At 42.6% G+C, this 71,767-nt stretch overlaps 3 protein-coding genes and 1 long non-coding RNA gene across 6 annotated transcripts in view; all 4 read right to left on the bottom strand.

The window, feature by feature from the left end:
- Positions 1 to 14,140: 14,140 nt before the first annotated feature.
- Positions 14,141 to 34,622, bottom strand: LOC118942961 (integumentary mucin C.1-like). Of its 3 annotated transcripts, XM_036958305.1 has the most exons (14): positions 34,075 to 34,622; positions 33,884 to 33,945; positions 33,651 to 33,799; positions 33,328 to 33,495; positions 23,334 to 23,749; positions 23,014 to 23,078; positions 22,750 to 22,934; positions 17,106 to 17,500; positions 16,774 to 16,838; positions 16,510 to 16,694; positions 15,621 to 15,826; positions 15,430 to 15,491; positions 15,192 to 15,340; positions 14,141 to 14,709 (listed from the first exon to the last, which is right to left on the bottom strand). In XM_036958305.1, the coding sequence occupies exons 1-14, from the start codon at positions 34,357 to 34,359 to the stop codon at positions 14,618 to 14,620; spliced, it is 2,484 nt and encodes an 827-aa protein (XP_036814200.1). In that variant the 5' UTR covers positions 34,360 to 34,622; the 3' UTR covers positions 14,141 to 14,617. The 3 variants fall into 3 exon arrangements, with proteins under 3 accessions (XP_036814200.1, XP_036814202.1, XP_036814201.1); XM_036958307.1 differs by lacking the exons at positions 17,106 to 17,500; positions 22,750 to 22,934; positions 23,014 to 23,078; XM_036958306.1 differs by lacking the exons at positions 33,328 to 33,495; positions 33,651 to 33,799; positions 33,884 to 33,945; positions 34,075 to 34,622 and adding an exon at positions 25,351 to 25,982.
- On the bottom strand, positions 34,365 to 38,475 carry LOC118942813 (mucin-5AC-like). The gene is made up of 5 exons (XM_036956528.1): positions 36,822 to 38,475; positions 36,631 to 36,692; positions 36,394 to 36,542; positions 34,860 to 36,236; positions 34,365 to 34,372 (listed from the first exon to the last, which is right to left on the bottom strand). The coding sequence occupies exons 1-5, from the start codon at positions 38,292 to 38,294 to the stop codon at positions 34,365 to 34,367; spliced, it is 3,069 nt and encodes a 1,022-aa protein (XP_036812423.1). The 5' UTR covers positions 38,295 to 38,475.
- Positions 38,476 to 41,476: 3,001 nt separating this feature from the next.
- LOC110500904 lies at positions 41,477 to 54,794 on the bottom strand. Its single transcript, XR_005038676.1, has 3 exons — positions 54,480 to 54,794; positions 41,963 to 42,019; positions 41,477 to 41,854 (listed from the first exon to the last, which is right to left on the bottom strand). It is a non-coding gene; the product is annotated as an uncharacterized LOC110500904 (long non-coding RNA).
- A 14,117-nt stretch (positions 54,795 to 68,911) lies between these two features.
- LOC110500789 (mucin-5AC) overlaps positions 68,912 to 71,767 on the bottom strand; it is a 19,518-nt gene continuing 16,662 nt past the window's right edge. Inside the window, exons 10-13 of the mRNA XM_036958304.1 lie at positions 70,846 to 71,051; positions 70,655 to 70,716; positions 70,417 to 70,565; positions 68,912 to 69,933 (exon numbers count right to left, since the gene is read on the bottom strand). Of these exons, the coding sequence (XP_036814199.1) occupies positions 69,842 to 69,933; positions 70,417 to 70,565; positions 70,655 to 70,716; positions 70,846 to 71,051 (509 nt within the window). The 3' untranslated portion in view covers positions 68,912 to 69,841. The remainder of the gene's footprint in view (positions 69,934 to 70,416; positions 70,566 to 70,654; positions 70,717 to 70,845; positions 71,052 to 71,767) is intronic.

Below are 71,767 nucleotides of genomic sequence, written 5' to 3'. Positions count from 1 at the left end.
GAGAACAGTTGCAAAGCACAACTGATTGTTATAATAGCACCACTACCTTCTTTGGTAAACCATATTCTATGAATTAACGCCATGAATAATTTCAAAGGCATTGTACTGAAATAATGCATAAGGACCCGTTTCTATATGATTGACAGAAAATGTATTTCAAAGTGAGAAGAAAAAAAAAGAAAATTTTTACAAATGTGGCTTATTATAATGAATATTCAAATACTTATTAGGGGCAGCAGGGTAGCCTAGTGGTTAGAGTGTAGAGGTGGCAGGTAGCCTAGTGGTTAGAGTGTAGAGGTGGCAGGTAGCCTAGTGGTTAGAGCGTTGGACTAGTAACCGGAAGGTTGGAAGTTTAAATCCCCGAGCTGACAAGGTACAAGGTCGTTCTTTCCCTGCACAGGCAGCGTTCCTAGGCTGTCATTGAAAATAAGAATTTGTTCTTAACTGACTTGCCTGGTTAAATAAAAGGTAAAAAAAAGTAATAATAATTGTGAAATAGAAATTCTGTTGATTCTAAAATGTGTTATTGGTAGATTTTATAATTTCGTAATACATATATGACTAGAGCTACACCAAGTTATCTGTATTCAGTATCTATAGTGCAATATTCAGAAGTTCAGGAGTAGTTTGTCTTAGAATCCGTGGTGCACCCTTAGATGAATTCATCTTGACTGTGGGCACGTTTAAAAGGTAATGTGATATGACGTGATATGAGGTAATGGTGACCAATCTGTTCCTTGTCTAATATCTAAGGTGTCGTGTTGATGCATTCCTTTTAACTACCGATTTAGTTTGCACCTATTGTATAAAATCAGATGTCCAGGCATGAATATTAAATTACAATACAAATTCATCCACTAAACATTACAAACGTAAAGTTGGCAGCATCTAAATTAAAGTGTCTCTCCAGTCTTCTTTTCAGTTCCTTCATCACCTGATGTATAAATTCAACAATCTCCGAAGGACTAAATCAAACCAATCAAATCAAACCAAATTTTATTGGTCACATACAAATCAAATCAAATTGTATTTGTCATATCCGCTGAATACAACAGGTGTAGTAGACCTTACAGTGAAATGCTAACTTACAAGACTTAACCAAACAAGGCAGTTTTCCTAAAACAATTAGCAGCAGTAAAATAACAATGTGGAGGCTATATACAGGGGTTACCGGTACAGAGTCAATGTGGAGGCTATATACAGGGGGCACCGGCACAGAGTCAATGTGGAGGCTATATACAGGGGGCACCGGTACAGAGTCAATGTGGAGGCTATATACAGGGGGTACCGGTACAGAGTCAATGTGGAGGCTATATAGAGGGGATACCGGTACAGAGTCAATGTGGAGGCTATATACAGGGGTTACCGGTACAGAGTCAATGTGGAGGCTATATACAGGGGGTACCGGTACAGAGTCAATGTGGAGACTATATACAGGGGGTACTGGTACAGAGTCAATGTGGAGGCTATATACAGGGGTTACCGGTACAGAGTCAATGTGGAGGCTATATACAGGGGGTACAGGTACAGAATCAATGTGGAGGCTATATACAGGTGGTACCGGTACAAAGTCAATGTGGAAGCTATGTACAGGGGGTACAGGTACAGAGTCAATGTGGAGGCTATATACAGGGGGTACCGGTACAGAGTCAATGTGGAGGCTATATACAGGGGGGTACCGGTACAGAGTCAATGTGGAGGCTATATACAGGGGGGTACCGGTACAGAGTCAATGTGGAGGCTATATACAGGGGGTACCGGTACAGAGTCAATGTGGAGGCTATATACAGGGGGTACCGGTACAGAGTCAATGGGGTGGCTATATACAGGGGGTACCGGTACAGAGTCAATGTGGAGGCTATATACAGGGGTTACCGGTACAGAGTCAATGTGGAGGCTATATACATTGGGGGTACCGGTACAGAGTCAATGTGGAGGCTATATACAGGGGGTACCGGTACAGAGTCAATGTGCGAGGCAATAGGTTAGTCGAGGTAATTGAGGTAATATGTACATGTAGGTAAAGTTATTAAAGTGACTATTCATAGATAATAAACAGAGAGTAGCAAGAGCATGAAAGAGGTGGGGGGGGGGGATCAATGCAAATAATCTGGGTAGCCATTTGATTAGAGGTTCAAGAGTCTTTTGGCTTGGGGGTAGACGTTTTTTAGAAGCCTCTTGGACCTAGAATTGGCGCTCGGGTACCACTTGCCATGAGGTAGCAGAGAGAACAGTCTATGACTAGGGTGGCTGGGCCATCCTCTGACACCGCCTGGTATAGAGGTCCTGGATGGCCCAGTGATGTACTGGGCCGTACACACTGCCCTTTGTAGGGTATTGCGGTCAGAGGCCGAGCAGTTACTATACCAGGCAGTGATGCAACCCGTCAGGATGCTCTCGATGGTGCAGCTGTAGAACCTTTTGAGGATCTGAGGACCCATGCCAAATATTTTCAGTCCCCCGATGGGGAATAGGTTTTGTTGTGCCCTATTCACGACTGTCTTGGTGTGTTTGGACCATGTTAGTTTGTTGGTGATGTGCACATCAAGGAATGTGAAACTATCAACCTGCTCCACTACAGCCCCGTCAATGAGAATGGGGGCGTGCTCGACCCTCGTTTTCCTGTAGTCCATGATCATCTCCTTTGTCTTGATCATGTTGAGGAAGAGGTTGTTATCCTTGCACCACACTGCCAGGTCTCTGACCTCTCTATAGTCTCGTCGTTGTTGGTGATCAGGCCTACCATTGTTGTGTCGTCGGCAAACTTAATGATGTTGTTGGAGTCTTGCTTGGCCATGCAGTCATGGGTGAACAGGGAGTAGAGTAGGTGACTGAGCATGCACCCCTAAAGGGGTTCCGTGTTGAGGATCACTGTCGAAGATGTGTTGGGAGGGAGGTGTTTAGTCCCAGGGTTCTTAGCTTGGTGATGAGCTTAGAGGGGACTATGGTGTTGGAGTATGTGTCTGGTCCTGCGGCCTTGTGAATGTTGACCTGTTTAAAGGTCTTACTCACATTGGCTACGGAAGCGTTATCACACAGTCGTCCAGAACAGCTGGTGCTCTCATGCATGTTTCAGTGTTGCTTGCCTCGGACCCCTCATAGAAGTGCTTTAGCCCGTCTGGTAGGCTCGTGTCACTGGGCAGCTCGCGTTGAATTATATTTGAAGTGGTTTTACAATTCAAAATCAAATAGCTAAATGATACATCTTAAAACAATTACATATTTTAGCTTAGTACCCCCCCCCCCCCCCCCTCCCCCCATTTTGGGCAAAGCAGAGATTTTTGTCAAAGAGGTAATAGGGGTTGCAAGTAACTGTTGTTCTCTCAGTCAATGGAGTTTCTGCCACAGAAACTTTATTATAACAAAGTGAGTAGGCAAAGGCAGGTCGGGGAAAAATAGGAGCAAGGGAAAATGCTGGTTGATTTGGCAAACAAGACGAACTGGCGCAGAAAGACAGGAAACACAAGGATACACCGGGGATAATAAGTGACACCTGGAGGGGGTGGAGACAATCACATGGACAGGTGAACCAGATCAGGGTGTGACACTGTGTTGCTCTTATTTGGAGTTACTGTATATCTCATGTGTTTTCGATTTGTCTGTTGCCAGTTCGTCTTGTCTCATCAAGCCTACCAGCATTTTTCCTGTACTCCTGGTTTTCTCTCTAGTCTCTGTTTTCCCCGGTTTTGACCATTCTCCCTGCCCTGATTCTGAGCCTGCCTGTACCTTGTGACACAGACCTGGATTACTGAGCTCTGCCTGCATGCCCTGACCCTGCCTACTGTTCTGTACCTTTCGGACTCTGCTCTGGATTACTGACCTCTGCCTGCCCTTTACCTGTCATTTGCCTGCCCCCTGTTTTTGTAATAAACTTTTGTCACTTCGAACTGTCTTTATCTGGGTCTTACCCTGAGGTCTGATAAGGAGCGGGATCTTATTTTAAGTGTTATTGAAGTGTTGTGGTTGCAGGTTCACTTGGCACATTTAAAGCCTTTTCTTTTGGGGTGTTGCTATAGGCCACCAAGTGTGAACTGTCAGTATCTAAATAATATGTGTGAAATGCTTGATAGTGTATGTGATGTAAACCGAGAGGTCTACTTTCTTGGGGACCTACATATTGACTGGTTTTCATCAAGCTGTCTGCTTAGACAAAGCTTCTCACTGTAACAAGTGTCTCTAATCTGGTTCAGGTTATTAATCAACCTACCAGGGTGTTTACAAACACTACAGGAACAAGATCATCCAGATATATCAATCAAATTTTTACTAATACGGTAGAACTTTGTTCTGAAGCTGGATCCGTACCCATTGGATGCAGTGACCATAATATAGTGGCTATGTCCAGGAAAGCCAAAGTTCCAACAGCAGTAGCTAAAATAGTGTACAAGAGATCATACAAAAGATTTAGCTGTGACTCATGTGGATGATGTTAAAAAAAACATTTGTTGGTCTGAGCATCCAGACACTGCACTTAATGAATTTATGAAATTACTTCTTCCAAGTATTGATAAACATGCGCCTGTTAAAGAAACTGACTGTTAGAACTGTTAAGGCTCCATTTGATTGATGAGGAATTGAAAAACTGTATGGATGAAAGAGATGGGGCAAAAGGAGTGGCTAATAATTCTGGCTGGGTGACTTACTGCAAATTGAGAAATGATGTGACTAAACTCAACAAAAAGAAGTAGAAACTGTATTGTGAAGCAAAGATCAATGATGGAAAAAAAACATTGGAGTACAATGCAACTCCATCTTTCATCAAATCAGATGGCTTATTTATCAAAAAAAAACATTTGATGTTGGCAATTGTTTTGATGACTACTTTATTGACAAAGTGGGAAAGCTTAGGCAGGAAATGCCAACAGCGAACAGTGAGCCATCATATTCATGCATAAATAAAAACAAATAACAAATGAAAAGCGTCGCAGGTTTGAATTTTGTAAAGTTAGTGTGGGAGAGGTAGACAAATTATTGTTATCGATCAATAATTACAAACCTCCTGGCATTGACGACTTACATGGAAAGCTACTGAGGATGGTAGCTGACTCTACAGCCACTCCTATCTGTCATATCTTTAATCTGAGCCAAGAGGAATGTCTTTGTCCAGAGTCCTGGGAGGAAACAAAAGTAATTCCGCTACCCAAGAGTGGTAAAGCAGCCCTTACTGGTTCTAAAAGCAGACCTATAAGCTTGCTGCCAGCTCATTCTTTAATGGAAGCTTCTCTAATGTCACACATGTAAAATGTGGAGTACCACAGGGCATGTCTCTAGGCCTTATACTCTTTTCTGATTTTACCAATGACCTGCCACTGACATTAAACAAAGCATGGGTGTCCATGTATGCTGATGATTCAACCATATATACATCAGCAACCACAGCTAATGAAGTCGCTAAAACGCTTAACAATCTGTTGAGATCTGTTTTGGAATGGGTGGCCAGTAATAAACTGGTCCTGAACATCTCTAAAACTAAGAGCATTGTATTTGGTAAAAATAATTCCCTAAATTCTAGACCTCAGCTGAATCTGGTAATAAGTGGTGTGGCTGTTGAACAAGTTGAGGAAACAAAATTACTTGGCGTAACCTTAGATTGTAAACTGTCATGGTCAAAACATATAGATTCAATGGTTGTAAGATGGGGAGAGGTCTGTCCGTAATAAAGAGATACTGTGCATTTTTGACACCACACTCCAAAAAGCAAGTTCTGGAAGCTCTAGATTTGTCTTATCTTGATTATTGTCCAGTCGTCTGGTCGAGTGCTGCAAGGAAAGACCTAGTTTAACTGCAGCTGGCCCAATGTAATCTGAGGGCTGAAATAAATACTATGCATGCCAGTCTCTCTTGGCTAAGAGTTGGGTAGAGACTGACTGCATCACTTCTTCTTTGTATAACATTAATGTTAACAAACAAATTAAAGAAAAAAAGAAACATGAATGTTTTGAAAATCCCAAATTGTCTGAATAGTCAACATACACACAGCTCTGACACACACACACTTACCCCAGCAGACATGACACCAGGGGCCATTTCATAGTCCCTGAATCCAGATTAAATTCAAGAAAGAGTACAATATTATATAGAGCCATTATTGCATGGAACTCCCTACCATCTCATATTTCTCAAGTAAACAGCAAACCTGGTTTAATAAAAAAAACGAATAAAGCAACACCTCACGCACGGCACAACGCCTCTCCCCCTATTTGACCGAGATAGTTTGTGTGTATGTATTGATATGTAGGCTACGTGTGCCTTGAGCTGTTCTTGTGTATCCATGTTTTGTATTATGTCATGTTTAATGTTTTGTGTGCAGACCCCAGGTAGTGTAGCTGCTACATTTGCAACAGCTAATGGGGATCATAATAAAATACCAAAAAATGTTGGAGACCGTATTTTTTTAATGTGTTCACAGAGTCTGCAGTTTTGGACTTTGAGTTGATCAAATCTATAGTTGACTTCTGAAAAGCGGTTTAAAAATCAACAACACCATTACACATTACTCCGGTGACAGCTTCATTTACCAATAGCATATATTGGGAATTTAAAGCAGAGGTTGTAGATATGGCAGCGTCTGTTGCCAAATTCCCAGGGGCTGAATTTATGTGTTTTTATGTTTATGTTTATTTTTATTTATGGAAAATATGTTTGAAAAGGGTATTTTGTTTTTTAATTATATTGTAAATTGGAAAAAGGTAAAGTTACGTCTTTCATGGAGTTATCAGAATTGTATGTGAAGGTCTGATCAATCTAAGATTGCAACCAATTGATTACAGCATTGCTTATAAATGGAGGAGGCAGCTGGCAGTGGGAGGAGGTAGGAAACTGGTCTGTCTGCATAATTTAAAGGAACAAAACTGGTGGAGGAATAAAAATAGCATCCAGTTTCACACGAGGACCAGGATGTTGACAGTTGTGCCATACAGATTGCAAAATAGTTGGTGTACAGATTCCATGTACCGATTCCATGGTTCAGGGTGTATGTGTTGATATATAATATAATTCCGGTTGCCTATCCTAACGTGAAGTTTGTTCTATAGAAAGTAATTGACTCTGATGTGTGACACATAAAGTATTTCACTCTAGGGACAAAATTAAGGAAATTTCCTTACTTCACTTTCCTTATGAAGTTGCTAAAACGCTTAACAATCTGTTGAGGTCTGTTTTGGAATGGGTGGCCAGTAATAAACTTTACTTTACTTTCTGTGGCCCACACTACTGGTCAAAATGATGCTGAAGTGTGCCAGGCCTTGCAGTCCAAAAGAAGAAAGGGGGGGGTTTGGTTTTCTGATTTTTATTCTTTTGATGTCTATTTTTCTTGCAATGTTGTTTTTGGTTTTCCTTTTGGGGGGGGGGGGCTTGTGGGGGTCTTGGGGGGGCGTTGAATTATTTAATTGTATAATTTTTTATTGTTTGGGGACTGTGGGGGGGGGGATTGAATGATAGAGTGGCAGCTCTCGGGAACTGTGGGTGGGATCTTGAATGTCTGGTGGCCTGGCGGTTGGGAGCTTTGGCAGGTGGCTGATAGGTTGTTGTTTCGGGTCCCCATTTTTGAGCAGGCTGTTGACCCTTGTTGGTTCTGTGGGTCACTCTGGATGGGAGTCTGTTGGATGACAATGTGGTGTAAATGTTGAGTGGCTTCACTGCAGGTAGATTGTATGTTTTAATGTTAGATTTATAAAAATATATAAATAAATATATACTAAAGGCCGGGAAAGTTGCACTGTGACGTTTCGTTGACAACAGCAGTGTTCAGTGTTGTCATTCTACCACCTCCTGTCAAGATGGCATTGCTTGCCTGTGTAGTGTCCGAGGCATTTACAAGCGTTGACTAGTCAGTATTTTTTTGTCCAGGCTAAAGGCTTTGTCATATTTTCGTCAGAACTGGGTGTGGGAACCCTAGTTACTGTGGATTTATGGGCATCTGTAGTTGCCACTGCACAAATCAATCTCTGACTTGGGTGGAGATGTGATGCTGCCCATAAGATATTGGGAAAATGGGGTTATGAGAGCATCTGGTAGTGGTGGTAGAGGAGGAGGATGCAGGATGAGTAACATCTTTGGCGTAGTAGTAGTGGAGGAGGATTCATGATCATCTTTGGCCTCTGTTTCTGATGAACCAGTTGCATCTGACGGAGTACGAGAATCTGTTGTAATTTGAGATGGTTGAATCCTGTTTCCGTTGATCATCCTTGAGATGTTTCTACAACTTGATTGGAGTCCACCTGTGGTCAATTCAAATTATTGGACAGGGTTTAGAAAGGCACATACCTGTCCATATAAGGTCCCACAGTTGACAGTGAATGTCAGAGTAAAAACCAAGCCAAGAGGTTGAAGGAAATGTCCGTAGAGCTCCAAGACAGGATTGTGACAAGGCACAGATCTAGGGAAGGGTACCAAAAAATGTCTGCAGCATTGAAGGTCCCCAGGAAAACAGTGGCCTCCATCATTCTTAAATGGAAGAAGATTGGAACCACCAAGACTCTTCCTAGAGCAGGCCACCCAGCCAAACTGAGCAGTCGGAGGAGATGGGCCTTGGTAAGGGAGGTGATCAAGAACCCGATGGTCCCTCTGACAGATCTCCAGAGTTCCTCTTTGGAGATGGATGAATCTTCCAGATAGACAACCATCTCCACAGCACTACACATATTAGGTATTTATGGAAGAGTGGCCAGACGGAAGACACTCCTCAGCCAAAAGACACCTAAAGGACTGTTAGACCGTGAGAAACAATATTCTCTGGTCTGCTGAAACCAAGATTTAACTATTTGGCCTGAATGTTAAGCGCCACGTCTGGAGGAAGCCAGGCACCGCTCATCACCTGGCGAATATCATTCCTACGCTGAAGCATGGTGGAAACCTGGCACCATCCCTACGGTGAAGCATGGTGGTGGCAGCATCATGCTGTTTGGATGTTTTTTAGCAGCAGGGACAGGGAGACTAGTCAGGAACAAGGGAAAGATGAATGGAGAAAAGTACAGACAGATCCTTAATGAAAACCTGTTTGAAAGCATTCATAACATATTTTAAGATAGCTCAGAACATATTTTTGGGTTCTGACAATATAAAATATAAACTCTGCAAAAAAAGAAACATGTCCTCTCACTGTCAACTGCATTTATTTTCAGCAAATTTAACATGTGTAAATATTTGTATAAACATAGTAAGATTCAACAACTGAGACATAAACTGAACAAGTTCCACAGACATGTGACTAACAGGAATGGAAAAATGTGTCCCTGAACAAAGAAGGGGTCAAAATCAAAAGTAACAGTCAGTATCTGGTGTGGCCACCAGCTGCATTAGGTACTGCAGTGCATCTCCTCCATATGGACTCCATCAGATTTGCCTGTTATTGCTGTGAGATGTTCCCCCACTCTTCCATCAAGGCACCTGCAAGTTCCCTGACATTTCTGGGGGGAATGGCCCTAGCCCTCACCCTCCGATCCAACAGGTCCCGGACGTGCTCAATGGAATTGAGATCCGGGCTCTTCGCTAGCCATGGCAGAACACTGACATTCCTGTCTTGCATGAAATCATGCACAGAACGAGCAGTATGGCTGGTGGCATTGTCATGCTGGAGGGTCATGTCAGGATGATGAGCCTGCAGGAAGGGTACCATGTGAGGGAGGATGTCTTCCCTGTAACGCACAGCGTTGAGATTGCCTGCAATGACAACAAGCTCAGTCTGATGATGTGGTGACACACCACCCCAGACCATGACAGACATTCCACCTCCAAATCGATCCAGCTCCAGAGTACAGGCCTCCGTATAACGCTCATTCCTTCAACGATAAATGCGAATCTGACCATCACCCCTGGTGAGATAAAACCGCAACTCGTCAGTGATGAGCACTTTTTTCCAGTCCTGTCTGGTCCAGCGACGGTGGGTTTGTGCCCATAGGCAACATTGTTGCTGGTGATGTCTGGTGAGGACCTGCATTACAACAGGCCTACAAGCCCTCAGTCCAGCCTCTCTCAGCCTATTGGGGACAGCCTGAGCACTGATGGAGGGATTGTGCATTCCTGGTGTAACTCGGACAGTTGTTGTTGTCATAGGCTGTACCGATCCTTTGCAGGTGTTGTTACACGTGGTCTGCGAGGATGATCATCTGTCCGTCCTGTCTCCCTGTAGCGCTGTCATAGGTGTCACAGTACGGACATTGCAATTTATTGCCCTGGCCACATCTGGAATCCTCATGCCTCCTTGCAGCGTGCCTAAGGCACGTTCACGCAGATGAGCAGGGACCCTGGTCATCTTTCTTTTGGTGTTTTTTAGAGTCAGTAGAAAGGCCTCTTTAGTGTTCTAAGTATTCATAACTGACCTTAACTGCCTACCGTCTGTAAGCTGTTAGTGTCTTAACGACCGTTTCACAGGTGCATGTTCATTAATTGTTTATGGTTCATAGAAAAAGCATGGGAAACGGTGTTTAAACCCTTTGCAATGAAGATCTGTGAAGTTATTTGGGTTTTTGAAAGACAGGGTCCTGAAAAAGGGACATTTCTTTTTTTTCTGAGTTGACTTATTCATGTCACTGATGGAGTGCAGATTCAGCTGCCCTGCCCGTCCGGTAGGCGAACTGTTGCCATTTTGAACCATAGGATGGCTCAGATGACCTTGTCTGCGGTAATGTAGCAGGCATTAAAGAAAGCTTGATTCTGTGAAAATTCAAAAACGTTTAAAACCGTGACTGGAGAGACTGTCAACGAAGACAGCAAAGAGATGCAGTTTTTATGAGTGAGTTCATGTTTAAGTTCTTAAATGTATGCTGACACAGCTGTGGCTCACAAGTAATACAACAACGGATCTATTACCATCGTGATCATATAGCTTTATTCAAAATCTGCTCAGCATTGGCTATTCAATCAAAGCCATTATGCAGTGATAATGTTTTGGGCCTATAGCTTAGCTTACTGAACAAACATTTTTGCCAGAGTACTGTTTTTAATTGGTTAATAGGCCTATGTTTTTTAAGGCATGTTAAAAATAATCTGAGCTGTACATCTCCGCTTGCATTTTGACTCAGAAATTGATCTTGACTCAGAAAAGGTTGGTGACCACTGTTCTAGAGTTTTCCCTGTAAACACTAGCAACGTTTCCCTTTACTCTGACAATTGTAATGAATCAACACTTTTTTAGTAACTTTCAATGCAACATACCAAAACAAAACAAACTATGCAAGAGATTGCATTTACACTCAGGACTCAGCCCATACTCTACGCAGACCGGTGCAGCATAACCAATCAGAACTGCAGTAGGCCTATATGTAAATAGACCATTAACCTATATGGTTCTGTGTAATTTACTTTGAACTGGACTGGACTGTCTCCACCCCCCTCCTGGTGTCGCCCATCTTCTGCATTATCCCCAGTGTATTTATACCTATGTTCTCTGTTTGTCTGTTGCCAGTTCATCTTGTCAGATCTTACCAACATGTTTTCCCATCTCCCTGTTTTTTTCAAGTTCTGTTTCCTAGTTTTCCCGGTTCTGACCATTCTGCCTGCCCTGACCCCGAGCCTGCCTGCCTTTTTGTACCTGCCTGACTCTGACCCGTTTACAAACCTCTGCCTTTCCTGACCCCAAGACTGCCTGCTGTTCTGTACCTTATTAACTCTGCCCTGGATTACAGACCTCTGTCTGCCTTTGACCTGTTTTTCAATAAACATCTGTGACTCTAGCTGTCTGCATCTGAGTCTTATCCTGAGTTCTGATAACATTATGATCAAATAGCCACAGTAGCCTACTTGGCCACTGTTAAAACTGTAACTTAAAGTTGGTACAGCCTTAGTGTTCACAGTAAACGCAAACTCGAAGTTGCACAGAATTTTTACATCATTCAAGTTAGCAGACTTGAAATGTGTTCAGTGCCTAATTTGTTTTGAGGTAACATTGGTTACAATGACATTTCAGTATAAACCGTGGAGGGCTGTGGAGTTTGGGTTATGTATAAACCATGGAGGGCTGAGGAGGACTGTGTAATTTATGTTATCAAACTTCATTTCTGCATGGCTGCAGCATCTGCTGGTTTCATTCTTATCATTTAACTTAATGAGTGTCTGATTTAGGGAAACCAGAGCAGTAGGCCAATAGTGTGATGGTAGCTAGATCTATTCTGAATTTTTTAAAGCCACCTTTTCTATAGCTAGCTTCAGTTAGCTTCACATTCCAATTCAGGCTTCAACCACGCTACAAAGGAAGGATATTGATCCAACACCTGTAACTAACTCAAGCCAGGCCTGTATTGTTGTGTGCATACCTTGCGTGTACAGCCCAGTGAGTCGAATGCCAATATCTTCATTGAGACAATGTTAAAAAACGCATTCCATGGACAACTACGTTTTTGCCTAAATCAAAAGGAAAAAAATAAGTTATCCTGCAAATTCAGGCTATTGCTGCAAATAGGCTATTAGAGGTGCAGCCTTTCTTTTACTAGACTGTCAATATGGCCGTCTTTGGTTTACCTGAATGGTGAGCCACCATCGTGTCAACGGTTATCCTGAGTTGAGTTCAGAATTGACCAAAGTTAGCTCATGAACATCTTTATCCCATTACTAGTATACTCCTCGGGTTTGTAGACTCCTCAGTCAATGACATTTGCGTAAGGGAGGAATGCAAACCTGCATATATGGCAGCCCATGGGAACTGGAGTTTAACCCTGTGGCCATGATGTTATGGTATCCTATAGTCACCCTGGATTATAACTGGGGGGGGTTGGAACTAAGGGACAGCATAAACTGATCCATCAAAACAGGTTCTCTGTCCTTGAAATCTTTCTTCGATTGATGTGACAGTATGTGTTTAAGACAATACACAGTAAAAATCCTGTTCAATGACACAACTTTATTAAATACTTTTTTTTATTCTGACCACGATTGATTTATTTATACCCCTCTTTCATTCTAGAATGGAATAATTTTACAATTGAGCTCACGGGATACAATACTTGTTTTTGTTTTGAAAATATATGATGATGCGTGATTAAGCAATAAGGCATGAGGGGGTGAGGTATTTCAAATCAAATCTAATGTTATTTGTCACATACACGTGTTTAGCAGACGTTATTGCGATGTTGTACCAAAATGCTTGTTTCTAGCTCCAACAGTGCAGTAATATCTAACAAGTAATATCTAACAATACACACAATCTAAAGTAAAGGAATTAAGAATATATAAGTATTTGCATGAGCTGTGTCAGAGCGACATAATCTAAGATAGTATAGAATAGAATACAGTATATACATATGTGTCACGCCCTGGCCATAGAGAGGTTTTTATTCTCTATTTTGGTTAGGCCAGGGTGTGACTAGGGTGGGCATTCTATGTTAATTTTCTATGTTTTGGATAGAGGAAATAAAATAAAATAAATAAAGGAAATAAAATACTAAATGTTTCCTATCTTAACACTTGATGAGTTTAGTTTTTCAGAGATATTGTACGCTTCAAACTTTTTACATCTACAGTTAATCTGAGCGATTTTTGTGGAATTGCATCTAGTGTCAGTCTGGCGAAAGATACACATCTGTTTTACTCCAGAGTCTGGGAAGGCTCTTGGAGGTTGTCGGCACGTTGCATTGATAATGAAGGGGCTGCGACTTCAACGTGGCATGCTACGCAGGTATCCCCTTTTCAAATTTGAAGTATCATTAAACTAGCTACCTGTTTGTCTGTCTCTAGTTTGGGCGAGGCGAATTGATTAGGAAGCGAGGAGCATTTTGCATGCGAATATCTCGCATGTGAGAAACAATCAAAGCTCAATCTCTGGGAGAGCGAGCACCAACAAAACTAACTGCTGTCCAGACCAGTGGGACACAACACTCTCTCACTGTGTACCACGTGGATGTGTTGGGCTGATATAGTGTAGTCTTGTTGTTCCAGTTTTGTAAAGCCAGATAGTCAGATAAACATCACAATTTGGAGCCATACTGTACCTTGTCATACAATCCACTCATTTAGCCAACAAATAGTAAACACCACAACGGCCTGAATCTCAACAACAGTAAGACATGTATTAAAAATGGTATACCTCCAGAAAAAGCGTACAACCGTACAACAATATCAGGACTACATTCATTGGTATAATAGATAGTTCTAATAGATAGTTATACATGACGAAGACTACATTGATAATAGTTTAAATCAATTAACATTTTGCTCAAAAAGGGCCTTATTTAAATCATTTATCCAGGTTTCACAGGTTAAGTCAAAATATAAAATAAAATATTGCTCTCATTAGTTCATAACAGCAACAGAGTGAATCAACGTTTTAGTTCATATCAGCAACAGGAGCGAATCAAAAATAGCCTTGATATTAAATCAAACATTATTTTTCATTGCATGGAAATAACATTGACTTATGACGGAAACCCATACACTTACACAATTTGATTGAATAGGCAGTAATTATATCACATGGTTGTGTTCAACTGCCACAAATAGTGTATCTTATGTCAGCTTTACAAGACTTGATTTCATTTTTGGACACTATTCAAATCATGGGTGGAATTGGGCTAGGGGTTGGAATGTGTGGGAAGTTTTCAAAGTGAAAATATGACTACACACACTATTTCGTTCTGCTGCTTGCCAGTGAGTGAAATAGTGTTTTTAGTGGGCGTTGCCACTGAGACTAATGCTGGCTTGACAGTAGCAGCGACAGAACCACCAGAAAGAATGCTGTGCATAAACTGGTCTTGCTGCTTATTCCACTTGAGGTCACGGCTGGGATGGAAAGAGAAAAAGGGAAACATGTTCAAATGAAAATAGGAAGAGTGTTTGTTGCCCCGTAATGTGATGAGTGAGACAGCTGGTTTGCTAAATACAACTGGAACGCAACTCGTAAATTATTGATTTGTGTAGAGATAATGGCATATGATACAATGGCGAAGAAAATACAATAATTATATGTCAGACAATACAGTGGGGCAAAAAAGTATTTAGTCAGCCACCAATACTTATTTTCCTCCATATTTTGCTAATAAATTCATAAAAAATCCTACAATGTGATTTTCTGGATTTTTTTTCTTTCTAATTTTGTCTGTCATAGTTGAAGTGTACCTATGATGAAAATTACAGGCCTCTCTCATCTTTTTAAGTGGGAGAACTTGCACAATAGGTGGCTGACTAAATACTTTTTTTGCCCCACTGTATATTTATTTAACTTATAATAGAATACAAATAAATAAATAAATAAATTAGTTAACCTGTGTCGTTGACTCTCACTGAGGTGGGGTCAATGTTGAAAGCTGTGATTTTTTGGGCGGCATTTATTAAAACAGTGCCAATCTCCATGGAATTTGGGACAGAGGAGGATCTGAATGCTAAATTCATAGTATTGATGATGGATCCAGAGCTGGGAACAAATGAGAGATAACATGTTAGATAGAAAGTGAGATCAATTTATATCAACATACAAAATGTAATGCAAAAAAAAATAATCACCTGAATTCTGTCACATCCAAACTGTTGAAAGAGGTGAAAGCTGATCGATAGAAAGGATCAAGCTGGAAGACAAAACAAGAAACAGATGAAGTTTAAACAAACAACTTCCTGTTGATTAAAAGCTGACTATGTAACTGTATTCTACCCCTTTCAATAGGACATTCACATCTTCATTGTTTTGGGAGGCTCACCTGAGTTCTAATCAGTAATGCTCGGGTTTGAAAGGCCTGAGAAGATGTGTTTGATAGCTCAGAGGTAAATGTCTCTCCACTGGACCGGAACACCACAGTCACCTTAGTGAGTGGCACAACGGTAGTTTCAGTGGTTGTAGTTGTGATGATAGCAGTAGTGATGACAGGAGTAGCCGTTGTAGTTGTGTTTTTATTTGTGGTGGGCACTTTGAAGTCAAAAGAGCAGAAAAGTTACTGTACAAGCTAATGCTTTGTCTATGCACGTCTATGCTGTACAAGCTAATGCTTTGTCTATGCACGTCTATGCTGTACAAGCTGATGCTTTACACTGTCTGTTCTGTGTTTGATTTTTTGATTCTTCACTTAATTTTGTCTTTAAAAATATTTATATTTTTTGGGGGCGTGGTTGCTCCAACTAGGTATTGCTTGTACTGCTTATTTGTTGTCTTGTATAGAAAATAAATGAAATACTTGTTCACAAAAATAGCTAGCTGCAGCAGTTCCATTCTCTCAGGTACCTGGGCTCTAACACTAACCTGGAGTAGAGTTCTGGATGCACTTTGAATGACTGAGGGTTACTTTTTATTTTTGTACCTTGTTTATTTTTGGACGTTTGGACACCTCCCTGCCCCTCCCCCCAATTTGTCATGAAAAAAGTAGTGTAGTTCCAGTAGTTAGCTACACGGCAAGAAATGTAATTAACTACTGAAAACACTAATTAGATATGAATTCGGTGCAACTACCACCAAGCTACTGCCAAATGTAGTTAAATTATTAGTTGAGCTACATGTATATATGTAAGAATTAAATGTAACACTCAGATTTTATTAAACACTGGAGAAGTTGCTGTGTATAATCGTTTTCGTTCACCCAACTTGGTTTTACTCACCTTGAACAATGATGGTGGTAACATCCACAGAGATGTTGCCAAAGGTAATGTTTGGATTGGCAACTGCTTCTTTCAGTGTATCCCTAATGTCAGTAACCTCAGGGACAGATTGAGTGGAGGTCTGGTTGAACACCAGTTGGACCTCCGCCTGTGTTTCTGCATCCATACGGGAATGGAAAATAGGTCTGCAAAAGGTCATAAAAGGTTATGAACAGTGGCATGCCAAAGGTTAAAAGAATAGAATAGAACAGAATGGAATATTACGTGAATCCAAGAACAATCGTCCGGATGAAAAGGATCCCATATTTTGCTTTGTAGATCACATCAAACTGTAAGGAATGGTACAAACAGGAGAACATTTTAATGATTTAACACACACAAAAACATTTCTATATATTCCAATCCACATAGCTAAGCCCTAGTTATTTAAGATAGACATTGGGGAATATAAATCAACATGTAGTGATGGAGACTAATTGTCACCTGATTAGAACATATTAAAGATGTACTTTAAAATATAGATTTTCCAACAATCGCCATACATTATTGATGGTCATACACCCAATATGAACAAACTCTGAATTTCTAGGACTTACCACTGCAGTAATAGTTATTGCAAGTTCTTGGAATTGTGTACTTTTAGGGTCATTTAAAGCTTCTACAAACACTTGTTGTATGACGAAAGACACCAGTGGAGCAGGTTGAAGATGTGCAGTAGTTGTTGTTGTTGTACTAGTAGTAGTAGTATGTGTTGTTGTGGTAGTTGGTGCGTTGGTTGTTGTAGTTGAAGCTGTGCTGGTTGTTGACAGTGGTAATTTTTTCCTTGACACTGTAGTTGTGGGGGCCACATATGTAGTGGTTGTAGTTGTTGGCCTAGTTGTAGGAACGGTAGCAGGAACAGTGACAGATTCTCCAGTTGTTGTGGTGGTAGTACCAGCCACAGTGGTAGTAACAGAAGTTGTAGGAGGAACAGAACTTGTTGCAGGAGCAGCTAAGTTAAAACATAAAATGGACATTTCAACATCTCTTTAAGGCTGTGTGGCAGTATAACACAGTCATCGTTACGATGACAGATGGGAGTATAACATGATGCTCTTATATTGACAACTAAATCGTCATATGTTGGTCTTTTATGTAATTCACTGTAAACAGGCTTCCTGATCATTTCACATGAACCACTTCAACTGAAAAACATTTCTAAAGTATACAGTACATTTGGAAATTCAGACCCCTTGACTTTTTCCGACATTTTGTTACATTACAGCCGTATTCTGAAATGGATTAAATACTTTTTTCCTCCTCATCAATTTTCACTAAATACCCAATAATGACAACGCAAAAACAGGTTTTAAGAAATGTTTAAAAATATATTACAAAAAAAATGGAAATACCTTTTTAACATACGTTTTCGGGAACCTTTGCTATGAGTCTCGAAATTGAACTCAGAAGATGTCACACCCTGATCTGTTTCACCTGTCTATGTGATTGTCTCCACCCCCCTCCAGGTGTCGCCCATCTTCCCCATTATCCCCTGTGTATTTATACCTATGTTCTCTGTTTCTCTGTTGCTATTTTGTTTTGTTCTGTTCGTTCAAACCTACCAATGTTTTTCCTTTGCTCTTGGCTTTGCTGTAGTCCCTGTTTTCTAGTTTCCCAGTTCTGATCATTCCTGCTTCCCTGCCTTGCTGTACCTTTTCCCCACCTATCAGGATTTTTGACATCTACTTATCTGGATTACTGACCTCAGGCCATTTACTAAGTACTTTGTTGAAGCACCTTTGGCAGCGATTACAGCCTTGAGTCTAACTTGGGTATGTCGGTACAAGCTTGGCACACCTGTATTTTGAGAGTTTCTCCCAATTTTCTCTGCAGAACCTCTCAAGCTGTCAGGTTCAATGGGAAGCGTTGGTGCACAGCTATGTTCATGTCTTCTCAGAGATGTTTAATTGGGTTCAAGTCTGGGCTCTGACTGGGGCCCTCAAGGTCTTAAAGAGATTTGTCCCGAACCCAGTCCCGTCTTGTTTGTGTGCTTAGCGTTGTTGTCCTGTTGGAAGGTGAACCTTTGCTTCAGCCTGAAATCCTGAGAGCTTTAGATCAGGTGTTCATCAAGGACCTCTCTGTACTTTGCTCCATTCATCTTTGTATTGATCCTGACTAGTCTCCCTGTCCCTGCTGCTAAAAAAACATCCCCACATCATGATGCTGCCACCACCGAGTTTCACTGTAGGGATGGTGCCAGGTTTCCTCCAGACGTGATGCTTGGATTCAGGCCAAATAGTTCAATCTTGGTTTCATCAGACCAGAGAATCATGTATCTCATGGTCTGAGAGTCTTTAGGTGCCTTTTGGCAAACTAAGAGTGGGCTGTCATGTGCCTTTTATGGAGAAGTGGCTTCCGTCAGGCCAATCTACCATAAAGGACTGATTGGTTGAGTTCTGCAGAGATCGTTGTCCTTCTGGAAAGTTCTGCCATCTCCACAGAGGAACTCTGGAGCTCTGTCAGAGGGACCATCGGGTGCTTGGTTCTTTGTCACCTCCCTGACCAAGGACTTTTCCCCCTGACTGCTCAGTTTGGATGGGGGGCTAGCTCTAGGAAGAGTCTTGGTGGTTGCAAACTTCGTCCATTTAAGAATCATGGAGGCCCCTGCATTTTTCGGGACCTTCAATGCTGCAGAAATGCTTTGGTACCCATCCCCAGATATGTGCCTTGACACAATCCTATCTCGGAACTTTATGGACAATTCCTTTGACCTGATGGCTTGGTTTTTGCTATGACATGCACTGTCAACTGTGGGACTTTATATAGACAGGTGAGTGCCTTTTCAAATCATGTCCAATCAATTGAATTTACCACAGGTTGACTCCAATCAAGTTGTAGAAACATATCAAGTCGGATCAATGGAAACAACACAGATGAGCTCAATTTTGAGTCTCATAACTTCTCTATGGTAGGGGGCAGCATTTGGAATTTTGGATGAATAGCGTGCCCAAATTAAACTGCCTTCTTCTCAGGCCCAGAAGATATGATATGCATATTGGATAGAAAACACTAAAGTTTCCAAAACTGTTAAAATAGTGTCTGTGAGTATAACAGAACTGATTTAGCAGGTGAAAACCTGGAGAAAAATCCATTCAGGAAGTAGGATTTTTTGTTGTTGTTGTAGTTTTCTATTTAATACCATTACAGTATCCATTGACTTAGGACTCAAATTGCAGTTCCTATGCCTTCCACGAGATGTCAATAGTCTTTAGAAATGGTTTCAGGCTTGTATTCTGAAAAATGAGGGAGTAAGAGCAGTCTGAATGAGTGGACCCTGCCGTGTCACAGAGCTTTTTCATGCGCGTGACCGAGAGAGTGCCTTTCTTGTTTACCTTTTATATTGGCGACGTTATTGTCCGGTTGAAATATTATCGATTATTCAGGCTAAAAACAACCTGAGGATTGAATATAAACATCGTTTGACATGTTTCTATGAACTTTACGGACACAATTTGGATTTTTTTGTCTGCCTGTTGGGACTGCGTTTGAGCCTGTGGATTACTGAAGAAAATGTACTAACATAACGGAGGTTTTCGGATATAAAGAGAGACTCTATGGAACAAAAGGAACATTTATTGAATAAATGAACGTCTTCTGAGTGCAACCATATGACGATCATCAAAGATAAGTGATTAATTTTATCTCTATTTCTGACTTGTGTCACTCTTCTACTTGGCTGGTTACTGTTTGTAATGATTTGTCTGCTGGGCTATGTTCTCAAATAATTGTAAGGTATGCTTTCGCCGTTAAGCATTTTATAAATTTGACACCATGGTTGGATTCACAAGAAGTTAATCTTTTAACCTATGTAAAATAGTTGTATCTTTTCTGAATTTTTATAATGAGTATTTCTGTATTTGAATTTTGCGCTCTGCAATCTCACTGGATGTTGGCCAGGTGGGACCCTAGAGAGGATAACAAAGGGTCTGAATAGTTATGTAAATAAGGTATTTCTGTTTATTTATTTTAATATATTTGCAAAATGTCTAAAAACAGTTTTCATTTTGTCATTATGCAGAAATAACACATATGGAATCATGTAGTATCCAAAAAATGTGTTAAACAAATCAAAATGTATGATATATTTGAGATTCTTCAAAAAGCCATCCTTTGCCTTGATGACAGCTTTGCAAACTCTGGACATTCTCTCAACCAGCTTTATGAGGTAGTCATCTGGAATGCATACTTAAAAGTACATTTGTGGAATTTATTTTGTTCTTAATGTATTTGAGCCAATCAGTTGTATTATGGCAAGGTAGTGGGAGTATTCAAAAGATAGCCCTATTTGGTACAAGACCAGCTCCATATTATTGGAAAGAACAGCTCAAATAAGCAAAGAGAAACGACAGTCCATCATTACTAAAAGACATGAATGTCAGTTAATATGGAACAGTTCAAGAACTTTGAACGTTTCTTCAAGTGCTGTCGCAAAAACCATCAAGAGCTATGATGAAACTGGCTCTCATGAGGACCGCCACAGGAAAGGAAGACCCAGAGTTCACTCTGCTGTGGAGGATAAGTTCATTAGAGTTACCAGCCTCAGAAATTGCAGCCCAAATAAGTGCTTCACAGAGTTCAAATAACATTCACATCTCAACATCAACTGTTGAGAGGAGACTGTGTGAATCAGGCCTTCATGGTCGAATTGTTGCAAAGAAACCACTACTAAAGGACACCAATAATAAGAAGAGACTTGCTTGGGCTAAGAAATGCATGCAATGCACGTTAGACCGGTGGAAATTTGTCCTTTGGTCTGGAGTCCAAAGTGGAGATTTTTTGGTTCCAACCGCCGTGTCTTTGTGAGACGCGGTGTGGGTGAACAGATGATCTCCGCTTGTGTATTTCCCACCGTAAAGCATGGAGGAGGAGGTGTGATGATGCTTTGCTGGTGACACTGTCTGTGATTTATTTAGAATTCAAGGCACACTTAAGCAGCATGGCTACCACAGCATTCTGCAGTGATACGCCATCCCATCTGGTTTGGGCTTAGTGGGACTATCATTTGATTTTCAACAGGACAATGACCCAATACACCCCCAGGCTGTGTAAGGGCTATTGTACCAAGAAGGAGAGTAATGGCGTGCTGCATCAGATGACCTGGCCTCCACAACCCCCGACATCAATCAAAATTGAGATGGTTTGGGATGAGTCTAACCACAGAGTGAAGGAAAAGCAGCCAACAAGTACTCAGCATACACGGGAACTCCTTCAAGACCGTTGGAAAAGCCTTCCAGGTGAAGCTGGTTGAGAGAATGCCAAGAGTGTGCAAAGCTGTCATCAAAGCAAATGGTGACTATTTGAAGAGTCTCAAATATAAAATATGTTTTGATTTGTTTAAAACAAATTTGGTTACTACGTGATTTCATATGTGCTACTTCATAGTTTTAATTTCTTCAATATTATTCTACAATGTATAATTGAGTAAAAATAAAGAAAACCCTTGAATGAGTAGGTGTTGTAAAACTTTGGTGTATGTGTACATATGCACACTGTCTGTTCTGTGTTTGCTTTCTTGATTCTTCTCTTCATTTAAAAAAAATGTCTGTGGTTGCTCCCTCTGGGTACTGCTTATTTGTTGACTTGTCTTACAGAGAAAATAAATCAAATATTTTTTCACAAAAATAGCTAGCTGCAGTAGTTCCATCCTCTCAGATACCTGGGCCCTAACACTAACCTGGAGTAGAGTTCTGGCTTCATTTTGATTGGCTGAGGGTTACTTTTTAGTTTTGTGTTTTTTTATATTTTCAGACGTTTGGATCGGATATTTTCTGAAAAATGTCATATGCAAATCTGAAATGTCATACACTACAAACGGCGGATGGAAATTATAGCCTACTTTTCTCATCCATATTTCATTTCATTTTTGTGCAAAAAAAGTAGTGGTAGGTCCAGTAGTTAGCGACATGGCAAGAAACTGAATTAAATACTGAAAAGTCTAATTCGACATGAATTCAGTTCAACTGAACTACATGTACAGATGTCAGATCTTAATTTCATTACCCTGTTGCAGGAAAACTTTTGAAGAATGTCTGTTGCTGCGGGATTATAATCCTGCTATAGCAAACCGGCTCAAAGTAAGATCCACCATATGTAGTTCACTCCCCAACACTGAGATGTGTATAGACTGTAGAAAAGCATTACATGTAACACTCAGATTTTGCTGTGTATAATCGTTTTCGTTCACCCAATGGTTTTACTCACCTTTAACAATGATGGTGGTAACATCCACTGAGAGGTTGCCAAAGAAATCGTTTGGATTGGTCACAGCCTCTTTCAGTGTATTTCTAATGTCAGTAAGCTCAGGGACAGATTGAGTGGAGGTCTCGTTGAACACGAGTTGGACCTCTGCCTGTGTTTCTGCATCCATACGGGAATGGAAAATAGGTCTGCAAAAGGTCATAAAAGGTCATGAACAGTGGCATGCCAAAGGTTAAAAGAATAGAATAGAATATAATGGAATATTACGTGAATCCAAGAACAATCGTCCGGATGAAAAGGATCCCGTATTTTGCTTTGTAGATCACATCGAACTGTAAGGAATGGTACAAACAGGAGAACATTTGAATGATTTAACACACACAAAAACATTTCTATATATTCCAATCCACATAGCTAAGCCCTAGTTATTTAAGATAGACATTGAGGAATATAAATAGATCTGTAGTGATGGAGACTAATTGTCGCCTGATTAAAACAAATAAAATATGTAGATTTTCCAACAATCGCCATACATTATTGATGGTCATACACCCAATATGAACAAACTCTGAATTTCTAGGACTTACCACTGCAGTAATAGTTATTGCAAGTTCTTGGAATTGTGTACTTTGAGGGTCATTTAAAGCTTCTACAAACACTTGTTGTATGACGAAAGACACCAGTGGAGCAGGTTGAAGATGTGCAGTTGTAGTTGTTGTTGTTGCAGTTGTTGTTGTTGCTGTACTAGTAGTAGTAATAGGTGTTGTAGTAGTGGTTGTTGCGTTGGTTGTTGTAGTTGAAGCTGTGCTGGTTGTTGACAGTGGTGATGTTGTCCTTGACACTGTAGTTGTGGGGGCCACATATGTAGTGGTTGTAGTTGTGGGCCTAGTTGTAGTAACGGTAGCAGGAACAGTGACAGGTTCTCCAGTTGTTGTGGTGGTAGTACCAGCCACAGTGGTAGTAACAGAAGTTGTAGGAGGAACAGAACTTGTTGCAGGAGAAGCTAAGTTAAAACATAAAATGGACATTTCAACATCTCTTTAAGGCTGTGTGGCAGTATAACACAGTCATCGTAACAGATGGGAGTATAACATGATGCTCTTACATTGACAACTAAATCGTCATATGTTGGTCTTTTATGTAATTCACTGTAAACAGGCTTCCTGATCATTTCACATGAACCACTTCAACTGAAAACCATTTCTGAAGTATACAGTACATTTGGAAATTCAGACCCCTTGACTTTATCCCAGATTTTGTTACGTTACAGCCGTATTCTGAAATGGATTAAATACTTTTTTTTCCCCTCATTAATCTTCACAAAATACCCCAGAATGACAAAGCGATAGCAGGTTTTAAAGAAATGTTTAAAAATGTATTACAAAATAAACTGAAATACCTTATTTACATAAGTATGCGGAACCTTGCTATGAGACTCGAAACTTAGCTCAGGTATATCATTTTTCCATTGACCATCTTTGAGATATTTCTACAACTTGATTGGAGTCCATCTGTGTTAAATTCAATTGATTGAACATTACATAATTGTGTCAACAGCATTTAAGGTCCCCAAGAACACAGTGGCCTCTTACATGGAAGAAGTTTGGAACAGAAGGACAGCCATCTCGGTAGAGTGACCAGATCGAAGCCACTCCTCAGTAAAAGGCACATGACAGCCCACTTGGACTCCGAAAGACTCTCAGACCATGAGAAACAAGATTCTCTGATCTGGTGAAACCAGGAATGAACTCTTTGGATTAAAGGCCAAACGTCACGTCTGGAGGAAATCTGGTACCGTCCCTACAGTACAGCATGGTGGTGGCACCTTAATTCTTTGTGGGTTGTTCAGTGACATGGACTGGGAGACTATTCAGGATCGAGGGAAAGATGAAAGGAGTGAAGCACAGAGAAATCCTTGATGAAACCTGCTCCAGAGCGCTCAGGACCTCAGACTGGGGAGAATGTTCACCTTTCAACAGGACAATTACCCTAAGCACACAGTCAAGACAATGCAGGAGTGGCTTTGGGATAAGTCTCTTAAAGTGGCCAATCCATAGCCCTGACTTGAATATCTTTGGAGAGACCTTAAAATAGCTGTGCAACGACGCTCCCCATTCAACCTGACAGAGCTTGAGAGGATCTGCAGAGAAGAATGGGAAGAACTCGCCAAAAACAGGTGTGCAAAGCTTGTAGCATCATACTCAAGAAGACTCAAGGCTGTAATCACTGCCAAATGTGCTTCAACAAAGTACTGAGTAAAAGGTCTGAATACTTAGGGTATATAAATGTAATATTTCAGTTTATAATTTTTTATAAATTTGCTAAAAAACTGTTTTTGCTTTGTCATTATGGGGTATTGTGTGTAGATTGATGACGGGGAAATCAATTTAGAATGAGGAACGTAACAAAACATGGAAAAATTCAAGGGTTCTCAATACTTTCCGAATGCACTGTAGATGCTACAAACACAGGGTTAGCTGCATTAGAACGAGAAGAACTGTGATATTCTGATATAAAACACTCACATTAACAACATGTGTATTACAGAGCACAAGCAGGCAAAACAGCTGAAATGTTCGTAATTTGTTGTCGTTGTCGTCCTACCAGTGACGGGTGAAGGGAGTTCTCCAGTTGTTGTCGACCCACCAGTTACAGTTGAATTGGGTTCATCAGTAGATGCCGACACAACAGTGATGAATGTATTTGGAGCCGTTGTAATCTCTGTTGTCAATGCACCTGTTACGGTTGTAATGGGTATATGTGTAACCGTTACAGTCGACACACCAGTGATTGTGGTAGTGGGTTCACCAGTTGTCGTCAACACACCCATGACGATTGTAATGGGTGCTGCAGTAACAGTAGCTCTTGTTGCATCACTTGTTGTCGACACACCAGTGATGGTTGTAGTGGGTTCAGCAGTTGTTGTGGACACAACAGTGATGGTCGTAGTGGGTTCACTAGTAGTTGTCGATGCATCAATGACGGTTGTAGTGGGTTCACCAGTTGTCGTCAACACACCCATGACGGTTGTAGTGGGTAATGCAGAGACAGTAGTTGTTGGTGCATCACTTGTTGTCGACACACCAGTGACGGCTGTAGTGGCTGCGGCTCTAACCGTTGTTGTCGACACACCTGTGATGCTTGTAGTAGTTGCTGCAGTAACAGTAGTTGTGGATTCGTAACTTGTTGTCGACACACCAACAACGGCTGAAGTAGGTTCACCAGTTGTTGATGCTCCAGTGACATTTGTTGGGCGTGCAGCTGTAAACTTTGTTATCGACACACCAGTGACTGTTGAAGTAAGTTCACCAGTTGTTGATGCTCCAGTGACATTTGTTGGGCGTGCAGCTGTAAACTTTGTTGTCGACACACCGGTGATGGTTGTAGTGGGTTCGCAAGTTGTTGTCGACAGCCCAGTGATTGTTGTAGTGGGTTCACCAGTTGTCGTCAACACACCCATGACGGTTTTAGTGGGTGCTGCAGTAACAGTAGTTGTTGGTGCATCACTTGTTGTCGACACACCAGTGACGGCTGTAGTTGGTGCCACTGTAACCGTTGTTGTTGATGAATCAGTGAGAGTTGTAGTGGGTGCAGCTGTTGTAGTAGTTGTTGATGCACCACTCATTGTTGACATTGTTACGGTGAGTGAATGAGGACCCAAAAGCGAATTAACTTAAACAGAGCTTCTTTAATTACCAAACATAGGTAGGCTCAGATAGACCGGCAGATTCCGACAGGACAGGACAAGGTTACAGCAAACATAACGATAGTCTGGTTCAGGCATGAAACACAACAAACAAGAATCCGACAAGGACAGGAACAGAAACAGAGAGAGATATAGGGACCTAATCAGAGGGAAAAAGGGAACAGGTGGGAAACGGGGTGAATGGGTAGTCAGAGGAGACAAGGAACAGCTGGGGGAAAGCGGGGGAGAAAAGGTAACCTAATACGACCAGCAGAGGGAGACAGGGTGAAAGGAAAGGACAGAAAGACACAACATGACAATACATGACAGTACCCCCCCACTCACCGAGCGCCTCCTGGCGCACTCGAGGAGGAAACCTGGCGGCAACGGAGGAAATCCTCGATCAGCGCACGGTCCAGCACGTCCCGAGAGGGAACCCAACTCCTCTCCTCAGGACCGTACCCCTCCCAATCTACGAGGTACTGGTGACCACGGCCCCGAGGACGCATGTCCAAAATCCTGCGGACCCTGTAGATGGGTGCGCCCTCGACGAGGATGGGGGGGGGGGGGGAAGACGAGCGGGGGCGCGAAGAACGGGCTTGATACAGGAGACATGGAAGACCGGGTGGACGCGACGAAGGTATCGCGGAAGAAGAAGTCGAACTGCGACAGGATTAATGACCCGAGAAATACGGAACGGACCAATGAACCGCGGGGTCAACTTGCGAGAAGCCGTCTTAAGGGGAAGGTTCTGAGTGGAGAGCCAAACTCTCTGACCGCGACAATATCTAGGACTCTTAGTTCTACGCTTATTAGCAGCCCTCACAGTCTGCGTCCTATAACGGCAAAGTGCAGACCTGACCCTCTTCCAGGTGCGCTCGCAACGTTGGACAAAAGCCTGAGCGGAGGGGACGCTGGACTCGGCGAACTGAGATGAGAACAGCGGAGGCTGGTACCCGAGGCTACTCTGAAAAGGAGATAGCCCGGTCGCAGACGAAGGAAGCGAGTTGTGGGCGTATTCTGCCCAGGGGAGCTGTTCTGACCAAGACGCAGGGTTGCGAAAAGAAAGACTGCGTAAGATGCGACCAATAGTCTGATTGGCCCGTTCTGCTTGACCGTTAGACTGGGGGTGAAAGCCGGAAGAGAGACTGACGGAAGCCCCAATCAAACGGCAAAACTCCCTCCAAAATTGAGACGTGAATTGCGGACCTCTGTCCGAAACGACGTCTGACGGAAGGCCATGAATTCTGAAAACATTCTCGATGATGATTTGTGCCGTCTCTTTAGCAGAAGGAAGCTTAGCAAGGGGAATGAAATGAGCCGCCTTAGAGAACCTATCGACAACCGTAAGAATAACAGTCTTCCCCGCTGACGAAGGCAGTCCGGTGACAAAATCTAAGGCGATGTGAGACCACGGTCGAGAGGGAATGGGAAGCGGCCTGAGACGGCCGGCAGGAGGAGAGTTACCGGACTTAGTCTGCGCGCAGACCGAACAAGCAGCCACGAAACGACGCGTGTCATGCTCCCGGGTGGGCCACCAAAAACGCTGGCGAATGGAAGCAAGCGTACCCCGAACGCCAGGGTGGCCGGCTAACTTGGCAGAGTGAGCCCACTGAAGAACGGCCAGACGAGTAGGAACGGGAACGAAAAGAAGGTTCCTAGGACAAGCGCGCGGCGACGGAGTGTGAGTGAGCGCTTGCTTTACCTGCCTCTCAATTCCCCAGACAGTCAACCCGACAACACGCCCCTCAGGGAGAATCCCCTCGGGGTCAGTGGAGGCTACTGAAGAACTGAAGAGACGAGATAAAGCATCAGGCTTGGTGTTCTTAGAGCCCGGACGATAAGAAATCACGAACTCGAAACGAGCGAAAAACAGCGCCCAACGCGCCTGACGCGCATTAAGTCGTTTGGCAGAACGGATGTACTCAAGGTTCCTATGGTCAGTCCAAACGACAAAAGGAACGGTCGCCCCCTCCAACCACTGTCGCCATTCGCCTATGGCTAACCGGATGGCGAGCAGTTCGCGGTTTCCCACATCATAGTTACGTTCCGACGGCGACAGGCGATGAGAAAAATACGCGCATGGGTGGACCTTGTCGTCAGAGAGGGAGCGCTGAGAAAGAATGGCTCCCACGCCCACCTCTGACGCGTCAACCTCGACAACGAACTGTCTAGAGACGTCAGGTGTAACAAGGATAGGAGCGGATGTAAAACGATTCTTGAGGAGATCAAAAGCTCCCTGGGCGGAAACGGACCACTTAAAGCACGTCTTGACAGAAGTAAGGGCTGTGAGAGGAGCTGCCACCTGACCGAAATTACGGATGAAACGACGATAGAAGTTCGCGAAGCCGAGAAAGCGCTGCAGCTCGATGCGTGACTTAGGGGCGGGCCAATCAATGACAGCTTGGACCTTAGCGGGATCCATCTTAATGCCTTCAGCGGAAATAACAGAACCGAGAAATGTGACGGAGGAGGCATGAAAAGTGCACTTCTCAGCCTTCACAAAAAGACAATTCTCTAAAAGGCGCTGGAGGACACGTCGAACGTGCTGAACATGAATCTGGAGTGACGGTGAAAAAATCAGGATATCGTCAAGGTAAACGAAAACAAAGATGTTCAGCATGTCTCTCAGGACATCATTGACTAATGCCTGAAAGACAGCTGGAGCGTTAGCGAGGCCGAAAGGAAGAACCCGGTATTCAAAGTGCCCTAACGGAGTGTTAAACGCCGTCTTCCACTCGTCCCCCTCCCTGATGCGCACGAGATGGTAAGCGTTACGAAGGTCCAACTTAGTGAAAAACCTGGCTCCCTGCAGGATCTCGAAGGCTGAAGACATAAGAGGAAGCGGATAACGATTCTTCACTGTTATGTCATTCAGCCCTCGATAATCTATGCAGGGGCGCAGAGACCCGTCCTTCTTCTTGACAAAAAAAAACCCCGCTCCGGCGGGAGAGGAGGAGGGGACTATGGTACCGGCGTCAAGAGCTACAGACAAATAATCCTCGAGAGCCTTACGTTCGGGAGCCGACAGAGAGTATAGTCTACCCCGGGGGGGAGTGGTTCCCGGAAGGAGATCAATACTACAATCATACGACCGGTGTGGAGGAAGAGAGGTGGCCCTGGACCGACTGAACACCGTGCGCAGATCGTGATATTCCTCCGGCACCCCTGTCAAATCACCAGGCTCCTCCTGTGAAGAAGAGACAGAGGAAACAGGAGGGATAGCAGACATTAAACATTTCACATGACAAGAGACGTTCCAGGAGAGGATAGAATTACTAGACCAATTAATGGAAGGATTATGACAAACTAGCCAGGGATGGCCCAAAACAACAGGTGTAAAAGGTGAACGAAAAATTAAAAAATAAATGGTTTCGCTATGATTACCAGAAACAGTGAGTGTTAAAGGTAGCGTCTCACGCTGAATCCTGGGGAGAGGACTACCATCCAGGGCGAACAAGGCCGTGGACTCCCTTAACTGTCTGAGAGGAATGTCATGTTCCCGAGCCCAGGTCTCGTCCATAAAACAGCCCTCCGCCCCAGAGTCTATTAAGGCACTGCAGGGAGCTGACGAACCGGTCCAGCGTAGATGGACCGACAAGGTAGTGCAGGATCTTGAAGGAGAGACAGGAGTAGTAGCGCTCACCAGTAGCCCTCCGCTTACTGATGAGCTCTGGCTTTTACTGGACATGAAGTGACAAAATGACCAGCAGAACCGCAATAGAGACAGAGGCGGTTGGTGATTCTCCGTTCCCTCTCCTTAGTCGAGATGCGGATACCTCCCAGCTGCATAGGCTCAGCTCCCGAGCCGGCAGAGGAAGATGGTAGTGATGCGGAGAGGGGGGCGACGGAGAGCGCGAGCTCCTTTCCACGAGCTTGGTGACGAAGATCAACCCGTCGCTCAATGCGAATAGCGAGTTCAATCAAGGAATCCACGCTGGAAGGAACCTCCCGGGAGAGAATCTCATCCTTTACCTCTGCGCGGAGACCCTCCAGAAGACGAGCGAGCAAGGCCGGCTCGTTCCAGCCACTGGAGACAGCAAGAGTGCGAAACTCAATAGAGTAGTCTGTTATGGATCGATTGCCTTGACATAGGGAAGACAGGGCCCTGGAAGCCTCCTCCCCAAAAACAGATCGATCAAAAACCCGTATCATCTCCTCCTTAAAGTCCTGATACTGGTTAGTACACTCAGCCCTTGCCTCCCAGATTGCCGTGCCCCACTCACGAGCCCGTCCAGTAAGGAGAGATATGACGTAGGCGACACGAGCAGTGCTCCTGGCGTAAGTGTTGGGCTGGAGAGAAAACACAATATCACACTGGGTGAGGAACGAGCGGCATTCAGTGGGCTCCCCAGAGTAACACGGCGGGTTATTGATTCTGGGCTCCGGAGATTCGAAAGCCCTGGAAGTGGCCGGTGGATCGAGGCGGAGATGGTGAACCTGTTCTGTGAGGTTGGAGACTTGGGTGGCCAGGGTCTCAACGGCATGTCGAGCAGCAGACAATTCCTGCTCGTGTCTGCCTAGCATCGCTCCCTGGATCCCGACGGCTGAGTGGAGAGGATCCGAAGTCGCTGGGTCCATTCTTGGTCGGATTCTTCTGTTACGGTGAGTGAATGAGGACCCAAAAGCGAATTAACTTAAACAGAGCTTCTTTAATTACCAAACATAGGTAGGCTCAGATAGACCGGCAGATTCCGACAGGACAGGACAAGGTTACAGCAAACATAACGATAGTCTGGTTCAGGCATGAAACAAAACAAACAAGAATCCGACAAGGACAGGAACAGAAACAGAGAGAGATATAGGGACCTAATCAGAGGGAAAAAGGGAACAGGTGGGAAACGGGGTGAATGGGTAGTCAGAGGAGACAAGGAACAGCTGGGGGAAAGCGGGGGAGAAAAGGTAACCTAATACGACCAGCAGAGGGAGACAGGGTGAAAGGAAAGGACAGAAAGACACAACATGACAATACATGACAGACATACCAGTGATGGTTGCAGTGGGTTCACCAGTTGTTGTTGATGAATCAGTTTTGGTTGTAGTGGGTTCACCAGTTGTTGTCGACAAACCCGTGACAGCTGTAATGGGTACTTCTGTAAACGTTGTTTTCAACACACCTGTGATGGTTGTAGTGGGTTCAGCAGTTGTTGTCGACACACGAGTGACGGTCGTATTGGGTTCACCGAATGTTGTCAATGGACCAGTAATGGTTGTCATGGGTTCACTAGTAGTTGTCGATGAACCAGTTACTGTTGTCGTCAACACACCCATGACGGATGTAGTGGGTTCACCAGGTTTTGTCGACATACCAGTGATGGTTGTAGTGGGTTCACCAGGTTTTGTCGACATACCAGTGATGGTTGTAGTGGGTTCACCAGGTTTTGTCGACATACCAGTGATGGTTGTAGTGGATTCACCAGTTGATGTCAATGAACCGTTGACGGTTTCAGTGGGTTCACCAATGGTTGTTGATGAATCAGTGACAGTTGTAGTGGGTGCAGCTGTAAACGTTGTTGTCAACACACCAGTGATGGTTGTAGTGGGTTCACCAGTTGTTGTCGACACACCTGTGATGCTTGTAGTAGTTGCTGCAGTAACAGTAGTTGTGGATTCGTAACTTGTTGTCGACACACCAACAACGGCTGAAGTAGGTTCACCAGTTGTTGTTGATGCCCCAGTGACGTTTGTAGTGGGTTCAGCTGTAAACTTTGTTGTCGACACACCAGTGATGGTTGAAGTAAGTTCACCAGTTGTTGATGCTCCAGTGAAATTTGTTGGGCGTGCAGCTGTAAACTTTGTTGTCGACAGCCCAGTGATTGTTGTAGTGGGTTCACCAGTTGTCGTCAACACACCCATGACGGTTTTAGTGGGTGCTGCAGTAACAGTAGTTGTTGGTGCATCACTTGTTGTTGGTGCATCACTTGTTGTCGACACACCAGTGACGGCTGTAGTTGGTGCCACTGTAACCGTTGTTGTTGATGAATCAGTGAGAGTTGTAGTGGGTGCAACTGTTGTAGTAGTTGTCGATGCACCACTCATTGTTGACAAACCCGTGACAGCTGTAATGGGTACTTCTGTAAACGTTGTTTTCAACACACCTGTGATGGTTGTAGTGGGTTCAGCAGTTGTTGTCGACACACGAGTGACGGTCGTATTGGGTTCACCGAATGTTGTCAATGGACCAGTAATGGTTGTCATGGGTTCACCAGTAGTTGTCGATGAACCAGTTACTGTTGTCATCAACACACCCATGACGTATGTAGTGGGTTCACCAGGTTTTGTCGACACACCAGTGATGGTTGTTGTGGGTTCACCAGTTGTTGTTGACACACCAGTGATGGTTGTTGTGGGTTCACCAGTTGTTGTCGACACACCAGTGATGGTTGTTGTGGGTTCACCAGTTGTTGTCGACACACCAGTGATGGTTGTTGTGGGTTCACCAATTGTTGTTGACACACCAATGGTGGTTGTTGTGAGTTCACCAGTTGTTGCTGACACACCAGTGACAGTTGTAATTGGTACTGCTGTAACCGTTGTTGTCAACTCACCAGTGATGGTTGTAGTGGGTTCACCAGTTGTTGTTGATGAATCAGTTTTGGTTGTAGTGGGTTCACCAATGGTTGTTGATGAATCATTGACAGTTGTAGTGGGTGCAGCTGTAACCGTTGTTGTCAACACACCAGTGATGGTTGTAGTGGGTTCACCAGTTGTTGTCGGTGCACCAGTAACCATTGTAGTGGGTTCAACAGTTGTTGTCGACACACCTGTGATGGTTGTAGTAGTTGCTGTAGTAACAGTAGTTGTGGATTCGTAACTTGTTGTCGACAAACCAACAACGGCTGAAGAAGGTTCACCAGTTGTTGTTGATGAATCAGTTATGGTTGTAGTGGGTTCACCTGTTGTTGTCGGTGCATCAATGACAGTTGCAGCGGGTTCGGCTGTAACAGCAGTTGTTGATGCACCACTCATTGTCGACACACTGGTGACGGATGTAGTGGGTTCACCAGTTCTTGTCGATAAGCCACTCGTTGTTATTGCACTGGTAAGAGTTTTTGTGGCTGCAGCTGTAACAGAAAAAGGAAACACGATCAAATGAAAATACAACGATTGTTTGTTGCCCTGTAATGTAATGACACATGATACAATGGTGTACAAAATGCACGGCAAACAAACTGTTCATTTACCAAATATATATAATATAATTAATAAATGTGTTTACCTGTGCTGTTGACCGTCACTGAGTTGGGGTCAATTTCCAAAGCTGTGATGTTTTGCGCAGCATTTATCAAAACAGTGCCAATCTCTGTGATATTAGGCACCGAGGGGGAGCTGAATGCTACATTTACAGTATTGATGATGGATCCAGAGCTGAGAAGAAATGAGAGATAACATGTTAGATAGAAAGTGAGATCAATTTAAATCAACACACAACATGTAATGCAAAAAAATCACCTGAATTCTGTCACATCCAAACTGTTGAAAGAGGTGAAAGCCGATCGATAGAAAGGTTCAAGCTGGAATGCAAAACAAGAAACAGATGATTTTTAAACAAACAACTTCCTGTTGATTAAAAGTTGAATGTGTTACTATATTCCACCCCTCTCGTTTGGACATACACATCTTCATTATTTTAGGAGGCTCACCTGAGTTTTAATCAGTAATGCTCTTGTTTGAAAGGCCTGAGATGATGGGTTTGATAGATCAGAGGTAAATGTCTCTCCTCTGGACCTGAACACCACAGGAACCCTAGTGATTGCAACAGCGGTAGTTGCAGTTGTCGTGGCTGTGACGATGGCAGTAGTGATGACAGGAGTAGCCGTTGTCGTTGTGTTGACATTTGATGCACTAGTGACGGTTGTTGTGGGTGCAGCTGTAGCCGTTGTTGCTGATGTACCAGTGACGGATGTAGTGGGTGACGCTGTAACCATTTTTGTCAACACACTAGTGAATATTGTAGTGGGTTCACCAGTTGTTGTCAACACACCAGTGTCGGTTGTAGTGGGTTCACCAGTTGTTTTTGTTGACTCAGTGACGGCTGTAGTGGGTTCACCAGCTGTAGTAGATGAATCAATTACGGTTGTAGTGGGTTCAGAAGTTGTTGTTAATGAATCAATGACAGTTGTAGTGGGTTCACCAGTTGTTGTCGACCCACGAGTGACAGTTGTAGTGGGTTCACCAGTTGGTGTCAACCCACGAGTGACAGTTGTAGTGGGTTCACCAGTTGTTGTTGATGCCCCAGTAACAGTTGTAGTGGGTTCACCAGTTGTTGTTGATGCCCCAGTAACAGTTGTAGTGGGTTCACCAGTTGTTGTCGACCCACGAGTGACAGTTGTAGTGGGTTCACCAGTTGTTGTTGATACTACAGTGACAGTTGTAGTGGGTTCACCAGTTGTTGTTGATACTACAGTGACAGTTGTAGTGGGTTCACCAGTTGTTGTCGACAGCCCAGTGATTGTTGTAGTGGGTTCACCAGTTGTCGTCAACACACCCATGACGGTTTTAGTGGGTGCTGCAGTAACAGTAGTTGTTGGTGCATCACTTGTTGTCGACACACCAGTGACGGCTGTAGTTGGTGCCACTGTAATCGTTGTTGTTGATGAATCAGTGAGAGTTGTAGTGGGTGCAGCTGTTGTAGTAGTTGTTGATGCACCACTCATTGTTGACATACCAGTGATGGTTGCAGTGGGTTCACCAGTTGTTGTTGATGAATCAGTTTTGGTTGTAGTGGGTTCACCAGTTGTTGTCGACAAACCCGTGACAGTTGTAATGGGTACTTCTGTAAACGTTGTTTTCAACACACCTGTGATGGTTGTAGTGGGTTCAGCAGTTGTTGTCGACACACGAGTGACGGTCGTATTGGGTTCACCGGATGTTGTCAATGGACCAGTAATGGTTGTCATGGGTTCACTAGTAGTTGTCGATGAACCAGTTACTGTTGTCGTCAACACACCCATGACGGATGTAGTGGGTTCACCAGTTGTTGTCGACACACCAGTGATGGTTGTTGTGGGTTCACCCGTTGTTGTCGACACACCCGTGATGGTTGTTGTGAGTTCACCAGTTGTTGTTGACACACCAGTGACAGTTGTAATTGGTACTGCTGTAACCGTTGTTGTCAACACACCAGTGATGGTTGTAGTGGGTTCACCAGTTGTTGTTGATGAATCAGTTTCGGTTGTAGTGGGTTCACCAATGGTTGTTGATGAATCATTGACAGTTGTAATTGGTACAGCTGTAACCATTGTTGTCAACACACCAGTGATGGTTGTAGTGGGTTCACCAGATGTTGTCAATGGACCAGTAATGGTTGTCATGGGTTCACTAGTAGTTGTCGTCAACACACCCATGACGGTTGTAGTGGGTGCTGCAGTAACAGTAGTTGTGGATTCGTAACTTGTTGTCGACACACCAGTGACGGCTGAAGTAGGTTCACCAGTTGTTGTTGATGCTCCAGTGACGTTTGTAGTGGGTTCAGCTGTAAACTTTGTTACCGACACACCAGTGACTGTTGTAGTGGATTCACTAGTTAATGTCAATGTTTCAGTGGGTTCACCAGTTGTTGTTGATGAATCAGTGATGGTTGTAGTGGGTTCAGAAGTTATTGTTGATGAATCAGTTATGGTTGTAGTGGGTTCACCTGTTGTTGTCGGTGCATCAATGACAGTTGCAGCGGGTTCGGCTGTAACAGCAGTTGTTGATGCACCACTCATTGTCGACACACTGGTGACGGATGTAGTGGGTTCACCAGTTCTTGTCGATAAGCCACTCGTTGCTATTGCACTGGTAAGAGTTTTTGTGGCTTCAGCTGTAACAGAAAAAGGAAACACGATCAAATGAAAATACAACGAGTGTTTGTTGCCCTGTAATGTAATGACACATGATACAATGGTGTACAAAATGCACGGCGTACAAACTGTTCATTTACCAAATAACAATAGGATATAATAAATACATGTGTTTACCTGTGCTGTTGACCGTCACTGAGTTGGGGTCAATTTCCAAAGCTGTGATGTTTTGCGCAGCATTTATCAAAACAGTGCCAATCTCTGTGATATTAGGGACAGAGGGGGAGCTGAATGCTACATTTACAGTATTGATGATGGATCCAGAGCTGGGAACAAATGAGAGATAACATGTTAGATAGAAAGTGAGATCAATTTAAATCAACATACAACATGTAATGCAAAAAAAATAATCACCTGAATTCTGTCACATCCAAACTGTTGAAAGAGGTGAAAGCCGATCGATAGAAAGGTTCAAGCTGGAATGCAAAACAAGAAACAGATGAATTTTAAACAAACAACTTACTGTCAATTAAAAGTTGACTGTATTACTGTAACCTACCCCTCTCGTTAGGACATTCACATCTTCATTGTTTTGGGAGGCTCACCTGAGTTTTAATCAGTAATGCTCTTGTTTGAAAGGCCTGAGATGATGGGTTTGATAGGTCAGAGGTAAATGTCTCTCCTCTGGACCTGAACACCACAGGAACCCTAGTGATTGCAACAGCGGTAGTTGCAGTTGTCGTGGCTGTGACGATGGCAGTAGTGATGACAGGAGTAGCCGTTGTCGTTGTGTTGACATTTGATGCACTAGTGACGGTTGTTGTGGGTGCAGCTGTAGCCGTTGTTGCTGATGTACCAGTGACGGATGTAGTGGGTGACGCTGTAACCATTTTTGTCAACACACTAGTGAATATTGTAGTGGGTTCACCAGTTGTTGTCAACACACCAGTGTCGGTTGTAGTGGGTTCACCAGTTGTTTTTGTTGACTCAGTGACGGATGTAGTGGGTTCACCAGCTGTAGTTGATGAATCAATTACGGTTGTAGTGGGTTCAGAAGTTGTTGTTAATGAATCAATGACAGTTGTAGTGGGTTCACCAGTTGTTGTCGACCCACGAGTGACAGTTGTAGTGGGTTCACCAGTTGGTGTCAACCCACGAGTGACAGTTGTAGTGGGTTCACCAGTTGTTGTTGATGCCCCAGTAACAGTTGTAGTGGGTTCACCCGTTGTTGTTGATGCCCCAGTAACAGTTGTAGTGGGTTCACCAGTTGTTGTCGACCCACGAGTGACAGTTGTAGTGGGTTCACCAGTTGTTGTTGATACTACAGTGACAGTTGTAGTGGGTTCACCAGTTGTTTTTGTTGACTCAGTGATGGTTGTAGTGGAAGAACCAGCTGTTGTTGATGAAACAGTAACAGTTGTAGTGGGTTCACCAGTTGTTGATGACACAGCAGTGACTGTTGATGTGGGTTGAACAATTGTTTTGATTGACTCAGAGATGGTCATAGTGGGTTCACCAGTTGTTGTAGATGAACCAGTGACTGATCTAGTTTGTTCACCAGTTGTTTTTGTAGACTCAGTGATGGTTGTAGTGGGTTCACCAGTTGTTGTTGATGGCAAAGTAACAGTTGTAGTGGGTTCACCAGTTGTTGTTGACACAACAGTGACAGTTGTAGTCGGTTCACCAGTTGTTTGTGTTGACTCAGTGATGGTTGTGGTGGGGTCACCAGTTGTTGTCAATGCACCTGTTAATGTTGTAATTGGTACATCTGTCACCATTGTTGTCGACACACCACTGAGGGTTGTAGTGGGTTCACCAGTTGTTGTCGATGCCCCAGTAACAGTTGTAGTGGGTTCAACAGTTGTTGGCGACACAGCAGTGACTGATCTAGTTTGTTCACCAGTTGTTTTTGTAGACTCAGTGATGGTTGTAGTGGGTTCACCAGTTGTTGTTGATGGCAAAGTAACAGTTGTGGTGGGTTCACCAGTTGTTTGTGTTGACTCAGTGATGGTTGTGGTGGGGTCACCAGTTGTTGTCAATGCACCTGTTAATGTTGTAATTGGTACATCTGTCACCATTGTTGTCGACACAGCAGTGACTGTTGTTGTGGGTTCACCAGTTGTTGTTGACACACCAGTGACTGTTGATGTGGGTTGAACAGTTGTTTTTGTTACCTCAGAGATGATTGTAGTGGGTTCACCAGTTGTTGTTGATGCCCCAGTAACAGTTGTAGTGGGTTCACCAGTTGTTTTTGTTGACTCAGAGATGATTGTAGTGGGTTCACCAGTTGTTGTTGTCGACCCACGAGTGACAGTTGTAGTGGGTTCACCAGTTGTTGTTGATACTACAGTGACAGTTGTAGTGGGTTCACCAGTTGTTTTTGTTGACTCAGTGATGGTTGTAGTGGAAGAACCAGCTGTTGTTGATGATACAGTAACAGTTGTAGTGGGTTCACCAGTTGTTGATGACACAGCAGTGACTGTTGATGTGGGTTGAACAATTGTTTTGATTGACTCAGAGATGGTCATAGTGGGTTCACCAGTTGTTGTAGATGAACCAGTGACTGATCTAGTTTGTTCACCAGTTGTTTTTGTAGACTCAGTGATGGTTGTAGTGGGTTCACCAGTTGTTGTTGATGGCAAAGTAACAGTTGTAGTGGGTTCACCAGTTGTTGTTGATGCCCCAGTAACAGTTGTAGTGGGTTCACCAGTTGTTGTTGATGCCCCAGTAACAGTTGTAGTGGGTTCACCAGTTGTTGTCGACCCACGAGTGACAGTTGTAGTGGGTTCACCAGTTGTTGTTGATACTACAGTGACAGTTGTAGTGGGTTCACCAGTTGTTTTTGTTGACTCAGTGATGGTTGTAGTGGAAGAACCAGCTGTTGTTGATGAAACAGTAACAGTTGTAGTGGGTTCACCAGTTGTTGATGACACAGCAGTGACTGTTGATGTGGGTTGAACAATTGTTTTGATTGACTCAGAGATGGTCATAGTGGGTTCACCAGTTGTTGTAGATGAACCAGTGACTGATCTAGTTTGTTCACCAGTTGTTTTTGTAGACTCAGTGATGGTTGTAGTGGGTTCACCAGTTGTTGTTGATGGCAAAGTAACAGTTGTAGTGGGTTCACCAGTTGTTGTTGATGGCAAAGTAACAGTTGTAGTGGGTTCACCAGTTGTTGTTGATGGCAAAGTAACAGTTGTAGTGGGTTCACCAGTTGTTGTTGACACAACAGTGACAGTTGTAGTCGGTTCACCAGTTGTTTGTGTTGACTCAGTGATGGTTGTGGTGGGGTCACCAGTTGTTGTCAATGCACCTGTTAATGTTGTAATTGGTACATCTGTCACCATTGTTGTCGACACACCACTGAGGGTTGTAGTGGGTTCACCAGTTGTTGTCGACACAGCAGTGACTGATCTAGTTTGTTCACCAGTTGTTTTTGTTGACTCAGTGATGGTTGTAGTGGGTTCACCAGATGTTGATAACACAGCAGTGACTGTTGATGTGGGTTGAACAATTGTTTTGATTGACTCAGAGATGGTCATAGTGGGTTCACCAGTTGTTGTAGATGAACCAGTGACTGATCTAGTTTGTTCACCAGCTGTTTTTGTAGACTCAGTGATGGTTGTAGTGGGTTCACCAGTTGTTGTTGATGGCAAAGTAACAGTTGTGGTGGGTTCACCAGTTGTTTGTGTTGACTCAGTGATGGTTGTGGTGGGGTCACCAGTTGTTGTCAATGCACCTGTTAATGTTGTAATTGGTACATCTGTCACCATTGTTGTTGACACACCACTGAGGGTTGTAGTGTGTTCACCAGTTGTTGTCGACACAGCAGTGACTGTTGTTGTGGGTTCACCAGTTGTTGTTGACACACCAGTAACTGTTGATGTGGGTTGAACAGTTGTTTTTGTTACCTCAGAGATGATTGTAGTGGGTTCACCAGTTGTTGTTGATGCCCCAGTAACAGTTGTAGTGGGTTCACCAGTTGTTGTCGACACAGCAGTGACTGTTGTTGTGGGTTCAACAGTTGATTTTGATGACTCAGTGATGGTTGTAGTGGGTTCACCAGTTGTTGTTGACACAACAGTTACTGTTGTTGTGGGTTCACCAGTTGTTGTTGACTCAGTGATGGTTGTAGTGGGTCCACCAGTTGTTGTTGATGAACCAATGATAGTTGTAGTGGGTTCACCAGTTGTTGTCGACCCACGAGTGACAGTTGTAGTGGGTTCACCAGTTGTTGTCGACCCACGAGTGACAGTTGAAGTAAGTTCACTAGTTGTTGTTGATGCTCCAATGACAGTTGTTGTTGTGGGTGACGCTGTAACCGTTGATGTCAATCTACCAGTGACGTTTGTAGTTGGTTCGTCCGTTGTTGTCGACACACCAGTGACTGGTGTAGTGGATTCACTAGTTATTGTCAATGTTTCATTGGGTTCACCAGTTGTTGTTGATGAATCAATGATGGTTGTAGTGGGTTCACCAGTTACTATCGACACATCAATGATGGTTGTAGTGGGTTCACCTGTTGTTGTTGACACACCAGTGACTGTTGATGTGGGTTGAACAGTTGTTTTTGTTACCTCAGAGATGATTGTAGTGGGTTCACCAGTTGTTGTTGATGCCCCAGTAACAGTTGGAGTGGGTTCACCTGTTGTTCTCGGTGCATCAATGACAGTTGCAGCTGCATCTGTTTTTGTCGACAACACCAGTGATGGTTGTAGCGGTTTCACTGGCAGTAGTTGTTGCATCAGTGACGCTTGTTGTGGGTTCACTAGTTGTTTTTGGTGACTCATTGACGGTTGTAGTATTTTCACCAGGGGTTCTGGATGATGCAAAAACGATTGTAATTGGTTCACCAGTTGTTCTGGATGAAACAGTGACAGTTTTAGTGGGTTCACCAGTTGTTGTCGATGACTCAGTGGTAGTTTTAGTCGGTTCACCAGTTGTTGTCGTTGACTCAGTGGTGGTTTTAGTGGGTTCACCAGTTGTTGTTGTTGACTCAGTGGTAGTTTTAGTGGGTTCACCAGTTGTTGTCGTTGACTCAGTGGTAGTTTTAGTGGGTTCACCAGTTGTTGTCGTTGACTCAGTGGTAGTTTTAGTGGGTTCACCAGATGTTGTTGATGACTCAGTGGTGGTTTTAGTATGTTTACCAGTTGTTGTCGTTGACTCAGTGGTGGTTTTAGTGGGTTCACCAGTTGTTGTCGTTGAATCAGTGGTAGTTTTAGTCGGTTCACCAGTTGTTGTTGTTGACTCAGTGGTAGTTTTAGTGGGTTCACCAGTTGTTGTCGTTGACTCAGTGGTAGTTTTAGTAGGTTCACCAGTTGTTGTCGTTGAATCAGTGACGGCTGTAGCTGTTCACCAGTTTTTGTCATTGCATCAATGACCATTTTATTTGGTTCACCAGTTGTTTTTGATAACTCGGTGATGGTTGTAGTGGCTGTGGCTTTAACAGTAGTTGGTGATGCAGCGTTGATGGTTGTTGTGGGTTCACCAGTTACTATCGACGCATCAATGACAGTTGTAGTGGGTTGACCAGTTGTAGTCAATGCATCAGTTACGGTTGTAGTGGGTTCATCAGTTGTTGTTGATGCATCATTGACGGCTGTAACGGTTGCGGTTGTAGGATTCATTGTAATGACCACTATTGTTCAGCAAAAACAGAGTAACATTTATTTTATTAAAATAATAACAATGACGTCATTGATATATATTCCAAAATGTCTAATTCTGTTGAATACACATCCCTTACCCATTAGAAGGAGCGCTTGGTATAAACTCATCATATGTGTTCTTTGAGAATTATGATCTAAAGACATAAATATACAATACAATGGATTTGGTTAAAGCACAACAACTGTTCAAAATGGGAGAGGTAAAACTAATACCATGAAAATATGACCTACAGTGCCTGTTACGTATTAGCTACCTCCACATATAAACTGCTCCATCACTAGCTCAACGCAAATATCGTCACGACTTCCACCGAAGTCGGCTCCTTTCCTTGTTTGGGCGTCGTTCGGCGGTCGACGTCACCGGCCTTCTAGCCATTGCCGCTCCATTTTTCATAGTTCCATTTGTTTTGTCTTGTCACACCTGGTTTACATTCCCTAATCACATTGTATATATATATATTCCTCTGTTCCCCCCCCATGCCCTTGTTGAAATTGTTTTGTTACATGTTCAGTGTTATTAGGATCCCCGTTAGCTGTTGCGAAAGAAGCAGCTACTCTTCCTGGGGTCCACAAAACATAAAACATGACATAATACAGAACACTAATAGATAAGAACAGTTCAAGATCAAAACTACATGCATTTAAAAATGGCACGTAGCCATTTTATATAAAACAGTATATAAACATATCAATACATACACACAAACTATCTAGGTCAAATAGTGGAGAGACGTTGTGCCGTGAGGTGTTCCTTTTATCTGTTTTTTTTAAACCAGGTTTGCTGTTCAATTTATCATATGAGATGGAAGGAAGTTCCATGTAATGGCTCTATATAATACTGTACGTTTTCATGAATTTAGTCTGAATTTGGGGACAGTGAAAAGACCCCTGGTGGTATATATAGTGGGGTAAGTATGTGTTCCATATAAGACTGCTAGATCATTGCTAGACAGCCATAGATATTCAAGGCAATTTAAGTCAAAACAGTAACTAGGCCACTCAGGAACATTCAATGTCGTCTTGGTAAGCAACTCCAGTGTACTGTCTACTTGGCCTTGTGTTTTAGGTTATTGTGTCATGCCCTGATCTGTTTCACCTGTCTTTGTGATTGTCTCCATCCATCTCCAGGTGTCACCTGTTTTCCCCATTAGTCCCATGGTATTTATTCCTGTCTTCTCTGTTTGTCTGTTGCCAGTTCGTCTTGTCTTGTCAAGTCAACCAGCGTGTTTTTCTGCGCTCCTGCTTTTTCCTTATCTCCATTTTTTTCTAGTCCTCCCAGTTTTGATCCTTTCCTGCCCTGACCTTGAGCCTGCCTGCCACTCTGTACCTCCTGGACTCTGACCTGGTTTATGACATTTGCCTGTCCACAACCTGTCTCTTGCCTGCCCCTTGAATTATAATAAATATCAGAGACTCGAACCATCTGCCCCCCGTGTCTGCATCTGGCTATCGCCCTGTATAGATACATATTGTCCTGCTGAAACATGAATTTGTCTTCTGGAAAGCAGGCTGAACCAGGTTTTCCTTTAGGATTTTGCCTGTGCTTAGCTCTATTCCGTTTATTTTTATCCTAAAAAACTCCCTAGTCCTTGCCGATGACAAGCATAAGCACAACACGATACAGCCACCACCATGCTTGAAAATATGAAGAGCGGTACTCAGTGATGTGTTGTGTTGGATTTTCTCTAAACATAAAGCTTTGTATTCAGGACATAAATGACATTTCTTTGCAAATGAGCAGTTTTACTTTTGTGCCTAATTGCAAACAGGATGCATGTTTTGGAATATTTGTAATCTGTACAGGCTTCCTTCTTTTCACTCTGTAATTTAGATTAGTATTGTGGATTAACTACAGTGTTGTTGATCCATCCTCAGTGTTGTCCTTACCACAGCCGTTAAACCCCCTAGAGTCAATGTCCATACCCCCACGGAAATCGAATTAGCATAATAAAACAACTCTCCATACAAAGCTCTACAGCAGAGTCTCACAACTCAATCGCTGGTTGAAAACTGTTTTCTGCCCCTCCCAAAATATGGAATTTGTAGATAATTGGCCTTCTTTCTGGGACTCACCCACAAACAGGACCAAGCCTTGCCTGCTGAGGAGTGACGGACTCCATCCTAGCTGGAGGGGTGCTCTCTTCTTATCTACCAACAGAGACAGGGCTCTAACTCCTCTAGCTCCACAATGAAATAGGGTGCAGGCCAGGCCTGCCAGCTTAGTGGAGTCTGCCACTAGCACAGTCAGTGTAGTCAGCTCATCTATCCCCATTGAGACCGTGTCTGTGCCTCGACCTGGGTTGGGCAAAACTAAAACATGGCGGTGTTCGCCTTAGCAATCTCACTAGGATAAAGACCTTGTCTATTCCTATTATTTTTGCAAGAGATCGTGATACCTCACATCTCAAAATAGGGCTACTTAATGTTAGATCCCTTACTTCAAAGGCAATTATAGTCAATGAACTAATCACTGATCATAATCTTGATGTGATTGGCCTGACTGAAACATGGCTTAAGCCTGATGAATTTACTGTGTTAAATGAGGCCTCACCCCCTGGTTACACTAGTGACCATATCCCCCGTGCATCCCGCAAAGGTGGAGGTGATGCTAATATTCCGATAGCAAATTTAAAAAATAATGACGTTTTCATCTTTTGAGCTTCTAGTCATGAAATCCATGTAGCCTACTCAATCACTTTTTATAGCTACTGTTTACAGGCCTCCTGGGCCATATACAACGTTCCTCATTGAGTTCCCTGAATTCCTATCGGACCTTGTAGTCATAGCAGAGGGTGGGTTTTGTCCAACATGTCACTGGACCTACTCATGTCACAGTCATACTCTGGACCTAGTTTTGTCCCATGGAATAAATGTTGTGGATCTTAATGTTTTTCCTCATAATCCTGGACTATCGGACCACCATTTTATTACATTTGCAATTGCAACAAATAATCTGCTCAGACCCCAACCAAGGAGCATCAAAAGTTGTGCTATAAATTCACAGACAACACAAATATTCCTTGATGCCCTTCCAGACTCCCTCTGCCTACTCAAGGACATCAGAGGACAAAAATCAGTTAACCACCTAACTGAGGAACTCAATTTAACCTTGCACAATACCCTAGATGCAGTTGCACCCCTAAAATCTAAAAACATTTCTCATAAGAAACTAGCTCCCTGGTATACAGAAAATACCCGAGCTCTGAAGCAAGCTTCCAGAAAATTGGAACGGAAATGGCGCCACTCCAAATTGGAAGTCTTCCGACTAGCTTGGAAAGACAGTACCGTGCAGTATCGAAGAGCCCTTACTGCTGCTCGATCATCCTATTTTTCCAACTTAATTGAGGAAAATAAGAACAATCCGAAATTGATTTTTGATACCGTCGCAAAGCTAACTAAAAAGCATCATTCCCCAAGTGAGGATGGCTTTCACTTCAGCAGTAATAAATTCATGAACTTCTTTGAGGAAAAGATCATGATTATTAGAAAGCAAATTACGGACTCCTCTTTAAATCTGCGTATTCCTTCAAAGCTCAGTTGTCCTGAGTCTGCACAACTCTGCCAGGACCTAGGATCAAGAGAGACACTCAAAGTGTTTTAGTACTATATCTCTTGACACAATGATGAAAATAATCATGGCCTCTAAACCTTCAAGCTGCATACTGGACCCTATTCCAACTAAACTACTGAAAGAGCTGCTTCCTGTGTTTGGCCCTCCTATGTTGAACATAATAAACGTCTCTCTATCCACTGGATGTGTACTTTTGTAGCTGAAAATGACTTTTGAAACTGATGATTTTTTAAATGGAATATCTACATAGGCGAACAGAGGCCCATTATCAGCAACCATCACTCTTGTGTTCCAATGACACGTTGTGTTAGCTAATCCAAGTTTATCATTTTAAAAGGCTAATTGATCATTACAAAACCTTTTTGCAATTCTGTTAGCACAGCTGCAAACTGTTGTCCTGATTAAAGAAGCAATAAAACTGGCCTTCTTTAGACTAGTTGAGTATCTGGAGCATCAGCATTTGTGGGTTCTTTGTTTCTGGCTCAAAATGGCCAGAAACAAAGAACTTTCTTCTGAAAGTCTATTCTTGTTCTGAGACATGAATCCCCGGTCATCCCTACTCCCTCTGATCTGGAGGACTCGCTAAACAGAGAACATCCCCGGTCATCCCTACTGCCTCTGATCTGGAGGACTCACTAAACAGAGAACATCCCCGGTCATCCCTGCCCCGGTCATCCCTACTCCCTCTGATCTGGAGGACTCACTAAACAGAGAACATCCCCGGTCATCCCTGCCCCGGTCATCCCTACTGGAGGACGCCCTCTTTCTGACTTTCTTTATATTTATGCATATTTTTAATACTAAATGTTATCTGATCTTCGACCAAAACCTAATATTAGATAAATGGAACCTGCTTTTACCTGCTTTTACAAATCAGACTAAAAATGTATACTTATTTTATTTATTGAAGGAAAAACGTTATGCAACACCCAATTCCCCTGTGTGAAAAAGTTTTTGTCCCCTTTACACTCAATAACTGCTTGTGACACCTTTTGCTTCAATGACTGCAACCAAACCCTTCCTGTAGCTTTATCAGTCTCTCACATCACGTGGAGGAATTTTGGGACCGTTCTTGCATGCAGAAATGCTTTCACTCAGCGACATTTGTGGGTTTTCAAGCAATGAACTGCTGGTTTCAAGTCCTGCCACAACATCTCAATTGGGATCAGGTCTGGACCTTGAAGCGATTCATGATGACAGAAGTGAGTGATAGTCATTTAGATCAGGGCGGTGGCCCTGTGTTTTCCCGTGAAACGGGCACGGACTGTGTTTAGATTGTCTGGGAGCGAGGTGTTGGTGTCTGCGATGTGGCTGGCTTGCCCTTTATAATCGGTGATTGTGTGGAGTCCCTGACACACACGTTTCGTATCTGAGCTATTGAATTGCGACTCCACTTTGTCCCTGTACTGTTGATTAGCCTCTTTGATTGCAGTGGTGTACTTTGCACCAGTGGTGGAAAAATACTTTAGAGTTCTACTTAAGTCATTTTTTGCTATCTGTACTTTACTTTTTGTATTTTTGGCAACTTTTACTTTTACTTCACTACATAAAATAAAATAAATATTAAAATAATCCATACATTTTCCCTGAAAACCAAAAGTATTCGTTACATTTTGACAGGAAAATGGTCCAATTCACGCACTTATCAAAAGAACATCTCTGGTCATCCCTACTGCCTCTGATCTGGAGGACTCACTAAACAGAGAACATCCCTGGTCATCCCTACTGCCTCTGATCTGGAGGACTCACTAAACAGAGAACATCCCTGGTCATCCCTACTGCCTCTGATCTGGTGGACTCACTAAACAGAGAACATCCCTGGTCATCCCTACTGCCTCTGATCTGGAGGACTCACTAAACAGAGAACATCCCCGGTCATCCCTACTGCCTCTGATCTGGTGGACTCACTAAACAGAGAACATCCCTGGTCATCCCTACTGCCTCTGATCTGGAGGACTCACTAAACAGAGAACATCCCTGGTCATCCCTACTGCCTCTGATCTGGAGGACTCACTAAACAGAGAACATCCCTGGTCATCCCTACTGCCTCTGATCTGGTGGACTCACTAAACAGAGAACATCCCCGGTCATCCCTACTGCCTCTGATCTGGTGGACTCACTAAACAGAGAACATCCCCGGTCATCCCTACTGCCTCTGATCTGGTGGACTCACTAAACAGAGAACATCCCTGGTCATCCGTACTGCCTCTGATCTGGAGGACTCACTAAACAGAGAACATCCCCGGTCATCCCTACTGCCTCTGATCTGGAGGACTCACTAAACAGAGAACATCCCCGGTCATCCCTACTGCCTCTGATCTGGAGGACTCACTAAACAGAGAACATCCCTGGTCATCCCTACTGCCTCTGATCTGGAGGACTCACTAAACAGAGAACATCCCTGGTCATCCCTACTGCCTCTGATCTGGAGGACTCACTAAACAGAGAACATCCCTGGTCATCCCTACTGCCTCTGATCTGGAGGACTCACTAAACACAAATGCTTTGTTTGTAAATTATGTCTGAGTGTTGGAGTGTGCCCCTGGCTATCCGTCAATAAAAAATAAACAACAAATTGTGCCGACTGGTTTCCTTAACATAAGGCATTTGAAGTGATTTATACTTTTACGTTTGACACTTAAGTACATTTTAGCAATTCCATTTACTTTTGATACTTAAGAATATATAAAACCAAATACTTTTAGACTTTTACTCAAGTGGTATTTTACTGGGTGACTTTCACTTTTACTTGAGTCATTTTCCATTAAGTTATCTTTTCTTTTACTCAAGTATGACAACCAATAATCGAGGATCCCCCAAAATGTTGGTTGTCTTAAATAGATATCATTAAAATGTTTTCATGCTTGTGTTTATCAACACAAATATTTATGATCAAAAACAATTACACTAAAAATTAAATAAACGTATCATAGTAAAAATGTGTATACTCAAGAAAAGTTGACGCCACCTCATTTCACTGTCCAAACAAAAATAAACATTCTAACAAAAATAAGCAGTGACTCAGCACTTTTCCCTGGTTTCCAACATGGTTTCCATTTGTTTGATGGAATTCTATTCGCTCCGTTCCAGACATTATTATGAGCCGTCCTCCACTGCTTGAAAGGCTGGTCATTGCTCACATCAACGCCATCATCCTTTGCACCCTGGACCCACTCCAATTCGCATACTGCCCCAACAGATCCGCAGATGACGCAATCTCTATTGCACTGCACACTGCTCTTTCCCATCTGGACAAGAGGGATACCTATGTGACAATGCTGTTCATAGACAACAACTCAACATTCAACACCATAGTGCCCTCCAAGCTCATCACTAAGCTAAGGACACTGGGACTGAACACATCCCTCTGCAACTGGATCATGGCTTTCCCGAAGACCGCCCCCTGGTGGTTAGGACATGCAATACCACATCTGCCATGCTGACCCTTTACACGGGGGCCCCTTAAGGGTGCGTGCTTAGTCCCTTCCTGTACTCCATGTTCACCAACGACTGCTTGGCCTCGCAGGACTCCAAAACCACGATTAAGTTTTCCGATGAGACACAGGTGGTAGGCCTGATCACCGATGATGACGAGTCAGCGTATAGGGTATGAGTGTGCTGACATGGCCATACTCGTAATCATATCCGTAAATTGACAGTTAATGGTCTGATTGGATGATACTCCTGATCTGACACCCCTTCAAATGACTGGATTTGGCTATTTCACCCACACCCATTGCTGACAGGTTTATAAAATTGAGCACACAGCCATGCAATCTTCATAGACAAACATTGGCAGTAGAGTGGCCTTACTGAAGAACTCATTGACTTTCAACGTGGCACCATCATAGGATGCCTCCTTTTCAACAAGTCAGTTTAAAAAATGTCTGCCCTGCTAGAGGTTCCTCAGTCAACTGTAGGTGCTATTATAGTGGAAACCTCCAGGAGCTAAATTGGCTCAGCCACGAAATGGTAGGCCACACAATCTCACAGAACGTGACCGTCGAGTGCTGAAATGCGTAGAAATCATCTGTCCTCGGTTGCAACACTCCAGGAAGCAACGTCAGCACTGTTTGTCGGGATCTTCATGAAATGGGTTTCCATGGAAGAGCAGCAGCACGCACACAAGCCTAAGATCATCATGCGCAATGCCAAGCATTGATGTAAAGATCGCCGCCATTGTATTCTGGAGCAGTGGAAACGCGTTCTTTGGAGTGACGAATCACGATTCACCATCTGGCAGTCAGACGAATGAATCTGGGTTTGGCGGATGCCAGGAGAACGCTACCTGCCCCAATGCATAGTGCCAACTGTAATGTTTGGTGGAGAAGGAATATGTAGTGAGGGCCAGCCAACGAGAGCATACAGGTCGCAGTGGTGGGTAGTTTATGGGGCGTTGTGGCACCCCCATAGAGACTGCCAGAGGTCTGGACAACAGGCCCTCTGATTTGACACACTGAACTCTATCTGAGATGTAGTTGGTGAACCAGGCGAGGCAGTCATTTGAGAAGCCAAGGCTGTTGAGTCTGCCGATAAGAATGCTGTGATAGACAGAGTAGAATGCATTGGACAGGTCGATGAAGACGGCTGCACAGTACTGTCTTTCATCGATGGCGGTAATGATATCGTTTAGGACCTTGAGCGTGACTGAGGTGCACCCATTACCAGCTCGGAAACCAGATTGCATAGTGTAGAAGATACGGTGGGATTCAAAATGGTCGTGATCTGTTTGTTAACTTGGCTTTCGAAGATTTCAGAGGGCAGGGCAGGATGGATATAGGTCTATAACAGTTTGGGTCTAGAGTGTCTCCCCCTTTGAAGAGGGGGATGACCACGGCAGCTTTCCAATCTTTGTGGATCTCAGATGATACGAAAGAGAATAGAATAGGCTTTTAAGAGGGGTTGCAACAATTTTGGTGGATAATTTTTGAAAGAGAGGGTCCAGATTGTGTAGCCCAGCTGACTTGTAGGGATCCAGATTTTGCAGCTCTTTCAGGACATCAGCTGTCTGGATTTGGGGGGGGGGGGGGGGGGGGGGGGCTTGGGCAAGTTGCTGTGGGGTGTGCTGTGCTGAGATGTTGGCTGGGTAGAAAGCATTGCCAGCCATAGGAAAATGCTTATTGAAATGATCGATTATCGTAGATTTATCGGTGGTGACAGTGTTTCCTATCCTCAGTGGTGCTCTTATTCTCCATGGACTTTACAGTGTCCCAAAACGTTTTGGAATTAGTGCTACAGGATTAAAATTTATGTTTGAAAAAAGTAGCCTTAGCTTTCCTAACTGACTGAGTATATTGGTTCCTGACTTCCCTTGGTTCCTGACTTGTATTCGATGCTAATGCAGAACGTCACAGGATGTTTTTGTGCTGGTCAAGGGCAGTCAAATCTGGGGTGAACCAAGGGCTATATCTGTTCTTAGTTCTACATTTTTTGAATGGTGCATGCTTATTTAAGATGGTGAGGAAAGCACTTTTAAAGAGCAACCAGGCATCCTCTACTGACGGAATGAGGGTGAATGGGGTCTATAAAAGGTGGCAACTGTGAGAGACTTGTTTCTGGACAGGTGTATTTTATGTAACTTATGAGCTGTGTCGTGACGTGAATATCATTAATCTGATGACTGTTATTTATTTAATCAACTAATTATGTTTAATTGTTACTCGAATAAATTAATCATGTAACAATTAACTCATTCGAAATTTGGGGAACCATGGGAATAGTTGTTTAACGAGTTACTATCTCCCGACTTAAACTCTAAAGATATATGGATATCTCTTACATAAATAACAGTCAATTATTAATTATTACCTCATCAGTCTCATTCTGAACATCGTAGACCTCATGATATCTGCAAGAACCCTAGTCCTTTTGAAAATTCAGTACTAAACAAAACTGATTTAATAATTTATTTATTAACTAACTAAATAATAACAGAATACACAAGTACACTTACATGAGATAAAAGTCCCTAGTGGACTGACACGATATGATGGCTTGTTACACAATGGAAAGGAGTGTGGGGAAAGATGAAGAGAGGGAGAGACAAAGAGAGTCAATTTATCGTACATACATATGGAAGTTACGCTCACAGAAATATGAAAACTTAGCACCCTAACCACGTTCATTCGGATTAGAAATACAATATATGTTTTCCTGTAGATGTCTTTCTCTGTCGCCTCTCTGTCGAACTCGATCGGTCCTATGGTGAAGTTATCGAGGGATGTAAGAATCTGGTTTGTCCACCAGAGGTCATAATGTCCTTTCCAGTAAAGCTTTTCTGGTCTTGGAGTGTTCGTTGGAATAGATACTTCAGGCGTACCCACGGTTGTATCAGAGTCTATCGTCAATGTTCTATGAGTACTTTTTCATACACAGCTGAAGACTGTGAATGTGCTGGTCTAGTCTTTAGTCTTTACTCGTCTTGAGAGTTTCAGAGCTTCTAACAATTTTGTGACATTGGGCTCACACCGTCGTCTACTTGGTCTCTAGAGTTTGAAACACCTTTTATGCACTCTGGCCATGCTGGCACAAACTCTGAGCTCACTGTTGCGTGGCTACTGACTGGGCAGAAGTTTAGATGAAAAATAATTCTCATTTAGAAGGCTAAAATCTTCACAAAAGTATTGTCATACTTAATAATCATATATTTTATACAACATTTAGTTGCAAACCTGACAGCTCGAACGTGTACATCTTCAGAGATACAGGTATTTAGCTATACCATCATTAATGACATCACAAAATAAATAACACTTTGACAGAATTATTCTTTAAGTCCCAACTGACCTTTTCCCACATTTTGGTGGCAAGAGTCTCTCTGTAACAAAGGGAGTTTTACCTTCACAATACTGCAGGGCAATTTAGAGAAAGTTCTCTATAATTTTACGACCGGTTGTGAAGTCATAAAACCGTCCATAATCCCTCTCTCCCTGCTCTCCTGTGGGAGAGAGGGGGGGGGGGGTCTGTCAATCTGTCCCCCATGTGCCTAGCTGATCTGGCACCTTTGATCCTCGCCAAGGAAGGAGTGTCATGACAGTGGCGCAATGTCGACCGGTGGTGATCTTGCTATTCTACACATTTTGACATGATGCACTTTTAAAACCAATTTGCTGCTATTCAATTTTTTTGAATAAATGTACCAACATTTCTTCAAACCTGTTTTTGCTTTATCATTATGGGGTATTGTGTGTAGATTGATGAAGAAAAACATGTATTTAATCAATTTTAGAATAAAAGTCAAGGGATCTGAATACTTTCTTACTGCATCTCATGTTTCAACCACTGTAGCTATAGCTTAAGATATAGAACAATTCAACATTAATGAATTGAGACAGCCTTCAGCTAACTGAGTTCTGCAGTTATCCTATCCTAATAGATACATTTTCCCCCCTTAATCATATGACAATCAACTTTTACCAGTTGAATGTAGACACAAATATAATACTTTTCTTGTATTACACATTTTCTGAAATATTGTATTTAAAATGAAAAATTATGCGATATCTAATTAAATAAGAACATATTTGCATATACCGGAAATCCATTAATCTGGACACTGAAAGAAGTCAGCCTAAATATTTTGGTTTAATTTTGTGAAGACATTCCAAGGAGTGGACTTTAAACCAGCAGATTATGGATGAATACTTTTTAAATCTCTAAATACAAAAACATATATTATTTTTTTAGCATTTTTTTGTTGTTGCATTTTTTCAAATGTTATATTGAATACAAATTTGACAACATATAAACAATTCCCTCAGTTAAAGTCTGACGACTGATCCAATGAACCATTGCATTTCTGTTGAAAATATTGTTTTCAGACTGCCCAAATGCGCCTAACTGGTTTATTAATAACTTTTCCAGTTCATAACTGTGCACTCTCCTCAAACAATAGCATGGTATTATTTCACTGTAATATCTACGGTAAATTGGACAGTGCAGTTAGATTAACAAGAATTTAAGTTTTATGCCAATTTCAGATGTCCTGTTAAATTTTCTTGTTACTTACAACCTCATGCTAATTTGCATTAGCCTACGTTAGCTCAACCGTCCCGTGGGGGACCCACCGATCCTGTAAAGGTTTTTAATGTGTGGGGGTACAGGTTAGTCGAGGTTATTTGTATATATAGGTAGGTGTAAACTGATAATAAACAGCGAGTAGCAGCAATGTAAAAACAAAGGGTGGGGGGTCAATGCAAATAGTCAGGGTGGCCATTTGATTAATTGTCCAGCATTCTTATGGCTTGGGGGTAAAAGCTGTTAAGGAACATTTTGCACATAGACTTGGCGCTCCGATACCGCTTACCGTATAGTGTTTGTTTACATTTACTTTACAGAATTGGAAAAACAAGCATATATTTTGCATCTCATGGGCTACGACAGTTGAACTAAGCTCATGGGGCATTTATTAGTTAAACTCTTTAAAAATCAACAGGTTTACATCATTCATTTATAGGTCAAAAAATGAATGTTGCAACTGCAGTTTGCTCCTAAACCCAAAATACAATGTTTAGGAGCACCAGAATAAAACAAATTAAGATTGAGATATATCCTACATTGGATCTATATGAATCCTAGTTACTTTTGAAGCTCATCTCCATTTTCTTTCTGTGCCACCACAGGTTTGCGTACTACTGAGGCTGAAGGACAGCGAAGAAATCATTACAACATTTATTATCTGAGCAATTTCTTTCTTCTTCTAGGGGCACCGGTGCTGCCAAAATAATAATAGTTTCAGGTAGCACAGCAACATGTGTAGGAGCATATGTTCCCAAAACGGTAGCACACTGTAGATCACTGATAAGTAGATGCACTTTTTTTTTTTTTTCAGCCTGTGGTGGTTGGCCATAAAAAAAAACAAGAGATATTCTATGAATTAACGCCATTCATCATTTCAAAGGTACTGTAAATAATGCATAAGGACCCTTTTCTATATGATTGACAGAAAATGTATTTCAAAGTGAGTTTACAGAAGAAAAAAAATTACAAATGTGGCTTATTATAATGAATATTTAAATACTTACCCATTATCGTGAAATAAAAATTCTGTTGATTCTAAAATGTCTTATTGGTTGATTTGATAATTTATTTGACGAGAGCTACACCAAGTTATATGTATCCAGTATCTATAGTGCAATATTCAGAAGTTCAGGAGTAGTTTGTCTTAGAATCCGTGGTGCACCCTTAGATGACTTAATCTTGACTGTGGGCACTTATATAAGGTAATGTGGTATGACGTGATATGAGCAACTGTAGTGGTGACCAATCTGTTCCCTGTCTCATGTCTACGATGTATTGTTAATGCATTCCTTTTAACTGCCAAGACCTGTTCTCTACTTCCGTGTCAAAGTCATTAGGCTGGAGTAAAACACAAAGCATATTGTGACATTAGGGTTGTCAATCAATAAATACAATGTAAAAGTAACACGTGAAAAACACTACTTTTGTCACAGTTAGTTTGCACCTATTGTATAAAATCAGATGTCCTAGAATGAATATTGTATTACAATACAAATTCATCCAGTAAATATTGCAAACGTAAAGTTGGCAGCATCTAAATTAAAGTGTCTCTCCAGTCTTCGGTTCAGTTCCTTCATCACCTGATGTAAAACCTCAACAATCTCCGAAGGACCAAATCAAACCAATCAAATCAAACCAAATTTTATTGGTCACATACAAAACGAATCAAATTGTATTTGTCATATCCGCCGAATACAACAGGACCTTACAGTGAAATGCTTACTTACAAGACCTTAACCAACACTGCAGTTTTTAAATAAATACCTAAGAAATAAACGTAACAAATTAGTAAAGAGCAGCAGTAAAATAACAACAACGTTATATACAGCGGGTATCAATATGCGAGGCCAAAGCTTAGTCGAGGTAATTGAGGTAATATGTACATGTAGGTAGAGTTATAAAAGTGACTATTCATAGATAATAAATAGAGAGCATGAAAAGAGGGGGGGGGGGGGGGGGGGTGTCAATGCATATTGTCTGGATAGCCATTTGATTAGAGGTTCTAGAGTCTTATGGCTTGGGGGTAGAAGTTGTTTAGAAGCCTCTGGGACCTAGACTTGGCGCTCGGGTACCACTTGCCATGAGGTAGCAGAGAGAACAGTCTATGGGTGGCTAGGCCTTCCTCTGCCACCGCCTGGTATAGAGGTCCTGGATGGCCCAGTGATGTATTGCGCTGTACACACTGCCCTTTGTAAGGCATTGCAGTCGGAGGCCGAGCAGTTGCCATACAAGGCAGTGACGCAACCCGTCAGGATGCTCTCAATAGTGCAGCTGTAGAACCTTTTGAGGATTGAGGACCCAAATCTTTACAGTCCCCCGATGGGAAATAGATTATGTTGTGCTGTATACACAAATGTCTTGGTGTATTTGGACCATGTGACTCTTATGTGGATGATGTCACAAATATGTGTTGGTCTGAGCATCCAGACACTGCACTTGATGAATTTATGAAATTGCTTCTTCCAATTATTGAACAGCATGCACCTGTTAAGAAACTGACTGTTAGAACTGTTAAGGCTTCATGGATTGATGAGGAATTGAAAAACTGTATGGTTGAAAGAGATGGGGGGGGGGAAAGGAGTGGCTAATAAGTCTGGCTGCGCATCTGACTGGCTGACTTACTGCAAATTGAGAAATTATGTGACTAAACTCAACACAAAGAAGAAGAAACTGTATTATGAAGCAAGGACCAATATTATAAAGAATTATGGAAAAAAACTTTGAAGTACTTTAAATGAAATTCAAATCAAATCAAATTTTATGTGTCACATACACATGGTTAGCAGATGTTAATGCGAGTGTAGCGAAATGCTTGTGCTTCTAGTTCCGACAATGCAGTAATAACCAACAAGTAATCTAACTAACAATTCCAAAACTACTGTCTTGTACACAGTGTGAGGGGATAAATAATACAGTGCCTTGCGAAAGTATTCGGCCCCCTTGAACTTTGCGACCTTTTGCCACATTTCAGGCTTCAAACATAAAGATATAAAACTTTATTATTTTGTGAAGAATCAACAACAAGTGGGACACAATCATGAAGTAGAACGACATTTATTGGATATTTCAAACTTTTTTAACAAATCAAAAATAGAAAAATTGGGCGTGCAAAATTAGTATGAGTATGTAAACAAAGTGGCATAGTTAAAGTGGCTAGTGATACATGTATTACATAAGGATACAGTCGATGATATAGAGTACAGCAGGGGTGTCAAAGTCAAATGGACGGAGGGCCAAATAAAAAAATCAGCTACAAGACGAGGGCCGGACTGTTCGAATGTTCATTGAAAATTTTTTAAATGACGCATATAGTCTAGTGAACCTAATTGAACCTACTGAAAACCTAACAAATATATTACAATATGATCAGATAAATAAAGCAATATTTTCTTATGGCTCTGTCAGTAATCTTTAATTTTCAACAGACACAAAAGACAAATTTCCTTTATATAAATATCCCCATAACATGAACATTAAATGAAAGAAACCGGTATTCAAGGCACCATCAGTAGACTATATTTTCTATTTTAGCAAAAGTGGGCTAAATTTACTTCAAAGAAAAAACAATAATAGCAATTTTCTATCATCCACTCAACTGAAATATTTTTAAAATATAATTGGATTGAAATACAAAAAAATAAAGTGCAAAAATCTATTAATCAAAAACAACACTTTGTTTAAGGAGAAGTAACATGCATTGAAAACAAATATTAAATTTTAACTTTTAAACTTGAACTGAGTAAAAACTCTAAATATGTGATTGCACAGTAATGTTCACTTGTTTGAGGTTGAGGGTGATACTTGGTGGTGTCCCATCTTTTCCACAAGTTCATCAATGTTCGGGGTAAGGCTCTGAGCTGAAGAAATCCTCAGAATTGAGTGGAGGTGTTCAGCAGTAAGTCGACTTCTGTGTGATGTTTTGTTCAGGTTCATCAAAGAAAACAGTTGTTCACACAGGTATGTGCTGCCAAACATAGACAACGTTTGAGCAGCCTGGATGCGCAGCTGGGGCATTGTGCCGGGGAGGAAACGGGCAAACTCCGCAGCACCCACTGCCGCATATTTTTCCCTCAGTGCATCATTGCATTGGAGGTCAATCAACTCCATTTGGAGGTTTGGTGGTGAGCTTTCCACGTCAACAGCAAATGGGTTACAGAGCAGTTCCAACCTGCTTTTTTGTGCTTCAAAGTCAGCAAATCGGCGTCGAAAGTCAGTGGTAAGCATACCTATTTTATCAGCCAACTGTGTGCTCGGGAACGCACTGGTAGAGAGCTTCTCTTTCATGGTCTGGCAGCTGGGAAAGTGGCTCAAATTTTCTTTCCGCATCTGCGTCTCCCACAGAGTCAGTTTGGTTTTAAATGCCTTCACTGTACTGTACATATCAGAGATGACACGATCCCGACCCTGCAGCTGCAAGTTTATTGCATTCAGATGACTCGTAATGTCACACAGAAAAGCCATTTCACACAGAAACATTTCGTCTCGGAGTTGTGTTGTGTCTTTCCCTTTGCTGTCCAAGAATAGACAAATCTCCTCACGAAGCTCGAAACATCTTTGAAGCACCTTTCCCTGGCTTAGCCATCACACCTCTGTGTGATAAGGCAAATCACCATGCTCCGTTTCTAACTCCGTCAGAAATGCCTTGAACTGGCGGTGATTCAAACCTTTGGCTCTGATAAAGTTAACTGTGCGCGTGATGATGCTCATTACATGCTCCATTTTCAAGGCTTTACCGCACAACGCTTCCTGGTGTATGATACAATGATAAGCTGTCAGCTCACCTGTCGCGTTTTCCTCTTGCATCTTTTCCCGTATCTTCGCCACCAGTCCGCTCCTGTGTCCACACATCGCAGGTGCTCCGTCGGTTGTCAAACCCACGAGTTTTTCCCAAGGCAGCTCCATCTCATTTACACATCTTGACACCTCTTCATACAAATCATGCCCCGTAGTTGTGCCATGCATAGGACGTAAAGCCAAAAACTCCTCTGTCACGCTTAGGCTGGAGTCCACTCCGCGGATGAAAATTGACAACTGGGCAATGTCAGAAATGTCGGTGCTCTCATCCACAGCCAAGGAATATGCAATAAAATCTTTTCCCTTTTTCACAAGCTGCTCTTTTAGATTGATGGACAACTGGTCTACTCTCTCGGCAATGGTGTTTCTGCTCAGACTCACATTTAAAAAGAGTTGCCTTTTTTCTGGGCAAACTTCGTCACAAACTTTAATCATGCAGTTTTTGATGAAATCCCCCTCCGTAAATGGCCGGGCTGATTTAGCGATCTCTTCTGCCAAAATAAAACTGGCCTTGACAGCAGCCTGGCCTTGTGATTTGGCTTTTTTGAACAGAGCCTGTCGAGATTTGAGGCCTCGTTTTAATTCCTCTGCCTTTTGTAGCCTTTGTTCCATGTCCATATTCTTGTTTTTGTCCGCGTGTTTCGTTTCATAATGTCGTCTCAGATTACACTCTTTCAGTACCGCCACACTTTCTCCACACAGAAGACACACAGGTTTTCCAGCTACCTTCGTGAACATATACTCCGACTCCCACCTTGTTTGAAACCCCCGGTTCTCAGTATCCACCTTCCGTTTTGCCATTTTTGATGGGTATCTGAAAGTTAATTTTACTGTGATGCTGACGACTGCTGTGCCAATAAATATTGAAATGAAGCAGCCTACTGCTCGGTGCGTCACCTTTGCATTGTGGGAAATGTAGTATTGGTGCGTGTAAAAGATCTGCGGGCTGCCGGCTTGCTGCGGGCCGGTTCTAATAATAAATCAAGATCATCCCAGGGGCCGTAAAAAACCTTCTTGCGGGCCGGATGTGGCCGCGGGCCTTGACTCTGACATATGTGGAGTACAGTATATACGTATGCATATGAGATGAATAATGTAGGGTAAGTAACATTATATAAGGTAGCATTGTTTAAAGTGGCTAGTGATATATTTACATAATTTCCCATCAATTCCCATTATTAAAGTGGCTGGAGTTGAGTCAGTGTCAGTGTGTTGGCAGCAGCCACTCAATGTTAGTGGTGGCTGTTTAACAGTCTGATAGCCTTGAGATAGAAGCTGCTGCGCCTTCTTCACAATGCTGTCTGTGTGAGTGGACCAATTCAGTTTGTCTGTGATGTGTATGCCGAGGAACTTAAAACTTGCTACCCTCTCCACTACTGTTCCATCGATGTGGATAGGGGGGTGTTCCCTCTGCTGTTTCCTGAAGTCCACAATCATCTCCTTAGTTTTGTTGACGTTGAGTGTGAGGTTATTTTCCTGACACCACACTCCGAGGGCCCTCACCTCCTCCCTGTAGGCCGTCTCGTCGTTGTTGGTAATCAAGCCTACCACTGTTGTGTCGTCCGCAAACTTGATGATTGAGTTGGAGGCGTGTGTGGCCACGCAGTCGTGGGTGAACAGGGAGTACAGGAGAGGGCTCAGAACGCACCCTTGTGGGGCCCCAGTGTTGAGGATCAGCGGGGAGGAGATGTTGTTGCCTACCCTCACCACCTGGGGGCGGCCCGTCAGGAAGTCCAGTACCCAGTTGCACAGGGCGGGGTCGAGACCCAGGGTCTCGAGCTTGATGACGAGCTTGGAGGGTACTATGGTGTTGAATGCCGAGCTGTAGTCAATGAACAGCATTCTCACATAGGTATTCCTCTTGTCCAGATGGGTTAGGGCAGTGTGCAGTGTGGTTGAGATTGCATCGTCTGTGGACCTATTTGGGCGGTAAGCAAATTGGAGTGGGTCTAGGGTGTCAGGTAGGGTGGAGGTGATATGGTCCTTGACTAGTCTCTCAAAGCACTTCATGATGACGGAAGTGAGTGCTACGGGGCGGTAGTCGTTTAGCTCAGTTACCTTAGCTTTCTTGGGAACAGGAACAATGGTGGCCCTCTTGAAGCATGTGGGAACAGCAGACTGGTATAGGGATTGATTGAATATGTCCGTAAACACACCGGCCAGCTGGTCTGCGCATGCTCTGAGGGCGCGGCTGGGGATGCCGTCTGGGCCAGCAGCCTTGCGAGGGTTAACACGTTTAAATGTCTTACTCACCTCGGCTGCAGTGAAGGAGAGACCGCAAGTTTTCGTTGCAGGCCGTGTCAGTGGCACTGTATTGTCCTCAAAGCGGGCAAAAAAAGTTATTTAGTCTGCCTGGGAGCAGGACATCCTGGTCCGTGACTGGGCTGGATTTCTTCCTGTAGTCCGTGATTGACTGTAGACCCTGCCACATGCCTCTTGTGTCTGAGCCGTTGAATTGAGATTCTACTTTGTCTCTGTACTGACGCTTAGCTTGTTTGATAGCCTTGCGGAGGGAATAGCTGCACTGTTTGTATTCGGTCATGTTACCAGACACCTTGCCCTGATTAAAAGCAGTGGTTCGCGCTTTCAGTTTCACACGAATGCTGCCATCAATCCACGGTTTCTGGTTAGGGAATGTTTTAATCGTTGCTATGGGAACGACATCTTCAACGCACGTTCTAATGAACTCGCACACCGAATCAGCGTATTTGTCAATGTTGTTGTCTGACGCAATACGAAACATGTCCCAGTCCACGTGATGGAAGCAGTCTTGGAGTGTGGAGTCAGCTTGGTCGGACCAGCGTTGGACAGACCTCAGCGTGGGAGCCTCTTGTTTTAGTTTCTGTCTGTAGGCAGGGATCAACAAAATGGAGTCGTGGTCAGCTTTTCCGAAAGGGGGGCGGGGCAGGGCCTTATATGCGTCGCGGAAGTTAGAGTAACAATGATCCAAGGTCTTTCCACCCCTGGTTGCGCAATCGATATGCTGATAAAATTTGGGGAGTCTTGTTTTCAGATTAGCCTTGTTAAAATCCCCAGCTACAATGAATGCAGCCTCCGGATAAATGGTTTCCAGTTTGCAAAGAGTCAAATAAAGTTCATTCAGAGCCGACGATGTGTCTGCTTGGGGGGGATATATACGGCTGTGATTATAATCGAAGAGAATTCTCTTGGTAGATAATGCGGTCTACATTTGATTGTGAGGAATTCTAAATCAGGTGAACAGAAGGATTTGAGTTCCTGTATGTTTCTTTCATCACACCATGTCACGTTAGTCATAAGGCATACGCCCCCGCCCCTCTTTTTACCAGAAAGATGTTTTTTCCTGTCTGCGCGATGCGTGGAGAAACCTGTTGGCTGCACCGCTTCGGATAGCGTCTCTCCAGTAAGCCACGTTTCCGTGAAGCAAAGAACGTTACAGTCTCTGATGTCCCTCTGGAATGCTACCCTTGCTCGGATTTCATCAACCTTGTTGTCAAGAGACTGGACATTGGCAAGAAGAATGCTAGGGAATGGTGCACGGTGTGCCCGTCTCCGGAGTCTGACCAGAAGACTGCCTCGTTTCCCTCTTTTTCGGAGTCGTTTTTTTGGGTCGCTGCATGGGATCCACTCCGTTGTCCTGTTTGTAAGGCCGAGCACAGGATCCGCGTCGCGAAAAGCGTATTCTTGGTCGTACTGATGGTGAGTTGACGCTGATCTTATATTCAGTAGTTCTTCTCGACTGTATGTAATGAAACCTAAGATGACCTGGGGTACCAATGTAAGAAATAACACGTAAAAAAACAAAAAACTGCATAGTTTCCTAGGAACGCGAAGCGAGGCGGCCATCTCTGTCGGCGCCGGAAGCCAAATTATGTGGAGAAAGACAAATTCAACTCCTAAATGCATGCTCTTCAACCGATCACTGCCTGCACCTGTCCACCTGTCCAACATCACTACTCTGGACGGCTCTGACTTAGAATATGTGGACAACTACAAATACCTAGGTGTCTGGTTAGACTGTAAACTCTCCTTCCAGACTCACATCAAACATCTCCAATCCAAAGTTAAATCTAGAATTGGCTTCCTATTTCGCAACAAAGCATCCTTCACTCATGCTGCCAAACATACCCTTGTAAAACTGACCATCGTACCAATCCTCGACTTTGGCGATGTCATTTACAAAATAGCCTCCAATCCCTGCTCAATAAATTGGATGCAGTCTATCACAGTGCCATCCGTTTTGTCACCAAAGCCCCATATGCTGCCAACCACTGCGACCTGTACACTCTCGTTGGCTGGCCCTCGCTTCATACTCATCGCCAAACCCACTGGCTCCAGGTCATCTACAAGACCATGCTAGGTAAAGTCCCCCCTTATCTCAGCTCGCTGGTCAACATAGCAGCACCCACCTGTAGCACGCGCTCCAGCAGGTATATCTCTCTGGTCACCCCCAAAACCAATTCTTCCTTTGGCCGCCTCTCATTCCAGTTCTCTGCTGCCAATGACTGGAACGAACTACAAAAATCTCTGAAACTGGAAACACTTATCTCCCTCACTAGCTTTAAGCACCAGCTGTCAGAGCAGCTCACAGATTACTGCACCTGTACATAGCCCATCTATTATTTAGCCCAAACAACTACCTCTTTCCCAACTGTATTTATTTTTTTATTTTTTTATTTAGCTCCTTTTCACCCCATTATTTCTATCTCTACTTTGCACATTCTTCCACTGCAAATCCATTCCAGTGTTTTACTTGCTATATTGTATTTACTTTGTATTTATTGTATTTATTGTATATTATTGTATATTACTTCGCCACCATACCCTTTTTTTTGCCTTTACCTCCCTTATCTCACCTCACTTGCTCACATTGTATATAGACTTATTTTTCTACTGTATTATTGACTGTATGTTTGTTTTACTCCATGTGTAACTCTGTGTCGTTGTGTCTAACTGTCAAACTGCTTTGCTTTATCTTGGCCAGGTCGCAATTGTAAATGAGAACTTGTTCTCAACTTGCCTACCTGGTTAAATAAAGTTAAAATAAAATAAGAATAAATCAAATAAAAAATCAGATGGCTTATTCATCACAAAACCATTTGATGTTGGCAATTGTTTTAATTACTTTACTGACAAAGTCTGAAAACTTAGGCAGGAAATGCCAACAGCGAGCAGTGAGCCATCATATTCATGCGTAAAAAAACAAATAATGAATGAAAAGCATCGCAGGTTTGAATTTTGTAATGTTATTGTGTGAGAGGTAGACAAATTATTGTTATCGATTAATAATGACAAAACTCCTGGCATTGACAACTTTGATGGAAAGATACTGAGGATGGTAGCTGACTCTACAGCCACTCCTATCTGTCATATCTTTAATCTGAGCCTAGAGGAATGTCTTTGTCCTGAGTCCTGGAAGGAAACAAAAGTAATTCCGCTACCCAAGAGTGGTAAATCAGCATTTACTGGTTCTAAAAGCAGACCTATAAGCTTGCTGCCAGTTTGGCCAAATACAATGCTATTTCTCTGTAAACAAAAGAACAACAGACTTTCAGCATATTGATAGAGAAGGGCACTCAACAAGTGCTGCACTGACACAAATGACCGATGAATGGTTGAAAGTAGTTGATAAGAAGAAGATTCTGGAGAGCTGTATTGTTAGATTTCAGTGCACACTTTTATATTATTGACCATAACCTGTTGTTTAAAAAATGTATGTGTTATGGCTTTTCATCCTCTGCCATATCGTGGATTCAGAGCTTTCTATCTAATAGAACTCAAAGGGTTTTCTTTAATGTAAGCTTCTCTTATGTCAAACATGTAAAATGTGGAGTACCACAGGGCAGCTCTCCAGGCCCTCTACTCTTTCTAATTTTACCAATGACCTGCCACTGGCATTAAAACGGGAACGTTTTTTTTCTTCAAAAAATGACAATACTGCCCCTACAGTTCCAAGAGGTTAATGCAACCGCTGTGTCAGATTTCAAAAAAACTTTACGGAAAAAGCAAACCATGCAGTAATCCGAGACGATGCTCAGAAAATAAATACAATTATCCGCCATGTTGGAGTCAACAGAAATCAGAAATCACATTATAAATATTCCCTTACCTTTGATGATCTTCATCAGAATGCACTCCCAGGAATCCTAGTTCCACAAGAAATGCTTGATTTCTTAGATAATATCCATTATTTATGTACAAGTAGCTACTTTTGTTAGCGCTTTTAGTACACAAATCCAGACGCTCGTGCAGGTCCATCCGAACGTCAGACGAAAACTTCAAAAAGTTATATTACAGGTCGAAGAAACTTGTCAAACTGAGTATAGAATCAATCTTTAGGGTGTTGTTATCATAAATCTTCAATAAAATTCCAACCGGAGAATTCCTTTGTTTATAGAGAAGCCATGGAAAGCAGGTCACTATTATGTGAATTGCGCATGACCAGCCCTTGGCTCTTTGCCAGACACCTGGCTCATTCAGCTCCCATTCAGCCCCACAACACAGTAGAAGCCTCATTCAAGTTTCTAAAGACGGTTGAAATCTAGTGGAAGCCCTAGGAAGTGCAACTTCATCCATATCCCACTGTGAATTCAATAGGGGCTGGGTTGAAAATCGACCAATCTCAGATTTCTCACTGTTTGGATTTCTTCTCAGGTTTTTGCCTGCCATATGAGTTATGTTATACTCACAGACATCATTCAAACAGTTTTAGGAACTTCAGAGTGTTTTCTATCCAATACTAATAATAATATGCATATATTAGCAACTGGGACTGAGGAGCAGGCCGTTTAGTTAGGGGACCCTTCCTCCAAGCTACTCAATACTGCCCCTGCAGCCATAAGAAGTTAATGACCTTTCCACAGGTGCATGTTCAATAATGAATTGTTTATGGTTCATTGAACAAGCATGGGAAACTGTTTTTAACCTCTTTAGGGTATGTGGGACGCTAGCATCCCACCTGGCCAACATCCAGTGAGATTGCAGAGCGCCAAATTCAAATACAGAAATACTCATTATAAAAATTCAGAAAAGATACAGCAGCTCACGCAAGACCGCTGACTCAATCAGCTCTTATTCCCTCATCCTTCACAGTAGAAGCATCAAACAAGGTTCTAAAGACTGTTGATATCTAGTGGAAGCCTTAGAAAGTGCAATATGAACTCATAGACACTGTATGTTCGATAGGCAACGACTTGAAAAACTACAAACTTCAGATTTCCCACTTCCTTGTTGGATTTTTTTCTCAGGTTTTTGCCTGCCATATGAGTTGTGTTATACTCACAGACATCATTCAAACAGTATAGAAACTTTAGCTTTTAGGACTGAGTAGGAGGCAGTTTACTCTGGGACCTTTTTATCCAAGCTACTCAAAACTTCCCCCCTGTCCCAAAGAAGTTTTAACCTATATGGTTCTGTGTCATTTACTTTGAACTGGACTGTGTTTACAGCATGAGCGGTCGTGAGTAGATGCGCTTGTTTTGAGATCAAAACGAGAGCTGCATGTAGCCATGTGCACATTTTGTTCACATCCTTTGCTAGTTAGTGAGTTATTAGCCCAGTTTTAGATCATTTGTAGTCAGCAGTAGGGGAGTGATTGCTTCCTACAAGAGCACAAAACATGTACATTTCTTGGACATCTTTGAAAAGCGAGTCAGTTAAAGATATGTTTTGTCTTGAAGGGGAAGTGTTGTATATTGAGACTTGCTTGAATAAGCTAAGTAGCCAATAGGCAGAGGGTAGCATAATATGTCTGATGTTCCGTAATAGTGGTATGGGAATAATAATGCATTTTATTTTGTTAAAGTGGTTTCTTGCATCTAACAGCACAACAAGATTTTCAGTCACGTCCTTGTCTGAAGGACAAGTGGATCAACAGGTTAAAGGTCAAGCCTGGATGTTTTTTTCAAGTCTAATGGAATGTAGGCCTACATCGATCACCACACATTGGATGCTACTGTTGGCTGAATGTAATAACAGCTATTTACATGTTAAAATATTATGGGATGCTTTTTCTCCATATTTCTTTATGGTTGGCCACTCTGATAGGCCCATATTTGTCACACCCTGATCTGTTTCACTTGTCTTTGTGCTTGTCTCCACCCCCCTCCAGGTGTCACACCTCTTCCCCATTATCCTCAGTGTAATTATGCCTGTGTTCTCTGTTTGTCTGTTGCCAGTTCATCTTGTCAGATCTTACCAGCGTATTTTCCCATCTCCCTGCTTTTTTCAAGTTCTGTTTCCTAGTTTTCCCAGTTCTGACCATTCTGCCTGCCCTGACCCTGAGCCTGCCTGCCTTTCTGTACCTGCCTGACTCTGACCCGTTTACAAACCTTTGCCTTTCCTGACCCCAAGACTGCCTGCTGTTCTGTACCTTATTAACTCTGCCCTGGATTACGGACCTCTGCCTGCCTTTGACCTGTTTTTCAATAAACATCTGTGACTCTAGCTGTCTGCATCTGCGTCTTATCCTGAGTTCTGATAACATTATGATCAAATAGCCACAGAAGCCTACTTGGCCACTGTTAAAACTGTAACTTAAAGTGGGTACATCCTTAGTGTTCACAGTAAACTCAAACTCGAAGTTACACAGAATTTTCACATCATTCAAGTTTGCGCTCAGCAGACTTGAAATTTGTTCAGTGCCTAATTTGTTTTGAGGTAACATTGGTTACAATGACATTTCAGTATAAACCGTGGAGGGCTGTGGAGTTTGAGTTATGTATAAACCATGGAGGGCTGAGGAGGACTGTGTAATTTATGTTATCAAACTACATTTCTGCATGGCTGCAGCATCTGCTGGTTTCATTCTTATCATTTAACTTAATGAGTGTCTGATTTAGGGAAACCAGAGGCCAATAGTGTGATGCTAGCTAGATCTATTCTGAATTTTTTAAAGCCACCTTTTCTATAGCTAGCTTCAGTTAGCTTCACATTCCAATTCAGGCTCCAACCACGCTACAAAGGAAGGATATTGATCCAACACCTGTAACTAACTCAAGCCAGGCCTGTATTGTTGTGTGCATACCTTGCGTGTACAGCCCAGTGAGTCGAATGCCAATATCTTCATTGAGACAATGTTAAAAAACGCATTCCATGGACAACTAAGTTTTTGCCTAAATCAAAAGGAAAAAAATAAGTTATCCTGCAAATTCTATTGCTGCAAATAGGCTATTAGAGGTGCAGCCTTTCTTTTACTAGACTGTCAATATGGCCGTCTTTTGTTTACCTGAATGGTGAGCCACCTTCGTGTCAACGGTTATCCTGAGTTGAGTTCAGAATTGACCAAAGTTAGCTCATGAACATCTTTATCCCATTACTAGTATACTCCTCGGGTTTGTAGACTCCTCAGTCAATGTCATTTGCGTAAGGGAGGAATGCAAACATGCATATATGGCAGCCCATGGGAACTGGAGTTTGACCCTGTGGAATGATATGGTATCCTATAATCACCCTGGATTATAACTGGGGGGGGGGGGGGGGGGGGGGGTCGTACCTACAGGACAGCATAAACTGTTCCATCAAAACAGGTTCTCTGTCCTTGAAATTGATTTGACAGTATGTGGGTAAGATAATACACAGCAAAACTCCTGCTCAATGACACAACGACTTTGTTAAATACTTGTTTTATTCTAATTGATGTATTTTTTTTTTTTACAATTCGGCTCACAGGATACAATAATTGTTTTTGTTTTTGAAAATATATGATGATGCGTGATTAAGCAATAAGGCATGGAGGGGTGAGGTATTTCAAATCAAATCTAATGTTATTTGTCACATACACGTGTTTAGCAGACATTATTGCGATTTTGTACCAAAATGCTTGTTTCTAGCTCCAACAGTGCAGTAATATCTAAGAAGTTGTATCTAACAATACACACAATCTAAAGTGAAGGAATGGAATTAAGAATATGTAAGTATTTGCATGAGATGTCAGAGCGGCATAAACTAAGATAGTATAGAATAGAATAGAATAGAATTCAGTATGTATGTAACGGATGTGAAATGGCTAGTTAGTTAGCGGTGGTGCGCACTAATAGCGTTTCAATCGGTGAGACCTTGAAGTAGTGGTTCCCCCCTGCGGAAATACATGGGTAGCCATGTGTAACCCCCCCTATAATAGCCTTTGCCGTGTAGAATAGAGAATTGAGTACAGATCTATATATTTTCCATCAGGAAAACTGTAACTAAATGCGGTGCCTCAGATGAAAGAATCAACGGAAAAAGCTCACAACTGCGGAGGACAGCAGAGAGAGGGATGGTGGGATTTGTGTGATGCATAAACACAATCAGAGGTTCAAGCACTCGCTGTAATCAGCAGGTTAGAAAGAGTACACAACCATTCTAGGAGGCACTCTATCACAAATGTGCTCATTTGATCTTTCCCTGCTCCAAACAGCGCGGTGGTGAGTCAATCGGCACGTATAATCTAGGCAAGCAGTGAGGAGCGCACATAACAATACAGGCTCCAGACATCACAAGCCAGCAAAAAGAAACCCATGAAACAAGTTACACACACTCATAAACACACAACCTCGGGTGAAGGATAGCTGTCGGCTATATTAGACACGATTTACCGTTCTTTGTGCAGCTTCAAACGTCGAACAAAGTTGGAAATTGTTGCGCCTCCGTCTGTAATTTTCTTCCCGCATGTTGCAATCCGTTTTTTGTTGATACAGCGTCATCTTTATATGCGAAAATAATAATTTCAGGTATCATCGTTCCAAGGGCTCCATCTGAATTCACCCGCCGACGTTTTTGATTAGCTGCTGTCCGATTTCAAACTGTAATCCGTTAAATGAAGAGTAGATGCCTGCACACTTTTTTTTTAACAGCATAATGTTTTAATGTTTGGGCTTGGGGAGGGTATCAAGTCAGGTCAAGTCATAAGGCTCAAGTCCAAGTCAAGTCACGAGTCATTGGTGTTAAAGTCAAAGTCGACTTGTGACTTGAGTCTGACTCGAGTCCAAGTAATGTGACTCACGTCCACAACTCTGATGAGGACCATTGAAGAAATAATTACATGTTTATGGTATAACAGAATGAAAACTACATTGACAACAGTTTAAATTGTAGAACATTTTGCTCCAAAGGGCCTTATTTAAATCAGTTATCCAGGTTTCACTGGTTAAGTCGAAATAAAAAATAAAATATTTATCTCGTTAGTTCATATCAGCAAACAGAGTGAATCAACGTTTTAGTTCATATCAGCAACAGAGTGATTAAATGTTTTTAGTTCATATCAGCAACTGAACGAATCAAAAATAGCCTTAAGTACATATTAAATCAAACATTATTTTTCATTGCATGGAAATAACATCGACTTATGACGGAAACCCATACACTTACACATTTTGATTGAATAGGCAGTAATTATATTACATCATTGTGTTCAACTGCCACAAATAGTGTATCTTATGTCAGCTTTACAAGACTTGATTTCATTTTTGGACACTATTCAAATCATGGGTGGAATTGGGCTAGGGGTTGGAATGTGTGGGAAGTTCTCAAAGTTAAAATATGACTACACACACTATTTCGTTCTGCTGCTTGCCAGTGAGTGAAATAGTGTTTTTAGTGGGCGTTGCCACTGAGACTAATGCTGGCTTGACAGTAGCAGCGACAGAACCACCAGAAAGAATGCTGTGCAGAGACTGGTCTTGCTGCTTATTCCACTTGAGGTCACGGCTGGGATGGAAAGAGAAAAAGGGAAACATGTTCAAATGAAAATAGGAAGAGTGTTTGTTGCCCTGTAATGTGATGAGTGAGACAGCTGGTTTGCTAAATACAACTGGAACGCAACTCGTAAATTATTGATTTGTGTAGAGATAATGGCATATGATACAATGGCGAAGAAAATACAATAATTATATGTCAGACAATACAGTGGGGCAAAAAAGTATTTAGTCAGCCACCAATACTTATTTTCCTCCATATTTTGCTAATAAATTCATTAAAAATCCTACAATGTGATTTTCTGGATTTTTTTTCTTTCTAATTTTGTCTGTCATAGTTGAAGTGTACCTATGATGAAAATTACAGGCCTCTCTCATCTTTTTAAGTGGGAGAACTTGCACAATTGGTGGCTGACTAAATACTTTTTTTTGCCCCACTGTATATTTATTTAACTTATAATAGAATACAAATAAATAAATAAATTAATTAGTTAACCTGTGTCGTTGACTCTCACTGAGGTGGGGTCAATGTTGAAAGCTGGGATTTTTTGAGCGGCATTTATTAAAACAGTGCCAATCTCCATGGAATTTGGGACAGAGGAGGATCTGAATGCTAAATTCATAGTATTGATGATGGATCCAGAGCTGGGAACAAATGAGAGATAACATGTTAGATAGAAAGTGAGATCAATTTATATCAACATACAAAATGTAATGCAAAAAAAAATAATCACCTGAATTCTGTCACAGTCAAACTGTTGAAAGAGGTGAAAGCTGATCGATAGAAAGGATCAAGCTGGAAGACAAAACAAGAAACAGATGAAGTTTAAACAAACAACTTCCTGTTGATTTAAAGCTGACTATGTAACTGTATTCTACCCCTTTCAATAGGACATTCACATCTTCATTGTTTTGGGAGGCTCACCTGAGTTTTAATCAGTAATGCTCGGGTTTGAAAGGCCTGAGAAGATGTGTTTGATAGGTCAGAGGTAAATGTCTCTCCGCTGGACCGGAACACCACAGTCACCTTAGTGAGTGGCACAACGGTAGTTTCAGTGGTTGTAGTTGTGATGATAGCAGTAGTGATGACAGGAGTAGTCGTTGTAGTTGTGTTGTTATTTGTGGTGGGCACTTTGAAGTCAAAAGAGCAGAAAAGTTACTGTACAAGCTAATGCTTTGTCTATGCACGTCTATGCTGTACAAGCTAATGCTTTGTCTATGCACGTCTATGCTGTACAAGCTAATGCTTTGTCTATGCACGTCTATGCTGTACAAGCTAATGCTTTGTCTATGCACGTCTATGCTGTACAAGCTAATGCTTTGTCTATGCACGTCTATGCTGTTGTAACAGTTCAAATTTAAACCGTCCCCTCGCCCATACCCGGGCGCGAACTAGGGACCTTCTGCACACATCAACAGTCACCCTCGAAGCATCGTTACCCATCGCTCCACAAAAGCCGCGGCCCTTGCAGAGCAAGGGGAACTACTACTTCAAGGTCTCAGAGCAAGTGACGTCACTGATTGAAACGCTATTTAGCGCCCACGCTAACTAAGCTAGCCGTTTCACATCCGTTACACTGTACAAGCTGATGCTTTACACTGTCTGTTCTTTGTTTGATTTTTTGATTCTTCACTTAATTTTTTCTTTAAAAATATTTATATTTTTTGGGGCATGGTTGCTCCAACTAGGTATTGCTTGTACTGCTTATTTGTTGTCTTGTATAGAAAATAAATAAAATAATTGTTCACACAAATAGCTAGCTGCAGCAGTTCCATTCTCTCAGGTACCTGGGCTCTAACACTAACCTGGAGTAGAGTTCTGGCTTCATTTTGAATGACTGAGGGTT

This window comes from Oncorhynchus mykiss, chromosome 21, assembly GCF_013265735.2.
Source record: "Oncorhynchus mykiss isolate Arlee chromosome 21, USDA_OmykA_1.1, whole genome shotgun sequence".
NCBI lineage: Eukaryota > Metazoa > Chordata > Actinopteri > Salmoniformes > Salmonidae > Oncorhynchus > Oncorhynchus mykiss.
Note: the sequence above shows the minus strand (reverse complement) of the source record. Positions and strands in the feature narration are given on the sequence as shown.

Excerpts from the sequence above, each read along its gene's own strand:
- LOC118942961 (XM_036958305.1), bottom strand. The coding sequence starts at position 34,359 with ATGGTTACAGCGTCACCCACTACATCCGTCACTGGTACATCAGCAACA. Across the intron at positions 33,800-33,883 it reads TTGGATGTGACAGAATTCAG|CTCTGGATCCATCATCAATA; the intron begins GTGATTTTTTTG and ends ATTTCTTCTCAG. Across the intron at positions 16,839-17,105 it reads CAATAACTATTACTGCAGTG|TTTGATGTGATCTACAAAGC; the intron begins GTAAGTCCTAGA and ends CATTCCTTACAG.
- LOC118942813 (XM_036956528.1), bottom strand. The coding sequence starts at position 38,294 with ATGGTGACAGATGTACCAATTACAACATTAACAGGTGCATTGACAACA. Across the intron at positions 36,693-36,821 it reads CATTACTGATTAAAACTCAG|CTTGAACCTTTCTATCGATC; the intron begins GTGAGCCTCCCA and ends TTTGCATTCCAG. Across the intron at positions 36,543-36,630 it reads TTGGATGTGACAGAATTCAG|CTCTGGATCCATCATCAATA; the intron begins GTGATTATTTTT and ends ATTTGTTCCCAG.